Source organism: Micromys minutus (genome assembly GCF_963924665.1).
Source record: "Micromys minutus genome assembly, chromosome: 3".
Classification (NCBI taxonomy): Eukaryota; Metazoa; Chordata; class Mammalia; order Rodentia; family Muridae; genus Micromys; species Micromys minutus.
This window is the reverse complement of record NC_137972.1, coordinates 7,971,643-8,043,136: the sequence shown is the minus strand read 5'-3', so window position 1 is coordinate 8,043,136 and position 71,494 is coordinate 7,971,643. Positions and strand designations below refer to the sequence as shown.

The 71,494-nt window shown below is 44.0% G+C and overlaps 2 protein-coding genes across 10 annotated transcripts in view; both read left to right on the top strand.

The window, feature by feature from the left end:
• The window catches only part of PLEKHA5 (pleckstrin homology domain containing A5), a 169,094-nt gene extending 163,518 nt beyond the window's left edge, over window positions 1–5,576 (top strand). For 7 of the 8 annotated variants that reach the window (XM_080913972.1, XM_080913970.1, XM_080913971.1 and 4 more), the window contains 3 exons: window positions 907–1,043; window positions 2,628–2,730; window positions 4,765–5,576. In XM_080913972.1, the coding sequence (XP_080770098.1) occupies window positions 907–1,043; window positions 2,628–2,722 (232 nt within the window). In that variant the 3' untranslated portion in view covers window positions 2,723–2,730; window positions 4,765–5,576. The remainder of the gene's footprint in view (window positions 1–906; window positions 1,044–2,627; window positions 2,731–4,764) is intronic. The other variant, XM_080913973.1, reaches the window with a different exon arrangement.
• A 22,460-nt stretch (window positions 5,577–28,036) lies between these two features.
• Window positions 28,037–61,858, top strand: AEBP2 (AE binding protein 2). 2 transcript variants are annotated; one of them, XM_080913981.1, is made up of 9 exons: window positions 28,037–28,709; window positions 39,510–39,717; window positions 43,987–44,094; window positions 48,304–48,490; window positions 51,189–51,313; window positions 55,513–55,580; window positions 56,252–56,365; window positions 58,491–58,517; window positions 61,437–61,858. In XM_080913981.1, exons 1-9 carry the CDS (start codon window positions 28,063–28,065, stop codon window positions 61,438–61,440), a joined length of 1,488 nt encoding a protein of 495 aa, XP_080770107.1. In that variant the 5' UTR covers window positions 28,037–28,062; the 3' UTR covers window positions 61,441–61,858. The 2 variants fall into 2 exon arrangements, with proteins under 2 accessions (XP_080770107.1, XP_080770106.1); XM_080913980.1 differs by having other exon boundaries at window positions 59,028–61,858.
• The last annotated feature ends 9,636 nt before the right edge of the window (window positions 61,859–71,494 follow it).

The following is a 71,494-nucleotide window of genomic DNA, read 5'->3' as shown; positions in this document are numbered from 1 at the left end:
GGTCGAGCTCAGGAGACAGAGGCAGGCAAATCTTTTGAGTTTGCAGTCAGATGGACTATAGAGCAAGTTCCAGGATAGCCAGGGCTACATGGACCTTGTCTCAGAAAACCAAACAAACAAAGCAAGTGTTTGAATCAGAAGTGGACTTTAAGGGCCTAGAGAAATGAATTCAGTACTTGTTAAACCAACTTGAGGTAATGAGTTCAGATCCCTGTTGTGCACATACAAGCTAAGACAGCAGAGCGCAGTTGTACCTGACGCCGTGGGAAGCTGTACAGAGACAGGAGCATCCCCGGAGCTCTTACACCAGCCAGTCTAGCCAAATCTAAGAAGAGGCCCTGACTAGGAGCTGGAGCCATAGCTCAGCAGTTAAGATCACCAGGCTGCTCTTATGAGGACTTGGCTTGGGTTCCCAAGATGCACATGGCAGCTCACTGCTGTCTCTAACTCCACTTCCAGAGAATCTGATGCCTTCTTCTGGCAGAGGGTACTGTGCATGCATATGCTATGCAGGTATACACAGAACACCCATATACATAAATAAGAACATCACTTATTCTTCACATTATCAGCTATTAAATAGAGATGGTAGCATCTTTGTATGAGAGGAGGGGTGTGTGTGGAGGGTCACTGCCTATGAAGTCAAGGATGACCTTGAGTTTGTGATCATTCTGCCTCTGGCTTCTGTACTGAGATTCAAGAGTGAACCACACACCCGACTTCTGTGTCGTATGAGTTTCCATTAGAAAGTTAGAAGGAGGCCAAGTGTGGAGGTGTACAGCCATGGCCTTATATGGAAATCTGAGTCAAAATCAGCTGAGGCCATGTAGCTTGACCCCATGTCAGAAGTACAAAGAAGCTAGATGGTGTCCTGCAAGTTTTAACATGCCAGTCTGTTCCCATCAGCCCTCAGGAAGAGGCTGCCATGGCAAACCATCAGGCAGAATCACCCCCTGAAGAAGCAGAGAGTCTTCATGAAGATGAGGAAACTCTTGCTTCCTATGAGCCAGCTCCTGAAATTCCTAGGGAGAATCAAACCACAGGTACGTGCATGCTTAAAGCTTAATACTTCCCTTAGTGGGTGCTAAGGGGAGCTCTTGCTTTTACTTCTCCAAGGGAAGTCTACCAAGGGACCCACTTCCATGCGTGATCTCTCTGTCTCTGAACTATGGAGGAGGCAGCGATCCCTGCTCTGACACCATGGCCTGGCGCTCAGAGAATTCGTCTTCATTTTATTTTTCAACCCTGACACAGTGGACTGTCTCTCTAAAGAGCCAAGCGTGACGACTCTTGCAGTTCCTGTACTGAAGGATGCTGAGGCAGTTCAAGCCCAACCAGTGCTAACATAGCACGACTTTGTCTCAGAAATCATTAGGGCTAGAGAGATGGCTCAGTGCTTAAGTTACATACTGCTTTTACAGTGTTTCCTTGAGTGGTGCCTTGAGCATCGGAGATGACTTGCGCCCACCTCCACACAGACAGACATTTGTTGTTGTTAGTGAGAGGCTTTGTCTGTGTAACAGCTCTGGTGTCCTGGAAAACACAGGCACACACCCGTATGCACATGTGCATTTGCTGTTGCTTTTGAGACACGCTTTCTCTATGTGAGAGCCCTGGCTGTTCTGGAACTTGCTTGGTAGACCAGGCTGGCCTCAAACTCACCAGGTCCCTCCTGCCTCTGCCTTGAGAGTGCTGGGATTAAAGGTGTGTGCCACTGTGCCCTGCTACACAATTTAAAACAAAATCCTTTTTAAATGATTTCTTCCTACATGGAAATCTTACAGGCTGGGATCCTTAGAAACCACCCCTGATACTTTGGGAGCTGTGAAATTGTGCACACTTGAGATGTCGGTGTGGGAGAATCCCACTGAAGTACACAGCACATTAGAGAGCAGGAGGTTGTGCTGGTCTCTTTTGGGTGGTGTATGTGAATTTTGGGTGGACCCTTGGCCACTGTTCTTCACTCCTGCCCCTGCCTCCCGAGCACCAGGACTGTCGCTACAACCAGCCTTTCGCTTGTCTCCTGTACTCTATAAGCAGAGCACATTTCAGTCCTCTCATGTCACTGTCACGCCGGCCTAACACCAAAGAGTAGCAACAGTGAACTGCTTTCTGAGGGCCACCCTTAGGAAAGTGTCTGTGTCGGCCATGTTCCCTGTGAGGCGTTCTCACTGTGAGCACAGGGATTCCCACTCTGGAGCAGAGTGCTCTGGTGTTCGTCCTGCAGCACTGACACAGACGCAGAACAGTCTGACGGTGCATATGGATACTCAGAAGGCCCATCCATTTAGCGGTTCTTTCTTTTTCCTTTTATATAGATATATAGATATATAGATTTATTTATTTTTGGTTTTTCGAGACAAGGTTTCTCTGTATGGCCCTGGTGGTCCTAGAATTCACTTTGTAAACCAGGTTGGCCTCAAGGGGCCTGCCTGTGCCACCATGCCCGGCATTAGTAGGATTTGAAAGATGTCTTCTGACCTCTACAAACATTCACACACTCCTGCACACACAAACACAGAATAAATATCAACGATTTTTGTTCTAAACAACATTCATATATGTGTAGATTATATGTTTGTGTGTGTGTGTGTGTACTTATCTTCTGTTTTCTTGGTGTGTTTTAGTGAAAAGTCTGTCCCCGTCTCCTGGCTCCTCCACGGCAGCAGATCCGCCCACTCCACCACAGCTCACAGAAGGATCGCATTTCATGTGTGTGTAGTCTCAGAAGTATGTCTTCTCTTCCCTTTGGTGCTTTGTGTTAGGAGTATGTTACTTGGATTGTATCCATTTGTTGGAACAGCGATACAGAATTAACCCTGGACTGTGAGCCACCAGAACACTAGGCCATAGTTCAGGTTCTCACATCGCCCTTGCAGGGCGTGGGTCTGTGGCTGTTTTCTCTCAGTCTCTCTTACCATCACCCATAAGTGCAGCAGAACCTACACTGGCCTGTGCCAGCCCTCCCTCAGCACAGCAGCCGTGCCTTGAAGACATCCTGCATACTCAGGGCTGAGGAAGCGGGTGCCGTCCTTAGCTGAAGTGATGCTTATGATACAGTCTGGGGTGGAGCCTTGACATCCCGAAACTGTGGCTGGAGCCAGGACAGAGAGCTAGGGTGACTTCCTCAGTCACTGCTTCCTCTGGGCTTTCCTTATTACTATTACACAGTAGTAATGTGTGTGTTATGTATCTAATGCATGTGTAATGGAATGCTACATGAGTGTGCTACAAGTGTGCGAAGGCCAAAGGACAACTTTGTGGGACCAGTTCTGTCCTGCCACCATGTACATTCTGGGCTTTGAACCTGAGTTATCAGTGAGGTCATAGGCACTGCTAAATCACCTCAGCAACCACACAGGCACACACACGCACACATACGCCTCTGCTTTTAAACAGTCTAGACTGTGTGCACAGTACCTACTTAGCTCATAACTTTGTGCTTATAAGTAAATAGTTTTCCTGAAAAACTAAAGTGAAAATTTGTACACCTTTTCGGCATGTTTTCTCAGCATCTACCACCTCTTATATTACTGGGAACTTTTGAGTCACCGTAAGTTCCAGAGTGGTAGGAAGTAACACAGGCTGTCAGACATCTTCAGATGAACCTGGTCATTGTGCAGTGGGGCCTCTTGTCTGGGTCTGTCCTCATCCTCGCTTTTGTAGTAGCTCTCCACTTTTACTCGCAGCGCCTGTGGGTTGTGGTTTAGTTTCCATACTGGGTTGAGGTACTTCACTAGAGTTAGGGATGACTTACTGTGTATCTGTGGCTTGTCTTTTTCACTCACAGAACTTGTGAGTGGTATTAAAGTGACTCTGGTGACAGATAACACTAGACAAGAGACCCACACGCTTGTGGCCTAACAGTGTCTTCTGCTTCCATTAGTGAACAGATAGATGGGCAGAGAGAACATTCACAGAGCCACGTAACGTGGCCTTTAACCCAGCTCCTGAGAGGCAGATACCAGTGGGTTTCTGTGAGTTTGAGGACAGCCTGGTGCTTACATCGTGAGACTCTGTCTCAAACAAACAAATATCTGCCGGAGTTGGGCATGTAGCTCCTCAGTTGGTATAGAAGATACTTAACGTGCATGAAGTTCAGGATTCAAGTCCCAGGGCCACAAGGACTCCAGCATGATGGTGCACAGCAGTAATCCCAGCACTTGGGAGGAAGAGGCAGGAGAAGCCAGCCTGAGCTTCGTGAGGTTCCATGTCAAAACAAAAAGGGGTTCTCAGGAATTTTAGGTGTCTGGCCATGATTTATGGTACAGTAACTGTTCCTCTAACCAAGGACACTAGGACCTTAGACGCATCGGTGTCTTAACCTTTTGTTCCAGCTCCAGTGGCAGTGGGCATTGCAGTCAGGGATAGGCATGAGTGATAGTTTTCATCTCCCTTTGTTGACACCCACACAGCTAAGCCTGAGGCACAGACACTGTTGCTACTTACAACTTGCCGGTGTACGTGTCGTGGTTCTCTGAACCTGTGGTTTTGGCAAGATGTAGGGATCCTTACAAGTGCTGCTGTGGATGCAACTCAGTAAGTTGCTGTGCTACAGAGAAGCCGAGCTGAGCTGGCCTACTTCACTGCAGCAGATAGAATTTGCATTAAGGCAATGAAGAAAGCGCCTGTCCGTGTGTTCTGGGTTAGGGCTTTCAGGCCATGTTTGTCACCTCTGTTGTTCTGCCTTAGTTACTTTGGGACATAGCATCATTAACTTTGCAGATGTCAGAAGTAATGCCCCCTCTCTCTCATGTTTTCCAGCTGCACTGACGTCTGTTGAGAGCACACAGAGCTGAAGCTGTGGACCCTCAGTGTAAGAAGATGTACAGTATACCTTAAATCTATGAAATTCATAGTTCGGATGCTTCTGACCACAGAGCATCGTTTTATCACCTTTGGAAAATGTTTATTCCAAACTAGCTTTAATGGCCCATATGTGCACTCCTTAGTGTCCAGGTCACCGTTCCCCACAGGCTGCTATGAGTTCAGAGGTCAGTCAGGTGCTTTCCCGCGCTCCATCCAGAGCTTGCTTGGTTGCAGTTTCCAGATTTGGATGCTTAAGTCTCAGTGAACTTGGGTTTCTTTGCTTTGCAGTGAGGCCACACTTCCTGTGGAGCTCGTTTGCTTCCCGTCTTTGTTCTCCCCATTTTGGCTTCTGCAGTGCTTTGTTTGACACTTGATTTGTAAAAATTTTATATAAATATATTTAAAATGTGCCATTTATCACTGCTAAGTGAAGTCTGTCCCGTGTGCGGCTCTAACCCTCCTCAGACTGCACCGTCAGCAGTTCCTGCCACGCTCCATCTGCTTCCACACAAATGCTGTTGCTTAGCTTTTCTTTAAAAAGCCAAACAATTACAAGCGTAGGTATTTTGAAGTACTGGACATTCATGTCATTGGAATAGACGTGTACAGCAATAAGCAGGCTTTTAGATCCAGTACTTGGTTTGTGTACAGATGTAATTCCCGCTCGTTGTGTGGAAGTTACACAGTGAGCACATGTAAGAAGGCTGCGTACTACAGTTTAATGCAGATAAATGTTCATAGCTCATTTCTTTTTTATCATGTTAAATAAATGTTGATGTTCTTAAATCACTTGTGTTAGAATATTTTTCCTTTCCTCCCTCACTCTCCCTCCTCCCCACCCCCTTTCTCTCTGTATATGTTTCGCTCTCCAGGGTTTCAGGATTTCACCATGTTGCTCTGGCTGGTCTGGATCTTGAGAGACTGCTTGGCTCTGCTCCCCAAGTATTGGAGTTAGAGGCACGCACCACCCATGTTTGGCTAGAGTCTTTTCATGGAAAAAATGGAGAGTCTGAGACCAGGAGTGTAGCCTACAGGTAGAGCACTTCCTCAGCTTGTGTGAGGCCCTAAGTTCAACTTCAACATCAGGAAAAGGAAAGGGCAAAAAATTCAGAGACCCACATGACCTCTAAAAGAAAAAATGGCACATTAATCTGCCTCCCTGGGCAACATCATTAAAAGGCCTTATGTATGCATCTCGCCCTCCTGTGGCAGAGTAGAGGAACCTGAGGGCACATAGGAACATGGTGCCCACCACGGTTTATACCCACTTCATGGCACAGTGTAGACCGCCATACCATTCTTCTGACTTCCCATAGATTGCAGCTTTACACCAATCACCAATCTCCTACCTTGTTTCCACGTGTCCAAGCTGCAGCCCCACTGTGGTTAGAGAGAAGGTGGGGGAGGGACAGACAGGGCCATGTCTCTGCCATGGGAAACTAGACAGTTTCTCATGAGATGGTTTCTTTAGGATACATTCTTTACAGATGTTCACGCTCTTCAGAATCAATTATGTTTCCTTGCCCTGTAACCTTTTGTTCCTGCTATACATTGTTCCCAGAGCACAAGGAAATGCGATGCTTTTTGGATTCCTGTGTAGAATAGCCCCAACCAAGTTGGCACTGGCCAAGTGTGTCCCCCACCGCATGATACACTAAAAAGAATTTAGACTTAATTTGAAATGCAGGTGTATAAAAATGCATGCACTGCAAAAGGAAACAAAGGGAAACGTGCTCGGCTGGAGTCTACATAGGTCAGTGAAAACAGGTCAGAACAGCTTTGCAAGCTCCTCTGTAAGTGCGGTACCTTAACCCAGCTGTGCCAAAGAAAAGCCTCAGAGGATGCCCTCTCGGCCATAACTGATACAAGGTGACTTTATCATGATGACAGCTTTTGTCTTTCTCTGAGGTTTGGGGTGAGAGTCTCTATTTGGTAAAGATTTGTTTCTTACCTTTTAAGTGCCCATGAGTTGAGAGGATCTCACTGAGACTAAAGATAGCAGATCTTCCTGGAGCTGGAGTTACAGGCAGTTGTGAACTGCTCTTAACCCACCAGGCTAGAATAAGACCGCTATCACAATATCGAGCCAAATTCAAAGCAACCTTTAATTAAATACTGGCCAGGTTGATGGACTCTGGCCAGGCCTATTCTGGAGTTCAGAAAATGGCAACGAGCTATGTTGAGCAGCTGCTTATGAAGGCTAACTCACAAGGTGATGTACTTCCTGCCTCGGTCTAATGCTGGATGGGCTGTGGGGCAAGCAGACACTCTGACCCACTTTCTGCTTAGGTACCTCTGGCCTACATGTGATCAAGCACATCTGGTGCAGTTGAGTCAACCAAACTCATTTAGGGAAGTGAGACCTGTGGCTTGTTATCTTTTGAGAGCATCAGCCTCCAGCATCTCAGGAAATCACCTGACCCTGGGCAAGGGCTTATAGCTTAGAGGCAATTTTTTTGTTTCATACGTCTCTTAGGCATAGTGATTAAAACTTAAAACATAACTTTGGCTCTTAAATTACTTGATATGGGTGCTGGTAACCAATCTTGGGTCCACCCATAACTCATGACATCTCTCCAGACCCTATTTGTTTTATCTTGCGAGTATATGTTGCATAATTTCTTCTTTTGTCAGTTTTGAAGTTGTAATTATGAAGTAATTTACACCGACAAGTCAGCCTGGAATTTGAAAAGTCTGAGTAACACAGCTGGCAAAACTAATCTTGTGCTGTGGGATTCAGCATGTAGCAACTTTTTTTTTTAAGATAGATTTACTTACTTATTATTTATTTAATGTATATGGCTTTTAACCGCTGAGCCATCTCTCCAGCCCCTGTGGCAACTGTCTTAAACATAAGAGAGGGCTGGACCAGTGTCCCGGCACCAGGCACCGCTCAGGCACTCCCCAGTCTCCGTGGGTACAACCCTGTCTCAGCTCAGGCAACACTTTCTAAAGGTATTAGATTGTTATGACCTTAGGTGGGATCAAGGGGACAGAGAGGAAAGGTTGACTCTAGCAGGGGCAGAAATAACTTGTGTAGTCTGCAAGGGACACTGGGAGATGTTTTTCTGCTGGAAACTATCACTCCTCTTTTGTATTTTAAGATTTATTTATTTATATATATCAGTACACTGTCGCTGTCTTCAGACACACCAGAAGAGGGCATCAGATCCCATTACAGATGGTTGTGAGTCAACATGTGGTTGCTGGAATTTGAACTCAGGACCTCTGGAAGACCAGTCAGAGTTCTTAACCGCTGAGCCATCTCTCCAGCCAGAAACTATCATTCCTAACTCAGATAATATTTTTTTTTTTTTTTAAATGCAGCTCAGGGTGTTGTGGCTGTTTTGCACAGAGGCCGGTCCTTGTTGGAGGGGGAGTTCTAGGATCATTGAAGGGGGGGGTCCACTGTGATGGATCATGTGATTGCCATTTGTTGGTACTCACGAAGAGATGTAGGAGATAATACTGAGGGGCAGTAGGCCGATGATTTGGTTCCAGAGTAGAAAGGTTGGGATAGGAAGGGACAGAGGTGACAGAGGAGCAGAGTGGACCGGGTCATAGAGCTGGTTCAAGGGGCAGTGGCTTGTTCTGAGCAACCCACTCAGGACTGCTGCGTGAAAGGAGCCCACAGAAGTGTCAGGGAACACACGAGAAAACAGGACTGATGGCAACAGTTGTATCTGGCCTAGGATGAGAGGGATAAACGGCCCCTTCTTGCCAGAGTTTCTCTCCAGCACCTAAAAGATCTTTCTGCAGAGTATCTTAGGCTGTGGCAACGATCCAGAACATAAGTCAGGATGTAGCAACTGTACAGCATTGTAGGGAACATTAAGAGACAGTTACATGAGGAAAACTTGTGTATCGAGACGACTGAGTTAAATGCAATTGTGCAAATGGCTGCACCATGTTCCAGAGTTCTCTAGAGGGGTAAGGCTGTTAGCTCTGCCTCACAATTACCTGGCAATAGCCAGTGTACCTGACTCAGGATAAAAGGAGCTGTTGCCCCTCCTCTCTTGCTCTTGCCTTCTTGCTCCTGCTCTCTCCTTCCCCTCTTCCTTCTCTCTCTGCCTTTCTCTGTCTCTACTACCCCCTCCCCATGCCCTGAATAAACTATTCTATACTATACTGTATGTGTGCCTGGTCCCTCAGCATGCCCCCCCCAGGCACCTCCTTCCCCCTACACCTTACCACACACCCACAAAACATAATCCTTCTCTCCCTTTATCTTTTTATAAAGCACAGCAAAGGCCATGGTAGGTAGCCATTTGTTTACATCAGACTCCTGCGTAAAACCAACTGGAAGCCATGTAAAAGAAGTCAGCTAAAGGCAGCATCCAAGACTGAATCTGAACAGAAAGCATCTGGTGTTTCCTGTTTTCATATTCAATAAACTTTGTATATTTGTTTAAATATTAACAATATCAGCCACTATTAACAAAAACAATATCCCAAGGTGGGGGGAGGGGATTTTGGTTAGAAACAATATGATAGGTTCAATTGTAAAAAGTTGGACTGTTACCTTAAATAACCATAACTCCTATTGGAAAACATAGCAGTATAACTTTTTTTTACTGGACAGTTCACTGTATTTGTCATCAAGCATATTGATGACAGCCAGGGGAGCCACATTTAACTGGAGTACATATTAACAAGGGACAGTCCAGTCACTAAGGATATGCCCACGTTTGGCGTTGGGAACCTTACAACTCCTAGGATAATTTTCAGTGTCACTGGGACTGTACGATCCACGGCATTTAGGACTGGGACAAGACCAAGGATGGACGTGAGAATTTGGATCTAATTCTTCCAGGCCTCCTTTCTGAGTCTTACACTCTACCTTTTTTTTTTTTATTTTTACTAGATACTCTGTATTTACATCTGAGATGTTATTCCTTTACCCCACCCACTCCCATCCCCCCCCACAATACAATTCTTATTAGCACGGTTTCGAGATCATCAGCCAAGATGGCAGCAAGCCACATGGTTGTCACTTACTCCTACTCTCTTGTGAGCCTACCAGGCACAGGCCCTTATCTTCATTTTTAAAACCTTCTCATAAACAGAACTTAAATCCAAGTTACATACAAGCATCTTGTAACGTAATATTGCCTATGTATCGATTTTTTTAATGTCAACCCTTCCTGTTATGTTTTTTTAAGATTTATTTTATGTATGTGAGTACACTGTCACACTCTTCAGACACACCAGAAGAGGGCATCAGATCCCATTACAGATGGTTGTGAGCCACCATGGTTGCTGGGAATTGAACTCAGGACCTCTGGAAGAGCAGTCAGTGCTCTAACCACTGAGGTATCTGCAACTTTCTATTATATGTTTTAAGGTAAGTTTTTGTTACAGATTTTACAGATCTTTTTAAACCACACCCAATGAATTTACAAATTCTAAGATTCAGAAAGTCTTACAAATACTTAGAGAAAGTTTATACTTCAGCAAAAGTTTTAGATATAATTGGGGGCAATATTTAGAGAGTTAAAACCAAGAAAAAGGAGGATTAGATAAGCAACCCGAATTCCTATTGGGAATCATTTCCATTTTAGTTGATTATAAGCACATCATGTCTTCTCCTGGGCTGTTCTGTTTTTCTTCCCCTTTTTCCTAGCACAGAGTCAGGTGACACCCACTGTGGGAGGCAAGGAAGTCCTTGTGCTCACAGATTAGTGCAAGGGGATCCTGGAATGTTAAACAGAGATGCATAACCTATTACCTACCCTGAAGGCTGGGGGCTGACTTGGTTTGTTGCCTGGTGACCTTTGTGCTGTTTGTATGGCCACAGAGACACCAGATCCTCCCCCAAGACCCTTATGAGTTTGCCAGTGTGTAGAGCCTGTCTTTATAAAAGGTGCCGCATGCAGTCAGCCTGTAGTCTGCATCTCTGTGGAGGTGACCTTTACAGAGTCTCTACACCTTCCGCGGAGTCTCTGTGCTTAGTTTACTTTGTGATGTATTGTGCACAGGGCACAATTAATTATAACCAGGAACGTTTTCTCCAAATTGTGCTATGCTTAAATCTGTCTAAAATAAATTTCTCAAGAACTTGGTGTCAGACTCAAAGTTTGAACCAACACTTGCTACTTAGTAGTACTGAACGGGACGGCCTCTGCTCCCCTCAGAGAGGAGCGTTACTCAGCTGGTGATGCTTGCAGGACCTCTCACAGCCTGCCTCACCCAGGACACAGACTCTGGAGGAAAATTTTAAACAAACATGAGTATATCGGGAGCAGACAAGCCAAATCCTAACTCCAGAGACAGCTCTTTCAGCAGAGTGGAACAGCCTGAGACAAGCTTTCAGTATTTTTCACCTTGCCTCCCTGCCCCCCAAAAGACATTTTAAGACTGAACCCAGTGATCTACATATCCACTGTATGTGTGTGAAAATTCGAAAGACGATCTGAAATGATTTTCCCTCTTAACTGTTAAAGATACAAGGAGGATTTTCCAGGTTTGTAGAGGTAGAAACACAGCAAGCCAAAAACATGAGGCAGAAGAATTCCACAGTGGGCTGAAAGCATAAGGCTCTATGCTCTCAGGAATAGGTACAGGCTTAGAGGGCCCGACAGAAATGGTGGTGGATATTCCAGCTCTGAGGAGGGAAGTAAGGCAGAGCCATGAAGAAATTTTAAATGAACTGTGTCATGTGGGGGAAGGGCTCAGGCCCATGCTAGCATTTCGTCTCTTGTTATTACCTAAATCTTTTTAGATAGCCATAATTGAACCAGACGATGGTGGTTTATGTCTTTAATCCCATCACTGGGGAGTCAGAGGCCAGCGGATCTCTATGAGTTCAAGGCCAGCCTCATCTACAGAGATAGTTTCAGAACAGGGCCACACACACACACACACACACAAAACCCTCAAAAAAAAGCAAGAAAGGAAAGTGTGTGTGTGTGTGTGTGTGTGTGTGTGTGTGTGTGTGTAGAAAGGAGGAGAAAGGAGAAGGAAGTAAAAAGAGAAGGAGGAGGAGGAAGAGCAAGGTAAAAATGGGTTAATATCCAGCCACTTTGAACGTCCTCTAAGTCTCAAAATAACCAAATGTGCCTGGAAGGTAAGGGGCACCCTAATCTCTACTGGAAAGTAAGGACATACCCAAACCTCTACAGTTAGGAAACCACAGGACCAGCCGAAGTTTCTCAGCATTTCCTGCTGATTAAGTGGTAGGCCAGTGGGGAATCCTGGGAAAATCCTGTTCATATCTTAATAAACAGCTGAGGGAAAAGCATGTCAGATTGTCTTTCCCATTCTCACACACACACACACACACACACACACACAGGTTATGAATATGTAGATCACTGGGATGGATCAGCCTTACAGAGATCCGATGCCTTTTAGTGGAGCAATTCTGAAAAACACTGTTTCACAATTTTCTCCCCTTTCAGTCCCAAGCGTTGTAGGAGTTGAACTCATGTCATCGAGCTTGATGACAGGTGTCTTTACAGACCGAGCTGTCTTGATGGCAGTTGGGGGGTGGGGAGAGTGGTGCACAAACGGAGAGGTCAAAGGGCAATCTGTAGGTTCCCAGGCTCTGTGACAAGTGCCTTCACCCACTGGGCCATTCAGCGGGCCCACGTGTTTCTTTTTTAATGTTAATTTTTCATTCCCATTTTAGCATCTGTGCTGCCTAAGCAGGCACCCAAGAGCTGCTTAATAAAAGGGAGATTAGATCCCGAGGGAAGGAGGCTGGCCTTTACCAAACCTTGGCTCTAAGTTGTTTGTTAACATGTCTCAGGTAGATGAGAGGAGAATGGGGTGCTTTTCTAAGGAAAGCCTGGCCAAAGCCACTTTCTCTAACAAACTCTACCCCTCGGGGGCTCCACCCTGCTGGACAAACCCCACTCCTGCTGGCTCTCTCTGCTGCCTGCTGGATCTTGCCTGCAAAGATGACAAATTATCCATTTGTGAAGCCCAGCCCTGCTGACAGGCTGAATGGGGACTTTCAGCAGGAGAAACTGCTCTGGGGTGGTGCCTGTTAACAATGCCCACAATCCCCAGGGTTCAGGAGAAAGAGAAGGCAGAGAGTTGGCGTAGACCAGAGGACTCTAATATGGACACGGACACACACACACACACACACACACACTTGGGGGAGTGGGGGAGGGAAAGCACTTTCTGCAATCCACTGACTTTTGAGTTATACCTTGGCTCTAAAACTCCAAAAACCCCAGCAGCCATCTAACAGGGACTCAGAGCCAAGGAGAAAATAGATTCCTCTCTTGCCCCCACACTCTTAGTATTTCATTTAGAACATGTACGTGTGAATGTGCCACATGTGTGCAGGCACATGACCCAGAGGAGGACATCAGACCCCCTAGAGACTGATGTTACCGGGGTCATGATGTGCTGGGATCCAAAATCCAGCCCTCTGAAAGACCATCAAGGTTTTTAAAACCCCTGGGCCACCTCTTCAGCTCCTCACTTAAGCACTTAGATATAAAAGATGACTCACTCCTGTAATCCTAGAGCCCAGGAAGCTAAAGCAGAAGGTGCATCCCAAGCTCCAAGCCAGTGTGTCTCAAACAAACAAACAAATATAATTTAAAAGCTAAGCAGGCAATAGAAAGTTCCTTTATTCCCAGCACTCAGGAGGACCAAATCAGAGTCCTTTACTAGCTGCTGACCCACAGCAGGCTCTTCCCTTGGCACTGAAGAAGAGGAATAGAGCATTTAAAGGGTGAAAGCCACAATGCTATTATTGTTAGGTCGGTGTGAGTGGACCCCGGAGACATTTGTTTTGGCTATATGTTCAGTAGACATTTCAGTCATGCATTTAGGCCGTGGTCAGGGTCATGGTAGATCCAGGGAGTACTGCCCAGACAGACCTGACTGTTCAGGGACTGGGCGGCAGAGAAACCTCCCAAACTGACATAAAATGCAGTTGGGATAAAAGCAGGACAAGATGTCGGCGCTTCACTCACTTCAGGGGAACCTCTAGAGTTCCTAATTAGCCCGGTCTACATAGAGAGCCCCAGGCTATGTAGGGATACATAGTAAGACCCTGTCTCAAACTCAAAATTAATAATAATTAATAATAATAATAGTAAACTAAAACGAAAACCTCATAGGTGAAATAATTGCATTTGCTTGTCTGTCTTTTTGTGATTCGGTAGCCTGGACTCCATGTGATCCTCTGGGCCCCTAGTCCTGGGATTACTCATGTGTGCCACCATTCCTGGCTAACTGTCTTATTATGTCTAACGATGTAAATCCAGGTTGGTGATACAGGAATGCGAATCTAGCCGTTTCGAAGTAGAGGCAAAAAGAATCAGGAGTCCAAGGTCATAGTCTGCCCCGAGAGTGAATCTGACGTCATTGTGAACTCCACAGACCTGACCTCAAAGCAACCAAACAGCCAAATCTGTGTTTGCTGCACTTGTGTGCAAACCTATCTGAGTTTGTTACACTGCCCCGTGAATGACTCCATGGCTGGTCTCTAGCATCTGCTCGTAAGATCCAGAGACAAATCTTCCATCATTCCCAGCCTGGTTCTTTCTGCCTTGTTATTCCAAATAATGCTGGAAATCCTGGGGGCCTTAAGAAGGCTGTGTGGACAGAGCCTTCGCAGCACTCCCTGACTATGGTATCTTTCCACTGACTCATACCATCTTCCTCTTCATTGCCCTGTCCTAGCCTTACAGATGAGTCTCTTCATGAACGGAGACGGTTGACTTTCCCCTCAGAAGCCCAGTCCGAACAAAGGAGCCTCGAGTTTGTCAGGGCTTCTGATCCCCTGCTGCCTACTTGGCCACAGGTCTCTTCCCTAGTCAGCCAACCTTATCCATAATGCAGTGGCTTCCTTTTTGATGGTGGCCGGGTTGACTCCGCCTCTCTGAGGACACAGCAATTATGCTTGATGACTCAGAGGAAAGCAAACCGCTCTGTGTGCAGCCCATCCCTACCTCAAGAAGACCACGTGGCCTTTGCATAATTTTGAGGAACTCTGTGACAAAAGTTTCAAAGGCCTTTTGTGTCCTAATTGAATCATCCTATCAAACAGCTCACGGCTTCTGAAGCCAACTCGGTCTTAAGTAATTGAAGAGCACACAGACAAGGCTGTGAAGGAACTTAACCATGGGCTCATCTTACAAACAGGAACTGCAGGGCCAGCAAGATGGCTCAGCAGAAAAGGAGCTTGTTGCCAAGCCTGATGACTTGAGTTTGATCCTTGGAATCAACATAAAAGAAAGGGAGTGACTCCCACAAATTGTCCTCTGCCCTCTATATGAATGATGTACACACAAACACACACACCATAAATAATGTAACTTTAAAAATCAAACACAGGCCAGAGAGATGGCATAGCACTTGGGAGCACTCGCTGCTTTTGCAGAGGACTGTGGTTAAGTCCCCAGCACCCACACGGTGGCTCACAACAAATGGCAGCTCCAGCTCCAGGAGAACTGACAATTGTCTTCTGGTCCTGCTCAGACACTTCATGCACGTGGCACACATACAAAGAGGCACATGCACATCGTTTTAAAATAGGCCAGGGTGATGTCATAGGCCTTTGGTCCTAGCATTCAGGAGGCAGAGGCAGGTGGATCTCTGAGTTTGAGGCTAGTCTGGTCTAAGAGTGTCAGGACAAACTCTGTCTGTAATATGTCAATCAAATATGCAAAAACTTGATAGCTTCCTTTGATTTCTTTTTTTTTTTAAGACTTATTTATTTATTTATCATGAGTACACTGTAGCTGTCTTCAGACACACCAGAAGAGGGCATCAGATCCCATTACAGATGGTTGTGAGCTACCATGTGGTTGCTGGGAATTGAACTCAGGACCTCTGGAAGAGCAGTCAGTGCTCTTAACCACTGAGCCATCTCTCCGGCGCCTATTCTTTTCTTTTTTAGTACTGAGGACTAAACCTAGAGCCTTTCACATGTCACACAAGCCTCCAAATGCTGAACTACATACAACCCCAGCCCTTTCCACTGTGTTTCTGAGACAGGGTCTAGCTGAGTTGCCCTAGGTGAACTCTGTCTGGGGGTCATTATGTCTCAGTCTCCATCCATCCTAGGATGACTCACCTGAGGCTTCATAGCCATTATTCATGTAATACGTGACCTCACGCATACAAGCCTCCAATTCTCTATGCAGTCTTGATGGTCTTCGTCTCCTAGGAGATGGATTACGGCGATGTGAGCCAAGAGCAGTTATCAAGTGCCAAGGACTGAGCTCAGATCCCCAAGCACCCTAAAGGAGCACTCTGCCAACCGTGTGTCCCCAGTTCGTGGCACTGATTAATGAAATTTCTGACAACTTACCTTAGGTTTTATTGTTGTGGTTTGGTTTTGTTTTGAGACAGTCGTTTTATATATAGTCCTGGTTGTCCTGGAACTCTCTATGTATGCCAGGTTGACCTCAGTCTCACAAGAGATCCTCCTGCCTCTGCCCCTCAATTGCTGAGATTAAAGGCATCATGCACCAACACACCTGGCTGCTGCCCTTGTTTTTCTTGACTAACTTCCTAATTTAGAATTGCATAAGGCAGAACTCCAGAAGGTGTAAACCCCCACAGCAAGCCTGAGTGTGTGAACTCACGTAGCTCCCCTGTGGTCCCAGGGACACGCCCATATACATGTTGGACCTGTGCAGTATGACATTATATCAGCTTAGCCTTTATTAGGCCCATATTACATAGGAGGGGCATTAAGGGATGTGGCCAAAGTCACAGTGCAGTCCTAAATTTCTGGTATGTCAAAGCTCACCCACTTGCTTTCTAGTGGTGACTGGTTGTCCATAGAAAGCTAGCTTTGAACTCTTGATGTAACTCAGGATGACCTTGAACTCCTGATCCTTCTGTCTCTACCTTCCCAGTACCGGAGAGCACAACTTTGTATCACCACACGCAGCTTTACCCTGTTCTAGAGACCGAACCAGGGCTTTCTGCTTGCTAGGCAAGCACAGAACCCACCGAGCTACCTGCCTGGCCTCTAACAGTCTTAAGCCAAGCAACCAAACTTTTGTATACATAGAAAAAATTTAACTTAATAAACAAGTATATGTATCTACTTAAATTCCATAGACTGTCTCAGGCAGAATTACACTTTCCTATCAAAACTGAAACAAACTTCATGTTAGTTTTCTTAGAAAGAGAAGCTAGGAACTTAGGAGCAGCGAACAGAGGCTGTGTGGTTTATCTCAATTTAGACTGATGGGGGTACCTTGCTAAGTGGGAAAAGATAGGGAACTAAACAGTTTTTGGAATGCAATTTAAAACAACAGAAGTAGGGGGTTCATGAGAAGCTCTCATTCACAATATATATTTAAATTGCTGTAGACAGCTTTGTAGGTGTGTGTCTTGGTTTAAAGGATATATGTGAGTACACTGTAGCTGTCTTCAGACACACCAGAAGAGGGCATCAGATTCCATTACAGATGGTTGTGAGCCACCATGTGGTTGCTGGGTGTTGAACTCAGGACCTCTGGAAGAGCAGTCAGTGCTCTAACCACTGAGCCATCTCTCCAGCCCATGTATGTCTTTTCTAACTGGGGCAGAAGTGATAAATATTGCCTCAAGAAAAATTAAGCCTTGTTATAGGGAGCTCATCAGAGATGACCACGAAGACACACACAGTTTACGGCTGATTGAAAATCTTTATTCCCGCCAGCTGGGACTACACCCAAGTATTCAGATGTATCCCCGTGCCCAGAGAACAAGGTTTCCGAAGGCAGGCCAGGAGAAGCAGAAGGAGGTTCCTCCCAGGTTAACCGAGGCTAATCTAGCTAGCTATCTAGGACAGCCTGACCTTGAGTTCTTTGAATGGGGTTGGGTACTTTTCCATGGGATTCTCAATCAAGGAGATCAAATTCTAGTTAAACCCGAAATGGCCTCAGTAAGAATACAAGATGGAGAAACCTCTGCACTGTCTAGCCCCGTCACAACACCCTGACCCTAACCCTAACCTAAACAGTCCTCAACTAGTGATTTCTAATTATTTTTTTTTAATTTCGAAACTGCCAGGCAAAAACAAAATTGCCCTGTGTTATTTAATCAATCCACCTGCATTGGTATTTCCCTGGGAGGTATCTGAAAAATCATATTAGTTCAATTACTGAGCTTCAGATTATATAGGGCATAACCATTTCCCTTGAGTCCCAATTAAATAAGGCTGAATCAGCTTTCTGCCAACAGCATTTGTGCTAAAAGAAAAAAAAAAAAACCCCAAAAGAACCAAAAACACCATTGCATTATTTTATACTCTGTCCGAAAATAGAGATTTTTTTAGATTTTTTTTCAATTTCATTTTTACTGTATGTGTATGACTGTTTTGCCTGCCTGTGTATTTATGAACCACACTTACGTATGGTTCCTGTAAAGGTCATCAGAGGGCATTGGAACCCTGAAACTAGACTTATGGAAGGTTGTGAGTCACAGTGTAGATGCTGGGAACTCAACCAACCGGAGTCTTCTACAAGAGCAACAAATGCACTTCATCACTGAGGTGCCTCTCAGGCCCCACAAAGATTTTACTTTTATTAATTATGTGTGTGTGTGGGTGAACGTGTACAGTGTAGGTACGGGTGCCTGTGGGGGCCAGAAAGGTGGCTTTGAATTCCCTGGGGCTGGAGTTATAGACCATTATGAGACTCTGACAGAGAAGCCGGAGATAAACTAGTTCTGACCATAAGCGGAACACATTGCTGAGCCATTATCTCTTCAGCCCCGATAGCTTCTTTCTTAAAGGGTTAAAACCTCAAAAGTATTTTTATTTTGACTCCTTCCTTGGAAAATGGCTCCTGAATTCCAAAGGGTAAGGAAGGAAACTATGAAATCATTTTGAATGAATTCGTTCAGCAGGGGAAGAGCTGGTTCATTTTCCAGGTGAGCTGCCAAGTTCACCAGCCGTGGGTGTGCCGGGGGAACGCAGTCTTGTTTTTTAATTTCACTCGCTATTCTTAAACCGCAGTCTTGGGGAAATGAAAAGTCCCATTAGGAGATCAGATTCTTCAGGTGGATTTAATGGATATACCATTTGACCAAGTCAGACCAGGCTTAGGGAATGGGCCTTTTTCATTCCCATCCTGTGGGGTGCTGCGTAAGGAGAGATGTTCTGAGCAGTAACTGCGTTGTATCTCCGAAAGAACAGACTCTCCAAACCTTTGTTCAAAGTAAACTTCTAAAATCTAGGGTTTGCTCGGATCCCTTGCTGAAAACGCCCAGGGTGGTGCCTGGAGACTTTCATGCCCTGTCTTCACAACTGTACAAGACCAGAGATGAGCGGTGCGGGAGCAGAAAGCAGATCCCTCCAGAAACGCCTCTCTTTTTCTAATAGAACCAGCGCCTCTGCTTTCCTTGCAGACTCTCTTCCCTCGCCCCACGCTAATTCCTGCTTAGCGCAGGTGAACGGTCTCGCTGCCGTACAGAGCAGAAACCTGGCTCGCTGGTATCCAGTGCTTGCTTGACCTTATTCCCTACTTTGAGGGGAAGTTAGAGCAAGCACACCTGAAGCCACTTCATTATGTTCGTCCCTCTAGTAAGCATTGGGACTTCCTGTCAGCTAAGTGGCACGGATGGAAGAGAACGCTTACGAGACAGACCTCACACTGTGTGTCTCCCTTTATGGGCGTTTGTTCCGGCGGATGGAACCGATTTATGTGGCCCCTCTCCCAAAGCTTCCCTGCGCCTCTGGAATATCGCTTACCCATTAGCTCAATCGACATCCCCCAACCGAAAGGGCTTTCTGGGCTCTTCACCACATCTCGGCCTATGGCGTTTAGTTGTATTGATTTATTGATAAATAAATCAAAGACAATAAAATCTTTTTTAAAAAATTACCTGGGCAAGGTGGTACACACCTTTGATCCCAGCACTTGAGGTAGAGACAGGAGGATCTCGGTGAGTTCCAAGTCAGCCCAAACAAGGCCTAAATGATGGCTCAATGGGTAAAGATGCTTGCCACCAAGATTAAGAACCAGAGTTTGGTCCCACATGGTGGAAGGAGAGGAAGAGCTTGCCAGACTTGTCCTTAGGGCTCCACACCGGTGCCATAGCTCATGCCCCCACACACAAAGTAAATAAATGTTATATATATATATATATATATATATATATATATATATATATATATATATATATATATATATATATATATATATATATACACATACATACATACATACATATATGTGTATATATATATTTCAACCTCTCGGATGAAAAATGCCATGGCTCAAAGTTTTTCATTCAGTAAATGTCTAGCTTTTTGTTTATTTGCTGGCTTTTATCTCAGTCCTAGGGATTGGCTTTAGGCCTTCCTTCAAACTTGCTAAGTTCTACTGAGCTCTATCCTGAGCCCTGAAACACCCTCTTATCACTTTGTGGATCAAAACCTAGTGGTTAGGAGCACGTAACGCTCTTGCCCAGGACTTCCGGTTTGTCCACAACATTCCCAGGCAGCTCGAAAACCCCGGCGCCTCCAGCTCCTGCACTCACGTGCCCACCCATATCCACAGAAACATAGTATCAAAATAAAATAGGCAAGTGGTGGTGACTTTGATCCCAGCACTCAGGAGGCAGATGAATCTCAGAGTTCTAGGTCACCCTGGTCTACAGAACAAGTTTCAGGATACCCAAGGCCACACAAGGAAACTCTGTCTTTAAAAAAAAAAAAAAAAAGAATAAACAGGGCTGGAGAGATGGCTCAGTGGTTAAGAGCACTGACTACCCTTCCAGAGGTCCTGAGTTCAATTCCCAGCAACCACATGGTGGCTCACAACCATCTGTAATGGGATCTGATGCCCTCTTCTGGTGTGTCGGAAGACAGTGACAGTGTACTCACATACATGAGAGAGAGAAGTAAATCTTTAAAAATAAATAAATAAAATAAAACTTAATAATAATAAAATAACATAGACTTGTAAGAAAAAATAGCTATACTAATTTTGAGACCGGGTCACACTATGTAGCTCAGGCTGGCCTAAAGCTGAGTGTCCCCTGCCTTAGTATATAAAGGCTGAGTTCACAGATGTGTGTCACCACATGTGGAAAGCACTGAGTTTTCCTTGAGGGGTTGGGGATATGAATAACAGAGAGTTACAAATTCCAGATTGGGCTGAATAATATAGTAAATTCTAAGACAGGCTGGACTACAACACAGCAAGGATCCCATCACATACACACACACGCACACACACTAATTAAAATATGCTGTTAGAGGATAAAAACCTCAACCACCACATCTAAGGACCAGAGTTGGATCTCTTGGAACCGACTGAGGGGAAGGAAAGAACTGACTTGTAAAGGTTGTCTTCTAACCACCACCACCACCACTGCTGCCACCACCTCTACAAACACCTGCTGTGGCACACATGTAACCCTCTCACGCATATACACAGAATTAAAATTTTTTTTCAAAAAACATATTATTTTAGTAAATTGCTGTTGTTCATATGTGGCTTGAATTTTTATTTGCTTTTTAAGATTCATTTTATTTAATTGTGTGTGTGTGTGTGTATGTGTGTGTGTGAATATAGGTGCCCATGGAAGTCAAAGAGCTTGGAGCTGAGGTTGCAATGGTTGTGAGCCTCTGACATGGCTGTTAGTAGAGACTGCTGGTTCTCTGGAAGAACAATGCACACTCTTGATTTAAACAGGTCCAGAAAAGCCTAGAACTTCCAGAAATTCTGCTTTTTCAATTTCCCTCCTGAGTTTACAGGTTTATGTGCCAAGTCCAGCATACTTTTGTTTTAACCAGGAATTAAATGTTTTTAATTTTTTTTATTTATGGGCTGGAGAGGTGGCTCAGTGGTTAGAGCACTGACTGCCCTTCCAGAGGTCCTGAGTTCAATTCCCAGCAACCACATGGTGGCTCACAACCATCTGCAATGGATCTGATGCCCTCTTCTGGCGTGTCTGAAGCCAGCGACAGTGAACTTAGGTATAATAAATAAATACATCTTTAAAAATTTATTTATTATTCATTTGTGTGTATGTATATATGTATGTATATGTGTGTATTCATTTCATGTATATGGGTTATAGAAATGAATGGTAGAGTTAGAATGAGACATACATACATCTTTGCAATCAAGCCAGCCTTTTGCCAGAATACATGAGGCATCACCTGAACTGCTTTACGTGACCCACTGTCCCCACCTGTACAGCGTAGGTAATCGGTTATAGAACTGCTATGGAGGAAGTGAGCTAGCACGCAGGGGGCCCCTTCTTCTTGCAGTATCGTTGGCGTTCACTGTGTTCTTTCTTTAGCATGGCTTAATGACTGACTCGGTTTCCTTCTGGAGGTGGGTCCAGCAGTGCTGGGGTGTCCAAGCTGCTGAGGTGAGACAGGAACAGAAATAGCAGCACTGACAAACACTTGCCAAAATCTTCATCTGTGTTAAAACTCCTTGAAGGGCTTAGGCTGGATTAGCTGGTATAATCTCTGATTTCCACGAGGTAAGGACTAATAGAGTGCCCATTTGAAGTGCAGAAAGACCCTGACTAGAGAGTTCTAGAAGTCTTCAGGCTCAAAACAGAGTGAAAACTAAATCTCAGGACAGCGGGGTGCACACTTTTAATTCCAGCACTCGGGAGGCAGCGGCTGGAAGATCTCTGTGACTTCCAGGCCAGCCTGGTCTAGAGAGCTAGTTCCAGGACAGCCAGCACTATGCAAAAAACCACTGTCTCACCCACGCCCCTCCCCAATGTATTAAATCTGAAGGGGAAATTATTTCTATCAATGAGGCTATTGGGCCAGACTGGACCTCCTTACAGAAAAGCAACCTGAGTACCTGCTACCTGTCCAGGGGTTGTGTTTTCATGTAAAAGTGGTTTTTGTTTTGAGACAAGGTCCTACACATGTATGTATGAATGTATGTATGTATGTATGTATGTATGTATGTATGTGTGTGTATGTATGTATGTGTGCATGTATGTATGTATGTATGCATGCATGTATGTATGTATGCATGCATTCATGTATGTCAGACTCGAACTTGAATTGTTGTATAGTCATCTTCTAATTTAAACATTCCCTGCAGGAGGAAGAAATCCATGCAATTTGCAAGATTCCCCCCATGTGGGACCAAACTCTGGTTCTTAATCTTGGTGGCGAGCATCTTATCCATTGAGCCATCATTTAGGCCTTGTTTGGGGTATTTTGTTTTCTTCCCCTGGAATCTTGTCGTGAGTTCGAGGCCAGTGTGGGTTACATGGTGAGTTCCAGGCCAGACTGGATTCTAGAACAAGACCTTTTGGATCAAAGAGACCACAAACTCAACAATGAACTCAACATGAAGAAGCAGCGCCTGGAACTGAGGAAAGTTTCGTTCCTAGAGGGCTTGGCTCTTGCACAGAAGGCCTGGGTTCAGTCCACCCCATAAACGGATGTAGTATTGTACAGCCATGAGCAGATCAGGTAGAGGCAGGATCTCAGGAATTCAGTCATCCCCAGCAACATAATGAGTTCAAAGCTGTGCTGGGGTGCTGGAGAACCTGTCAAAATAAATTTAAAAATAAAAGAAAATATAGGTGGTTTGTGACTTTATAGCTGCCCCTCCGTCTGGCTCCTCTGCTCTGGATTTACATTAAAATACTTCCTTACAAACAGAGTAATGTATTTATGTGTAAATTAACTTTAATCTACCCTCTAGGGGAGGTGAGTTCCCATTGGAGTTCTATTAAGGATTCACACTCCAGGGGAGGTTAGCTATGGTCTGAAGTGCCCTAATCAGAAATCCAAACTCCCCAGGTGGCTACTTAAGCATTTCAAGAATCTTTATTGAAATTTATACCACAAGGTTTACTAATTAGCAGAAATGGTGTCAGAGACATATTTTCATTGATGAAATGAACGGTGTCCCAGATCTTTGGTGCCCTTAGGGAGGCTTCACAACTTGTCTTTTTTATGTGTCGTTTGTGACCCATGGCCAGAGTGGAAGTTTCTTGAGAGTGGGGCTGTTTATTGGCTTTATCCGCTTACCTGGAGCAGAGAAAAGAGTTTGCAGGGCTAGGCTGCATTTCTGCCATAGATGCTTACCTACCATGATTGAGGGCCTGGTTTCAGGACCAGACTAGGGGAAAATAGGAATGGGATAGTGCACACAGACCAGTGAGTAAAGGCACTCACCAGCAAGCCTTGCAGACATGGGTTCAATCCCCATGACCCTGTGCTTTCCCCTGTGGCATGCGCATGAACACACCACACCACACAGACACAGACACACACACACACACGGAAATACAAATAAATACATGTTTTAAAACACAGTTGTATCTGGTATATAGTAGACACCAAATCTGTATGTGTGTGGGGGACATGTTCTGTGGTCCTTGTAGGGGAGACTCTGCCTGCGCCCCTCTTATCTACCTCTGCCACCAGGCAACTGCAGGCCTGCAAAAGGAGGTTGGCTGCTCTTGTTGCTGTTTCCTTCCAGAGCTACAGAGACTGTGTTTCAAAAACAGAAGAAAAAAATTAAAGGAGACACAGAGATAGGCAGACAGAACAGAGACAGACAGACAGAGGGGAAACAGAGAGAAGTTCAAAACTACTCTCAGCATATCCATTCTACTCATACATATGATATCTTTTTTTCTTTTCTTTTCAAAAAAGATTTATTTATGTCAGTGTGCTGTAAGTATCTTTAGATACACCAGAAGAGGGTTTCTGATTCTATTACAGATGGTTGTGAGCCAGCATGTGGTTGCTGGGAATTGAACTCAGGACCCTGGGAGAACTGTCAACGCTCTTAACTGCTGAGCCATCTCTTCAGTCCCCTACATATAATCTCTTAATATGGATGAAGTCTAGCAGTATACAGCTTATGCTGATGAATTTCAACTCCAAGCTATAGTCATAGGAAAGGTAGCATGGAATCCTTGTCGTTCTTCCTAGCTTTAACGTCTGTAAGATGCTGCGGTCTCTCTCCACGTGTATTTCCTTCCAATGCCAAGTCACTCAGGGGATGAGGTCATCTTGGTACTATATGGATCTTGCTCACAAGGGCAGTATCCATGCACAGAAACGGAATAAAGGGACATAAAACCAAGGTGCAAAATGTAACTGGCTGCCAATTTTAGAGAAATTTTAGAAGCATCTAATTTGCAGTGTGGCAGGAATCTCAGCTTAGAGCTGACATGGGTTTGTCGCCCCGTGGTCAAGCACGCCTGGGCATGTCTGGTGACCTGCTGAGGCAAGACTGAGGCACACTGGCTGACAGGGGTGGTGGCTGCTTCCAAGAAAAGGGCTCGTTTTGGTGAAGAGAGAAGGAGAGAAGCTGTGTAAGACAGACTTAGTCACAAGATGGAGAGTCGTAAATGCAGCGTGGGGTAGCTGTGACTCAGACCTGTCTCAAGTTTAGCCCCATGAAAACCCGTCTGGGTTTCTAAAGGAAGCAGAACTCATAAAGAGCTGTTTCGCAGGAAGCCTGGGGCACTGAACACAGCAGCCCACTCCAGGTTTCTGCTACCAGCGCTGCTCAGCACAGTGATCTCCTTTTCTCCAGAGGACATCCTGGCTTTGCCCATTTGGTTTGTCTTTCAGATTCTGGCAGGCAGAGTTGGTGCCGGGAACAGCCGAGTGTGAGAAGGCCATGGGGTGGAGTGAGGGGTAGAACCAGTGACCCCATTAGTAACTGTGTTTGAGTAGAGTGCCTACACCAATACATCTGAAAAAATGATGCACCATTGGACAACTGATCATTACAAATTCCAGAAGTTTAGGGTCACAAAGATAGAGACCATCAGTACAACCGAAGGGCCCTGACAAGGCAAGCTCTCTTGATCAAGAGGGTGTACTCAAGAGACTGAACACACAGTGATAGGAAGTGCTTTTGGATTTGACTGTAACTCGGGTGGTGGCTGGGTGTTCCCCTGATGGCTGGGCTCCCACTTTACGATCTTATTCAGTCCAGTAGTCTGAAAGAATTATCAACCAGGAAATTGACAAAGGGCGTTACTGCTCCAAGGACAAAAAGGTCACCGCTCCGGGTCATGGGGTCACCAAGTTCCTAGAACAGAGCTGTGGGCCTTTATTTAAACAAAGATTTTTTGGGTGGGGAGGATTACAATATTTGCATAAAATTCTTCGGAGTTGGGGGAGATAAAAAAGATTTGAATTTTCTGTACTAACTCAGTCCCAATCTCTAATGACAGAGCAACTGCCATGTTCACTGATTCTGTACTTTAGTCCAGCCCTGGTATGTTTAGTGTACAATCCAAGACCAGCTGAGTAGACGCCTTTATAAACCATACTACCCCCTACTGTGTATTATTTCAATTTTGCTTTCCCTGGAGGCAACTTTTTTTTTCAGGATGCTTCCTTCCCCTGGGGGGGGGGGCACCGTTATGTGTTACATGTGATAGTATGTATCCAAAGGTTAGGGCTACAGCTGTACTAGTGGGTATCTGCAGTGATGCAGACCTTTAGCTTGTGGCCCACACTAGTTGACCCTAAAGTTGCAACACAAATTGCTTTTGTGTTCCTGAAGTATTTAGTAAGAAGCATTTTGCACTCTAGGGAGTATGTTTGTGTTGATTTTTTAAAGAAGTCTAAATGAAGTTATTAATATCTGAAACTTTAAGTTAACTGCATTGATGATACGATATTTTTGAAAGCATACAATTTTAATTGTGACATCTAAAACCTCTTTTAGTCCATTGAGGATGTAAATAAATATTTCTTCTTATGGAAAAAAAAGTTGCAACAATGCTTCTACCCTTATACTTAGGTGCTGCGATTATTTTGGTAGGCTATGCATTGTTTCTTATTGTTTTTAGTTTTTTATCAGGGTAGTGAATTCTAGAAACATGAAAGTACTCTACCTGGGGGAATCTCTCTCTCCCTCCCTTCTCTTCTCTTCTCTTCTCTTCTCTTCTCTTCTCTTCTCTCTCTCTCTCTCTCTCTCTCTCTCTCTCTCTCTCTCTCTCTCTCTCGTTGTGTGTGTGTGGGGGAGCTACTAAGAACGCCCCCGAGGGAATGCTCTCTTTGAGACTGTCTTCCCATTCCAGAGCAGTAATAGTCAGGGTGTGACCTGGGCTCCCCGCTAGCCTTCCTCTTAAACTCAAGGTCTTTTTACAAAAGCTTATTTACAAAGCATTCCCTTACTGAAAAGTTTAGGAAGATGAAATGCTTCCTTACTGCAAACTTCACAAAGGAAAGGGACTTTTGCCTGAGGCTAAGGAGGAGCCTTTCACTAATTTGAGTAGTAATCTCTCCTTCCTGTCTGGCTTTGTTTTACTGCACATCCTCCCTTTCTCTTTCCCAGACAGGGTTTCACAGCGTTATCACTGACCCACCCAGAACTCCCTATATAGACCAGGCTAGCCTTTTGATCTCTGAGACTCTCCTGCCTCGGCCACCCGAGGGCTGGGACTAAAAGTAGCCAATTCTAGGTCTGGTACTTGTGTGCACCACCCACGTGACTGGGAGGGAACCCAGGAGAGGGAGTCAGAGCTTCTGGACTTAGACAGTTGTGAGCCGCCATGTGGGTGCTGGAAACCGAGCACCGGGTCCTCTGGAAAAGCGGTTAGAGCGCTCAACGGCCGAGCCAGCGCTACACCCCGACTCAGCCTGCCTACAGCTTCACCTCAGATTTTATTCTAAGCTGCAGGACTAAAAACTGCGAGGATCTTGAGCCAAAGTGCTGCCCGCTTCGTCTGAGCTGCCCTCCTTGGGTCGTCGGGACATCGGGACAGGTAAGCAGGCCCGGTTGAGAGTGGGGACTATGCCTCCGCGGTGTGGACGCCGGCTCTGTGCCTCAAAAAAAAAAAAAAAAAAAAAAAAAAAAACTATTTAACTTTCTGCACTTCTGCACATTTTTGTGGCCTGTCTTTTGAGTATGGCAAGCGCTCAGGAAGCCAGACTCTTGCTCCACTTAGGGCTCCCTTCTACAGGACACCTTCCCACACCTACTCTGAGCGGATGGTACAGGGCTGTGAAAAATCCCCAGTGACTTCGGGTTTCGAGGGCTTGTCCCGCCTCCACTGGGCGCGGGAAGGCGTGGGAAGGCCCCGAGAAACTCTTTAGAGGGGGGCCTGGCTGGCCGGGGGAGTGGCGGCGGCGGGCCGCCGCGCAGGCGCGCTGCGTCCTCCGCGTGAGTGCGCGCGTTCCGGCGCGTGTCCCCGCGCGGGCTCCGTAGCGCGTGTGCAGCCTGACGCATCCCCGCGGGCCCTCCTCCCGCTCTGCGGCGGCCGCGAGGAGTTTGGGGCGTGCGGGCGCGCGGGGGGCGGGGGCGAGGCGGCGCGCCGCGAGAGGAGGCGGCGGCGAGAGGAGGCGGAGGAGCAGCAGGCGCCGCCATGGCCGCCGCGCTCACCGACATGGCCGACCTGGAGGAGCTCTCCCGCCTCAGCCCGCTGTCCCCCGGCAGCCCCGGGCCCGCGGCGCGCGGCCGGGCCGAGCCGCCGGAGGAAGAGGAGGAGGAGGACGACGACGAGGCGGAGGCAGAGGCGGTGGCCGCGCTGCTGTTGAACGGCGGCGCGGGCGGCGGCGCGGGGGGCGGCGAGGCGGAGACCATGTCGGAACCGAGCCCCGAGAGCGCCAGCCAGGCGGGCGGGGACGAGGACGAGGACGAGGAGGACGACGAGGATGAGGGCAGTAGCAGCGGCGGCGCCGAGGAGGAGAGCAGCGCCGAGAGCCTGGTGGGCAGCAGCAGCGGCGGCTGCAGCGGCGACGAGACGCGCTCGCTGAGCCCGGGCGCGGCGAGCAGCAGCAGCGGCGATGGGGACGGGAAGGAGGGCCTGGAGGAGCCCAAGGGACCGCGGGGCGGCCCGGGCGGCCCTGGCAGCGGCGGCGGTAGTAGCAGCAGTAGCGTGGTGTCGAGCGGCGGCGACGAGGGCTACGGCACTGGGGGAGGCGGGAGCAGCGCGACCTCCGGGGGCCGGCGGGGCAGCCTGGAGATGTCGTCGGACGGGGAACCGCTGAGCCGCATGGACTCGGAGGACAGGTCAGTGCGCCGCCGAGGGGACCCCTCCGGGACCTGACCGAGGGGACTCTTCCCGGACCCGGTCGAGGGGACTCAGGGGACTCCTTCCTGATTCCAGGGGACTCTGCGTGGATCCCGTCTAGGGGACTCCTCCCGGGCCCCACCGAGGGGACCCAGGGGACTCCCCTTGGATCTTGTCTAGGGGGCTTCTCTTGGTCCCCATTGAGTTGACTTCCTTGCCCGATCCCCTCCCACCGCCTGGACCCGTGGCCCAGCCGGGGGGGACCTTCTGGCAGCGATCCCCTTGCTCTGTAGACTGCCGGGACTGCCGAGGGGACCAAGGAGACTTTCTCGCCACGGTCCTTTCCGTTTCTTGCCTCTCCCCAGCCCCGCCCGCCCTCTCGCCTTGGGAACGTCTTCGCCAGGATCTCCCTTGCCCCCGACTCTGGGACCCTAGACCCGAGGGACTTTCCGCGATCCCCCGCCCCCCCCCCCATTCTCGGCCCCTCCTCCCCAGATTTCAACTTGGAAATCCCGGGCGGCCGCCGCGCCCCTCTCTCGCCACTGAGCGGCTTCCAACTCCTCACCATCCCCCCTCAACTCTCCTTTCCCCACCCTCCTTCCCTCCGCGCGCGGTTCTCCTTTCGGACCGAAGGACGACTCTATCCCGGAGACAGCCCCCAAAGCGGCCTAGACGCTGCAGCTGAGCTCCAGAGGCCCTTGGTGTACACCTCGGTACTCAAGGTTAGCTTCGTGCATCGGTGTTCGGGAAGACTTGTCAGAACTGTAATTGACAAGTGTTTTCCAATATGGCTGGTCTCTTGGATCTCACAGAACTAACTTGTGCAGGGAGGAGACCCCCAACTCTGGCTTTGCTTTACTTTAAAAAAAAAAAAAAGACTGTTGGTGAGTTATGTTTAATCACTGCTTCTCAGGTCCCTCACATGTCAGTAATATTATCTCAGGGGATTTGAGTTTTGGTCATCAAATCTGGTCGACCATTATGGAAAGGAACAGTGAATTTGAATTGATGTCCCATACAGTAACTTTGCCGAATCAGAAAGAATTGGAGTCACAAGATACAGCCATGAAGGTTAAAGAATTATGATTTGGCTTACTTTAAAAAAAACAAAAACAAAAAGATAAAACCCAAAACGGCATTATACAGTGATACTTTGATGTGGGAGTCACAGCCCTCTTGGTGATTTTTTTTTTTTTAAGTCATGTATGGGGGAGGTGTCTGGAGGAATTGTCGCTTTTCTAGAGCTTGTTCTAGGTAGAACATATACGGAAATGTAGTATTTTTTGGTTGCTGCTCTAATTTTTGATTGCTTTGTCTTGTAAAATTTCATAATCGAAGTTGATTTTTAATGTACTCACAAAAGAATTTCAGGCTTAATATGTTTCTAAAGTACATTAGCATTTACTTTTGACCATCTGCTAGTGTTTTGATGATTAGAATTTATAAGCCAGTAGTGATTTCTTCCCTTGAATTGTATTTTGGGGGGAGATGTTTGCCTAATATAACCCAGTTGCCTTTAATTGAGAATTGAACCTTACCTACCTTTGCCTCTGGATAGAGTTCACAGCATCATCCCTGGATTTGATTTGATTTTAAGTTAAAGCATTCTGAGGTCTTTAGGAAATCTTTCCAAGAACAATGAACATGTTACTAGTTAGTGATAAGGGTACAGACTGAAAAAGAAAGAAAAAAACCTCAGGAATTCTTTTTGACACTTTAAAACCGAGATAAGTGAATACTTGTTCTCTCTCCAACATTCATTACAACAGAGTTTCACTTTGTAGTCCAGGCAAGTTTGGGACTCACAGAAATCCTCAGCCTCCCAAATGCAGGACCTGCCATATATGCCACAAGTGTTCTGAATGGGTATGAAACAGGCTGCTCCTTAGGAAACCTGTAGGTGTGGTTGGGGAAGAAGTCCCTACTTTGGGGGTTGCTCTCTGCTGCTGGAAGCTGTTACTCTGAGTTAAAACCATGTCTGCTCTTGAGAAACACTAATTCTAAATATCAGTGAAGCTTGTGCTATTACTCACTGCAGTATATGTTTCATTGATGACAACCTACCAACTGCTAGTGTGAACGTGTGCACATCCGTGTTTGACATGTCTGCACGTCCTCCTCATGTTATGATGCACGGGAGGGGTTATTTTAACTTCCATTAAGCATATGGAAACAAGATTGAGTGTCTCACTGAAAACAGCATTTGTTGATATGCAGCTGGGTGTGAAACAAGGTTCACAACTCCATTACTCCTTCGGAAGACTTGGAATAGTTAACTTTATTTCATTTTTAAGGAAGGACTTGTTACGGTTTATAGTTGTAGGGCAGGGGTAGGGTAGGGTGGGATGGAAAGAATAAAACCCATCCTGGCTCGGAAAATACATGCAGCGTGCAGGAAGGCATTGGGAGCAGGGGCAGGAAGTTGGCTGGTCATGCTGTCCATGCTGTGAGATTGAGCCTGCAGGGTTTTGTTTTTCCTTTGCGGGAGCACTCTGTCTCTGTGACGACCTGGCTGTGTTGTTGTAGCCCCCTTTGTAGACCAGGTTGTCCTCAAACACAGATGAGATCTGTCTGCTTCTTTCTGCTGGACAACAGAGAAAGCTTGGACTGGGAACACCTGCAGTCAGACCTTTGAGGTGTTCCTTGGGGAGCTGTCCATCCACACCATGGTTGGGGGAGGGGAATCAAGTCCATTGCGGCAGAGGAAGGTGTGGCTGCAGTGGCTTGCAGCTCTGTCCTAGAATAATTAACCCGAAATAATAAGTGATATGTGTCCTAGAGTTGGCTCCACCCGCACCCTCTCCATTACTCTCAGGGGACAGTGAATTTCTGGTTAAGCAATAATTCAGTAATTTGGTTTCTCTTGGTATTGGATATTCAATTTTGACATAACTTAATGAAGAATAATATTGGTATCAAGTCCTTGATAAGGTTAAGACAAGTATGCTTGCTTCCTTTTTTTCTTTAAGATTTATTTATTGGTGTATGTGTGTATACCATGTGCACTTACAAAGTTCAAGGGGGCCTCGATAGGAGGTTCCCTCCATCTCGTATGATCTATGGGAATCAAACTCGGGGCAGCTGGCTTTGCAGGAAATGCATTTACCTGCTGAGTCACTTCACTGCCCATTCTTGCTTTCTTAATGCTTTTAAACATGCTGCTGTGGCGATTATTTCACCTGCGTGAGGAATCCTTACTAGTGAAATTGGATTGTAGCTTTGATGGTTTTGAAATACCTCTTGTTGGTTTTGACTGTTGTGATACAGAGCTGGATTAAGTTTGGAAAAGATCCATACCGTGTGATGACACCGTCTGACTGGTTTAGACTGGCCTGATATTCACTATAACTTAGGCCTGCCTCGGACTCGGGCAGCCTTCAGTCACCTGAATGGGACTGCAGGTGTGAGCTGCAGTGCTGATCTCCTGGAAGGGGGCTGTAAGTTTTGTGATTCATTGATGGGAAGATACAGTAGCTAGCTTAAAGTCCTTTTCAAAGGTTGAGGCATTCCTGTGACAGCAGTATCCTTACCTTATCCTCTGAACTGTTTCTGTTGGAATGGTTACTTTTTCAGGCTTTGAAAACTTTTAGAAAAGCTGTGGTGGAATATGCCTTCTATGCCGGGACTCTGGGGCAGTAGCCTGGTCTACAGAGTAAATTCCAGGACAGTCAGGGTTAAGACAGAGGGACCCTCTCTTAAAAGAAAAAAAATATGCTAAACGTTTGAGTTAATCTGTTATGCTTAAAATTTATTCACATTTCTTAAGTATGAGTGTTCTTGTTGTAGAAAAAGCAATTAACTAGAAAGGCCTTGCTATTAGATTATTTGATTCAGTGGTGTCCTTTCCAGACATGCCTTAGATATTTTTGTTTTTGAAATAGATTTCTTTTTAATTAAATGTAGTTATGCGTGTATCTGTACTTGAGGGTGCAGGTGATTTCAGAGATCAAAGGTATTGGGACCCCTTGGAGCTGGAGTTTGCCCATGGATTAACATGAGTTATTTCTCCAGCCTTATTTATATTAGAAGTATTGTAGTGATAAGTGACTAACTTCTAAATTGATTAAATGATGTGTTGCATAAAATGGTTAAGAAATAGGTTAAAGCATATTTAAAAGTATTTTAAACTAAGCATGTTTTTAAAGATTTATTTTATTTATATGAGTACACTATAGCTGTAGAGATCTCAGCCTCAGATCCCATCACAGATGGCTGTGGTTGCTGGGAATTGAACTCAGGGCCTCTGGAAGAGCAGTAAGTGCTCTTAACCGCTGAGCCATCTCTCCAGCCCTAAACTAAATATTTTTAAAGATTGGTTTTGTATGTGTTTATGAGAGAGTGCAGCTTGTTATGTAAGGTTTTTGTTTTTTTTTTTGAAGATAGGGTGACAACATATTTCCTACTTGATCTGTCATGTATGTTGACTTTTAGTCTAATTTCAAAGTAGGTTTTCCCATAGCTCCTAGCAAATAATATTTTATATTAAGACTGGGTCTATGTTGTCTGGCTAGCATAGAACTCCTGATCCTTGTACCACAACATGATTTCCAGTGTTAGGATTACAGGCAAGTCCTATCACACCTAGCTCAGCAAACTTGACTAATCAAAAGTGAAGAATGCTAGGTGCTAGGTTGTGTATATTACCTGTCATTTGTTAATGGTGGAAGATGCGGTGGAGAATCTGGTAGTGCAGTGAACCATGATGCCATTTCAGCATGGAGCACAGTTTCAGTTCACCTTCAACACTGAGTAATTTATATGGCATCACTGTAGACTGGCTGGTTTCTCCTAGATTTGATCTGAGCAGAAGGGAAGCCACAGAGCTCTTTGAGCTAGCTCTACCTCTAAAGTGTTTTCTTTATCTAGTGTATGTGTGTGGGTGTTTGTGTGCATTTATATTTGCACCACATGTGTGCTTGGTGCCATGGGAACCCTGGGACTGGAGTGATGATGGTTTTGGGAATTAAGCCCAGAGCCTATGGAAGAGTAGCCAGTGCTCTTAACTGAGTGATGTGTAGTACTCTGTAAACCGTTTCTGTTTCTAGTTTAGTCTCCTATATCATTTAATTGCTTTTTCACTTATGAACAAAACAAATTTTTAAACTCTACACTTTATCTGGGGCTGTGGTGCATCCTGTAATCTAATTACTTGTTAGACAGAGGCAGGAGGATCATCCAGGAAATATCAGGTTGGGTTAGCCTACTTGAGTTCCAGGCCAGCAGAGGCTAATATATCCAGATCTTGACACCAAAAACGGCCACCCCTACCCTACCCCCCAAAATGAAACCAAGTGCAAACAATGCAACCCAGTTTCTGCTTTTCTGGCCACTGTGTGTGTGAGCATGTGTTTTGGGGTGGTCTTGTTAATCCACTTGCCTTGGCCTTCTTTGTGCTAGGGTCATAAGAATCCTTAATTTTTTTCTTCATGTATTTTGGGGTGTGTATTCAGTTGTTGGAGTCTTTCCATTGTGTTGATGTTTGGGATAGAACTTACTGGCTGAATCCCCTGAAACAAAAGTTACAGACACTTGTAAGACACCATGTGGGTACTGGGAATCCAACTGCTGGGCCAGCTTTAGTTCCCTCCCACCTTTTTTGGGGGGGTGGAGGGTGGTGACAGGACAGGTCTCAGTTAGACCAGGCTAACCTGGAACTCACTTTATACACCAGGCTGGCCTCAGACAGCTTGCATCAGCCTCCTGGGTTCTGAGATTACAGGCATGATCAATACCTAGTGGTAGTTTTTAAAGAGACTTTAAACCTTTTTTTTTTTTTTTAAATCATTTGTGTGTAGATCAGAGGACAATTTGTGGGAGTCAGTTCTCCAACTAACTTTTTTGTAGGTTTTGGGGTTGAACTCAGGAGCCCAGGCTTTTACAGTAAGTGTCTTTACCCAGTGAGCCATCATTGGCCTGGCAGCTTTTCTTTAAATGTAAGAACTGTCCTCTTTTTTAGGCATGGTGTTTGCAGCCTTCTGAAACTGTTGTGTAGCTGTATTAGAGTAAGGTGCATCCACTGTTGGTGGGTGCAGTAGTGCTGAAGGGCTGTCTGCTTGGGGAACAACTCTGCAGTGTGGAGACACCGTAGAGGCAAGCAGCCTGCCTGTTCTCCACACTGCATCCATTTCGTCATTGTTGCATAAAGTCCCCTTTGACCAATTTAGTGAATGCTGCTGGGTCTTCTCTAGAGAAGTCACTGGGGATAGATAGTAGTCTTTTCTTCATCTTGATTAGAAAAATTCATTTTGGCTGTTTTACTGCGATAATTAGATGTAATTAGAGCAATAACAGTAATAATTTCTTGGTTTAGGTTAGTGATTGTTAATGCACTTATAATTTTTATGACTAGTTCAGTGTAACAGCCATATGTTTTACTTTAAGTCTCCTCTCTAGCCCCTTATTCTGAGTTTTTAGTTATTTATTTTTGAAACAGGTCTCATTATGTTGCTCTGGCTAGCCTGTACTCACAGATTCATGCCCACCCATCTCTGCCACCCAAGTGCAAACAGATACTAAAGAAAACACCATCCCTTGCTAGAGCAGTAAGTGGCAGCATTATAGGTTACCAACATGATGTTTTCCTTTTTAGCAGTTAAGAGTCAGGATCTTTTGTATGGTCTTAGGTTATATACAATTTGCTAAACAGGTTGCAAGATAGAAGATTTGTAACACATGGCTCATTCCTTTTCTAAGCTCAAAGCCAGTCTGGGATACTTTACAAGACCTGGGTCCAGAAACAACCCAACCCAACTAAAAAGTTATATTGTTCACTCTGATGACCTATACTTGCCTCCAGTTTAAGCAATTTTCATTTGATGTGTAGGGTCTTGTGTTTGCTTCATTCTGTTTATCCCCTTCCCTCTTTGAGATAGGCTGTCACTGTTCAGACTAGTCTGGAACTTGATTGACACTGTCTGTGTTCAGTGGACAACAGGAGCTAACTAGGAGACTACCCTTGAACTTTCTGAAATTTCCCTGTCATCCTTTTTCACTCAGGGTTGCAGGTGTGAGCTCTGCATCTGGCAGAGATGGACAATTCAATGCAAGGTCAGAACTGCTGGTGATCCCTCCTGCTGCTGCCTGAGGGTTACAGGCATGTCACACCAGGTGGCTTGTATACTATCCTGAAAAATGAGAATATTGGAATCCTTGTTTTATAGGCTGTAGATATTTACCACACATGCAGAAGTCCTCGTACCTACTGATTAGGTGAATTGAAGGGTTCCCAAATATTGTGCAAGGGAAGAAGTCTGATCTCTTAGAGATTAGGGAAGTTCTTGCTGGAAATTTCAAGCCAGGACCTTCATTTGTTCTTGAAGGGTTTGGAGTAAGCATTTATGCTAAGTTCATAGTACCTTAATCCTTTCCTGTCCCACTCAGAACACAGTGGGTTTCAGCTCTTCAATATAAAAGTGCTGTTCTCACAGTAGTGGACATTTTGATGTCTGTTGAGAAAATACAATTTAAAAACAATTTACGGGGTACAGTGCTGCAGTTGGAATAAATTCTTGTGTTCCCTCCTGCACAGCACAGTGATTATCGTAAATGCGACCACAGGTGATACGTGTCTCAAGTTCTGGGGATGCTCATTACTCTGGTTGCTCATCCCCTTTGCACAGATAGTGAAACGTCACTTTGTCCCATAAATATGTACAGCTATGTGTATTCAGAATTAAAACAGTTTATGAGTTTCCAGTAGTGATTGAAAATTTCTCCTCAGATGGAATTTTATATGGATCCCCAACACATAATAAAAGTGAAGATGATATTTTATTAGCATTGATTTGGGGGGGCAGGTTTTTAGACTTTGTTACATTTTAATTTATTTTATGTGCATGTGCAAAGGCATGTATGCAGAGGTCAGAGCAGCTTTGCAGAAGTTGGTTCTCTTCCTCATGAACATGCTAAATGAATGTTCCACTACTGAGTTATGTCCTTCAGCTCTCCAGTTAATTTGTCTTGCCTTTCAAGTGCTAGGCTTACAGGTGTGAAGTACCATGCCGGCACAGTTGTAAACTGATTGCTTCTTTTAATTTACTATGTAGCTGAGGATGATCTTAAATCTCCTAACAATCTGCCTTCGCCTACCAAGTGCAGGGATTGTATTGGCCTACCCTACCATCATGCATGGTTTATGTGGTGCTACAGATATGAGCACAGGCTCATGCATAGGCAAGTCATCTCCTGAGCTATGCCTCTAGTCCCTTTTCTATAAAAAAATTGCATTTTATTTTGTGAGTGTGTGTGTGTGTATGTGCATGCTGGCATGTGTGTACATGTGGGACATATATGGAGGGCAGAGGGACAACTGGCTAGAGAGGACTGAACTCAGGTCATCAGGCTTTACCTGCACTGAGCCATCTTGCAGTCCCACCCCACCTCCCATTTTCTTTTTCTTTTACCTTTTTGCTTACTTTTTTAGTCCTGGAGATTAAACCAAGGTCTTTATAATTAATAGGCACACACTCTACTAATGCAGTGGTATACTCTGGTCTGAAGCTGAATTTAATTAACTTGGTGTTGGAAACTGGACATTGGACCTGCTTTGGAGGCAACCTACCACCAATTTGAGCTTTTTTATAATGAAAATGTGAGGAGCCAGATATGATGATTGATGGTTCAAGGCTGTTTGTGATTACAGAGCAAGTCCCAGGCAGCCTGGGCCAATAAGACTGTCTCAAACAAAACCCCCCAAATCAGTAGCAAGATCTCAAACTAAAACCGACTGATAGACATTTCAGTCCTTGGGAGGGATAGAGATGAATTTTAAAACTTTAATCCTAGCCAACCTAGGCAGCATGGCAAGACTGTCTCAGATGATTTTGGGGGATGGATGAGGGGTGTTAGCAGCTAGAAGTGCTCTCCGCCCTGCCTGATGCAGAAGCTGGACCTGCAGGGTAGAAGGGAAGACCCAGCCCCTGCCGGTTGTGTCTCCCCCCAAAATGAATAATTATCTACCATTCATAGATCTAAAGACTCAAAGTAAGTCCCTAAGATGCCACTGGAAATTCCCTAGACTACCTGGGAGGTAGGGGCATGAAAGTTGGCTTCGAAAACAACCAAAGTGTGCTGCAGAGTGGTAAAGAGATCTCAGTCCAGGGCTGGAGACATGGCTCACTGGCTGAGAGCACTGACTGTCACATCTCAACAACCACAACGGGGCTCACAGCATCTGTAATGGATCTGATGCCCTCTTCTGGTGTGTCTGAGGACAGAGACAGTGTACTTAAATATGATAAACAAACAAATCTTTTTTAAAAAATCTGAATTCAGCATCCATATGGTGATTCTCAAATCACTTCTAGAGAACCCAGTGCCTTCCAAGTATCCTTGGGGACCAGGTGGTACAGAGACATAATATAGTGAAAAGTGTACATAGAAAAGTGTGGGGTGGGGGTGGGGGTGGTGGGATGAGCATACTTTTAATCTCAGCACTTGGGAGGCAGAGACAGTATCTCTGAGCCAAAGTGGTCTACATGGATAGCCAGGACTATATAAAGAAACTCTGTCTCAGAAAACTAAAACCCTGCCAAAAAAATGAATAATGAAGGACAAGTGTGCATGGTAGACAATGCCAGTTACCTCAGTAGTGGTAAGGGCAGCCCAGAGGATCAGGAAGCATTTAAGGTCATGCTGTATGTACTGTATAGTGAGCTAGGGTTAGCCTGATCTGCAGGCGACCTCCCAGGAAAAAAGGTCTCAAATCAAAACTGAAATACCCATCCTCATGTGCTCTTAGTCAGTGCACATAGTCAGGGATGACTGAGCTGAGGGCCTTAGGATGCAGCCCTGCAGGTGGAGAGGATCCCCTCCAATAGGTTCAAAATCTTTAGGGCTTGGCTGATTGTCTGCCAGCCCGTATCTGTCTTGTTACTAAATCAGAGAATGAGTCTCTGGCAGGCCTTCATTCAGAGTTGTGGGGAGCTAGCTCTTAGTAAGGGCTTCAGGCAGTTGGCTGCCCTGCTGTGCCCAGTGCTCAGGGTTAGAGGATTCCCTGGATTTTATGGAAATGACCCTGAGTTGGCAGACCTTAGAATGTCAACAGCGGGTGCTGAGGTGTTGGTAGAAATGCAGACTGAGCCTGGTGGGCGGGGCCACACAAGTGCTCAGCTCTCTCCAGCTTGTCAGTGGAGGAACCAGGTTCCCCTCTGGGTCAGGTTTGGTGACTACAACATGATGGGAGGTATCCACCTAGGAGTTAGGAGTTAGTTTACTGCCTCCCCAGATCTTAAAGGCCTTGGTTAGGACATGGGAGATCCAGGGAATGCTGACTGCAGCTTATTAGTTTAGGGGTTTCAATAAGTGCGACTTTAAAATTCCAGTTTCTTGGGCTAGAGAAGACTTATTTAGGTTATGGTAACTTCAGTTACTCCCTTTGGACACCCCCCCCCCCCGTGTGCATGTGTGTGTGTGTGTGTGTGTGTGTGTGTGTGTGTGTGTGTGTGTGTGTGTGTGTGTTGGGGCAGTGGTGATGGTTTGACTTGTAGAGTAGTTAGTCTAGATTCTGCTAAGAAAATGTTCTGCCATTACCCATATCCCAGCCTCTGTTCACTCCCTTAAAACATTCACAGTGGATCTCACTTTCAATCTGTCTCCACATTCCTGCCTCAGCCCACCCCACCCAGCTTTGTGCTTGGTTTTAAAGCACTGTTGTATGTTTACCTTGTGGTTTATTGTCAGCTAATCTCAAAGCATTGCAGTGGGATGGGGAGTTTGCTCAGTGTGTGTGTTGTATGTAATCCATATTGTTAGATCCTACATGTCTAACAGTAACAGCCTTTCTCTTTCTTCTCTTGCAGCATCAGCAGTACTCTAATGGACATAGACAGCACAATTTCCAGTGGACGTTCAACTCCAGCCATGATGAACGGACAAGGGAGCACTACTGCTTCAAGCAAGCACATTGCCTATAACTGTTGTTGGGACCAGTGCCAGGCGTGCTTCAACTCCAGCCCAGACCTGGCAGACCACATTCGCTCCATACATGTAGATGGTCAGCGTGGAGGGGTTGGTTTTGCCATTCTTTTTCATTTTTTTATTGTATTTAGTTATAATTACAAATAAGTTTTTTTTCATCATGAAAGGAATTGGTGACTTTTCCTCTGCTTGCTAGGATTACATGAATTTTTTGGATTTCAGTTTATTTCTAGATGTGTTTTGAAGAAATGAACCCTTTAAAGCTGTAGTGGAAATATATAAATGGACACTGACTCACAAGGCTCTAGCACTGGAGAGGAGAGTATCTGGGAACTGGCATCATTCCTGTGGCTCTCGTGGGAAGCTTCAGTTGCCCTGATGGAACTCAACCAGCTTGAGAGATGGTGCCAGGGTTGGTACATGTAGCCAGCCCGTGTAATTCGAAGGGATTAGAGCCAGCCCCTTTAAAATTTTATCTATCTGTGTGTGTATGGGTGTTTGCCTGTATGCCTGTCTGTACTCTGTGTACCTGGTGGTTTTATTCTGGACATAGACTTGTGAGCTGCCATTTTAGTACTGGAAATTGAACCCAGGTCCACTCTGAGCTTCTCTCAATCTGTTCAGCTTCCCTTCTAACTGTCATGTACAAGCATAGGTGGGCATACTGGAAATTACATCACTTAAGCAACAGATCATGAGTATGCTTTAAAGATTAGGAGGCAACCTGGGTGTTATGATCCTAGCACTCAGAAATTGAGCAAAGAGTGTCTAGGCTACATATGATTAATACCAAAGAATTTAAAAAGCATTTAAAAAACATGTTTTGTATAATTATAAAGGGAAGAAATCAAGCTTTTGAGTCTGTACTTTGAATTCTACTTAGTGGCATGGGTATTTTTTGAAGAGTGGCCTAAAACTTTGTTGGCTATGCTGGCCTTCGCTTTTCTCCTTTTCCTCAGTGCTGAGGATATAGGTGTGTACCACTATGCCTGGCCAATTTGTTTTACTATATTTGTTTTGTCTAGTATTCCCTAATAATGTATAGGCTTCTCCATATCACATGAGAGTGGACTACGGATTTATTAAAATAGTCAAACCTTAATTGATTTATAGGACCCATTGCTGACTTTGAATCAATTTAGTCCCAGCACTGGGGAAGCAGTGGCGGTTGGATTTTGTGTTTGAGGTCAGCCTGGTCTGCCTATCAAGTTCTAGCCAAAGCTACATATTGAGGCAATGCCTCAGAAAAAACAAAATAAGAACATTTTATACTTGAAGTGTTTCTAAAAAATCAAGTATAAAATATTTTTTAAGGCCAGATACTTGCCTGTGATCCCTGCTTGGGAGGCAGAGGCAGAATGATGTCTAATTAGAGGGGTTCTAAGGCTTCCTAAGAGGCCCAGGTTGAAAACCAGATGGGTGGGGCTGGAGAGGTGGCACATGATTCTAAGAGCATAGGCTGCTCAGAGTGCTCGGGTTCTGGTCTAGAACTCCACAGTTCCAAGATAATCCAGGGCTCCTTCTTCTCCCTCCTAACGTAATGTATGCATGTGGTGCACAGACATTCAGGCAGACATGTAAGCACTTTAAAAAGAAGGATCAAGAGGAAAAAATAACAAAGCAAACCACAGCCACTGGTGAAGTAGCTACAAGTGTGCATCTGAAGTCTTAGGTTCTGCTTTTCTCTTTTTTTTGTGTTTCCTTTCTCTTTCCTGTCAAGGTTCCTTTGAAAGTCCTACATTAGTCACTTTGCCAGGGGACAGTGACACACACCTTTAATCCCAGCAATTGGGAGGTAGAGGCAGGTGGATCACTGAGTTTGAGGCTAGCCTAGTATAGTTTTGGACAGCCAAGAAGGCTATATAGATTAGCCCTGTCTCAAAAACAGTAGTCATTGAAGATTTTAGATTAATACAGCAGCAGGTCTGTAAAAATCTAGTAGCCGGTCTCTATAAAAATCTTGGACTTGAGGTTGAGTCAACCTCCTGATAGAGGTCAGCCTGGGCCACGTTGAGGGGACCTATCTCAAAAAACCAAGCTATCCAAACAAAATTGAAATGCTTTGGTGTTAGAAAACAAGAGTTAAATCTTGTTTTTAAATACTGTGTTGATATTTCTTTTCTTTCCTTTTTATTTCTTTTAGTTTTTAAAGACTGTTGTCCTGGCTGTTCTGCAGCTCAGGTCTGTGTGCCACTAGAGTGTTGGAATTAAAGGCGTGCCCAGCTATGTTGCTGTTTCTGTTGTTACTTGGGTTGAAGATGTAAGACAGACAGTCCAGTCCCTCATTAGTCAGTCAGGAGATTGACTCTCAGGAGTATAGATCTGTGCTTATCAAACAGTACTGAATTATTTCCTGTAATGTATAGCATTTCACAGTTTTTTCTTTCCTAGGTTTATTTTGAGACAGGATTTCACTGATCTTGAATTTTCAGATCTACCTGCTTCTGTCTCATGAGTGCTGGCTGGGATTAAAGGCACAGTGCCCCTCTCTGTACTGAGTAGATTTGTTTTCTTTAAGGAACCTTTTATGGATCTATTTAAATAAGCTTGTATTACATTTATCTACGTGTTTATTTTGTATGTGTTTGGAGGGGGTGGAAGTGTAGAGATCAGAGGGCAGTTTGCCAGTGTTGGTTCTCACGCCCATGTGGGTCTGGGGATTGAACTGAATTTATCAGGCTTGGTGGCAAGTGCCTTTGCCCACTGGGTCACTTCACTGCTCCAGAAGGAATCCTGGTTATTTTTTCTGGTGGCAGTATTGACCAAAAGGCCTTTGTGATCTACCCCTTAAACTTTCTTTGGAGCCCAGGTAGGCTTTGTGCTCATCTTCCCGTCTCATCCTGCTGAGCAGCTTCAGTTACAGGTCTGCTGTGCTAGTGGTTTAAAATAACTCAAACCTTGGAGACTGAATAGAGGAGGAGGGCCAGGAGTCATTGAGGAAGAAGTGTTCGGACATGTAGTGTGTCTGTCTAAATGAAATGCATGTGCAGTATCCTGGGAGCAGCCATTTAGAAGGCAACAGTGATGCTGCCTTGTTAGAGTAAGTTCAGTTTTTTAGATGGGGTCTCCTGTAATCTGGGTGGCCTCAGGACTCTGAACTTTTGAGCCTTTTGCTTCTACTCCCAGTTGGTGAGATAATCTCAGCATGGTCATTGTACCTAGTTTCTCCTGGTTTGTGTACTTCAGGCAAGTGCTCCACCAACCACTGGAGGATACAGCAGTCCACCTTGCAATCCTACCTACTGTGCCTGCTAAGGAGCTATCTAGGTCAGATCCATCTGAGAAGGTCATAAAGCCAAAGTAGACCACAGTCTGACTTCAGTCATTGATTCCTAGACTGAGATGCTTGCTGCCCACTGGATTTTAAGCTGCCAATTCCCAAGGAGGCTAGAAAGGAAAATATCAGAATCTCTAGAACTGAAGTTAGATTGTTTGAGCTGCCATTGGGTGCTGGGAATTTGACACAGGTCCCTGGAAAGAGCAGCCAGTGAGTGCTCTTAGACACTGAGTTGTCTCTACAGAACAGCATTGTTTTAAAAAAAAAACAAAATGTGTTGCTATTTTGCTTTGTGTTTCCTGGGATTGAAATCGCAGGACTTTGTGCATGGTGGGCAAGCACTCGACCACAGAGCTGCATTATTTAATGCATTTTCCTTCAGTTCTCATATACTTTGGGTATATTTATGTGTACAGTATAGTTTCAAGTCAGTTTTTTTTTTTTTTTTTTAAAGATGTCACTGTCAGGTCTTGTAGGGGAAGATTTAAGTATGTGGGAAAGTCTTGAGTGTTTGGAAGACTCAGGAAGTCTCCCGAAGGGAAGGTTGTTAGTTTTGGAACTTTCCAGACATAGTCAAGTTTTCTGAAGCTGTGAGTGAAACACTTCACAGTGATAGATCAGTTTTTGTCTTAACTTTTTATACTTGCTTCATAAGGAAGCAGAAAATACTTCTTAATGGGGAAAACAGGAAAAATCAGAATGCTAATAGGTATGTGAGAATGGGAATCCATGAGAAGTGTAACTTAAAGTGTAACTTTTGACTCATTCTTTGAAGTTGAAAGCTTATCTACTTACTAGTTGATGTTTATGACCAATTTTGTTTTCATAGTTACTTAGTATTCAGAAGAAGCAAATGTAAGTAAGCCTGTCTTATACCTGGAGAGTGTCATCTTCTGTGTGTCCTCATCCTGAGGGAAAAGGACCCAGCGCAGAGTGGCAAAGCTGCACTCTTTGGGGGAACTTGGAATTAAATGTATTTTGATTGAGTGCACAGTCTTTATCAGTTGAAGATTTTCATTATATTTGAAAGTATAAGGAGCCAGTCTTTGAGAGAGTTGGTGACATTGCTCTTCTTTAAACAGGTATTTGTTTGCTTGTGGAAAGGTTGTAAGGTGTATAACACCCCATCAACCAGTCAGAGTTGGTTACAGCGGCACATGCTGACACACAGTGGAGACAAACCGTTCAAGGTACGTATATGAGGTTTCATAAAGTCACGCCGAACCCTTATCTCCTTAAAGGTGAGGTCTCACCTTATAATCTGTAATGTAGTTCAGGTGGTCATGGGATTCCTTATGTAGGCAAAACTGGCTTCAAGGTTTTGGCAACCCTGCTGCCTTGGTCTCCCAGTGTAGGATTTCAGGTTGAACCACTATGCCTGGCTGACCCATATAATGAGCAGGCTTTGGGCCTTCTAAATTTCCTTTCACTACTGAGGAGCAAATGGAAAAAGATTCTTTTTGTTACAATTTTGTTGATGCTTAGCTGGGGATGAATAAAGAAAATAAACTTCAGGATGAAGAACAGAGCAAAGTCACAGTTAGGTGAGGGTCTTTTAAATCAGCAAATGGCCAGATAATGTGGAGCCAATTACAAACACCCTATGACTTGACTGCTGTCCCACTGTTGGAGGTTCAGCCTCATTAGCATGTGATACTGTTGTGGAGTAAAGGAAGTACAAACCCTTGTTAGCAAGATGCATTTCTGAAGAATTCATTCAGCTTTTAAAATAATTTGTTTTCTAATTATGACCAGCATATGCATCAGGATCGATAGGATCACTGTAAAGAGCTTCAGTAGTTTCTAAAAGCACAATGTAGATGAGTGTCATTCAAGAATGTAGTCATTCCTGAGGATTTATTTTATGAGGGCCACGAACAAATTTAAGGCGCTAGGAACATTTAGAGGCAAAGGCATGGGCCTATAGGCCAAGGAAATGGGTAGAATGAGGTAGGGGATTGAGCCCGGGACTGTGAAGCCAGTCTGGGCAAAGCTGTTGAGACCCCTCATATTCTGACTGTTTTTTGATTGGGAAATATTTACTTATTTATTAGGTTTTTGTTTTTTTTAGGGTGTGGAAGTGGAATTGGGGTCTCAGCATTTAACTGTCTGGCTTGAAACTTGCTGTGTAGATCAGGATGGCTTTGAACTCACTCATGATCTGCTTGCCTGCCTCCAGAGGCATGCTCCATCCTGCCCAACTCCCAGTCTTCACTGGGAGGAAAGGCAAGAGGTTTTTAGAAATGTTAGGAGTATATTATAGGGTATAACTTCAGTTTTTCTGTAGTGTTTTCAATATCATAAATGTACATTCTCCATGTTAATTGGATTCAGCTGATAATCAAGCACATAGACGTAGGAAGGGCTCATCATCAAGCTGCCTTTTATCATGTAAACCAGTAAAACAGTGCTATCTAGGTAATGCCTGTGCCAGACACTGAAGAGAGGTGATTAAAGGAAAGCAGACCTTTTCTTTTTTTCTTTCCGTGTGTGTGTGGGGGGGGGGGGCCTGTTAGAGTACTTGGCTTTTTTTTTTTTTTTTTTTTTTGAAATAGGTTTCACTGTGTAGCCCTTACTGTCATGGAACTTTGTACCCAGGATGGCCTCAATCTCAAACAGATCCTATCTCTGTCTTTCAAGTGCTAGGACTGAAAGTATGTGCCACCAAACCTCACTAAGGATTTATTTTTATTATTTTTATTGTCTGTGTATGGGTAGACTTGTGCACTTGCCTATAGGTTCGTGTGGGGTCCAGAAGAAGATGGTAAATATCTTGAATTTGAATTCCAGTCACCTGTAAGAGCAGGCAGTGTGTTTTTACTCACTGAGCCATCTCATCAGACAGGAGATTCTAAATCGTATGTGTATATGAGCATATCTGTATATGTATAGAGGTTAGAGTTTATCTCATTTTCCTGATTGCCAGGGTGTTCTTTGTTTTTTTTACTTCTTTATGTTTAATCTTAGTTATTTATACAGTGTAGATATAGCCTGCCCTGCCAAAGTCTTCTAACTTCCTACAATAATTTTTGGCCTTAATTGGAGTCTTGTTCAGGAATAGTTGCCTATGTCATGTATGTGGTGAGGAGCATGTTCATTCACATCTAGGTCAGATGTTGGCAATGGGTTTTTGCCTCAGTTGCTTCTCACCCCCACTTCTTCCTTGAGACAGTGTCTCATAGCACAGTTGTGGTTGCCAGTGACCAACGCCTTTTTGCACTGTGTAAACTGCTCTGCTACTGAGCTACATCTCTGCTGTCCACCTAGGGCCTCTCATTGGTAAACCTGACCTCACCAGTTTGCCTAAGCTGCCTGCCAGTGAGCTCCAGAAATCCTTCTTTTGGCCTCTGCCATGCTAGGATAAAGGTGTATGCTACTGTGCCTGGCTAAAATATGGGGGTGCTGGGGATCCAGCCTGAGGTCTGCATGCGTGTGCAGTCGGCACTGTACCTGCTGACCATATGCCCCATGCCCATTTTGAAGTGTTTTTCTTAGCGGTGTCTCATTTTGGGTTATAAATGAAAGTCTTGAAAGTTTGGATTGGATTTTGTACAGGGAGACTTCATTCTTCTGTAGGTGAATATCCTGCTTTGCTAACATTTGTTGAATGGGCTGTCTTTGATACACACACACATACAATTTATTTTATGTTTATTGATGATTTGTCTGAATGTGAGATTCCTCAGAACTGCAGTTTTAGACTTTTGTGAGCTGCCCTGTAGGTGCTAGAAATTGAACCTGGGTTCTCTGGAAGAGCAGTCAATGCTGCTGAGCCATCTCTCCAGTTCCAGAGTATCTTTTCTAAACTATATGTGGTTTTATTAACTGGTTGCAAGTTATTTGATAATAACCTCATTGATGAGGTTGTTGAAAACTAAATTAATTAAGTGTTTTTACTTTTTTCCCCTTCCAATATTGAGAGTAAAACACAAGGCTTTTGTGCTTGGAGCTATCACTGCCCCATCCACCCTGCTCACTGCATTACAGAGAATAGATAACTGCTTCTCTTTTGAGTCACAATAACTTTGGTTTAGCTTTATTGTTGAAGTTAGTACTTTTTCTGTGTGCCTTCCTGAATTCTTAGATACCTGTTCAGGGCTAGAAGTTGGTCTTGTTTATCCCTTTCTTGTACCTTGTATGATAGTGGATACTGGCAAGTGTTTGCACTGAAATCTTGAGCTGTTTTTTCAACTTACTGAGCACTTGTAAAGAAAGTGTGTATAGATAGATACTTAATATTAGTGCTAGGTGCCATTTTTATTAGCACTATATAAAGAGCTTGTTGAATGTTTGGTCCGTCATTATGTTATGTGAGTCCTAAGCACACAGCTGTTGATGCCCACTGCCTGCATGACATGTCTGTGGCTAACAAGATGTTTTGGGCTTAAAAATGTGCATAAGGGTGTTCATGGTTCTGAGATGCATTGAGGTGTGAATTGTGTGTTTGCACAGTGATGGTGTGAAGACAGGCCCAGGTGTTGAAAGCTCATTTCCACCTCAGCCACATGTAGGTACTTTGAAGGGATTTTCCCTGAGAACAGATTGTGCTGAAGTTTTTCAAAGTTAGGACTTGAAATTAGGATTGATAGTGTCTTTGAAAGAAGAACCTGGAGGTTTGTAGAGTTGGTATTTTGGATGTTTGGTGTTGAACTGTACTAACTACATATTTTCCAAGACAGAAACTAAGACTGGATCTGTGAAAATGTCCTAACAGATTAGATCTAAAAGTATAACATACATAAGAGAGCTTTGCAAACTCTGCTTTTAAATTGCTTTTCTACTAGAAAAGTAGGGAGGCATCTGAAGAGTTTGTAGTAGTTTATATTTATAGATGGCATTACATACATGGCTTTAATCCTAGTACTCTGGAGGAAGAGGCAGGAGGCTCCATAAATTGAATCCAACCTGGTCTAATAGCAAGGCCAAGGCCAGCCAGGGCTTTATGGGGAGATCCTGTCCTTTGTATTTAATGTATGTGAGTACACTGCAGCTGTCTTCAGACCCACCAGAAGAGGGCCTCAGATCCCATGACAGATGCTGTGAGCCACCATGTGGTTGCTGGGAATTGAACTCTGAACCTCTGGAAGAGCAGTCAGTGCTCTTAACCACTGAGCCATCTGTCCAGCCCCTGGATCCTGTCTTAATATAAATGAAAAAAAAAAAATCTGAATTGCTGCAGCTATTAATGTGTCAGTGTCCTGTCCTCGTTATAAACATGGTTTGTTTTAAAAAAAAATGGGTTTGTCTTCCTGCAGTGGAGAGAGCAGTGGGCATAAGTTTGGAACAGCCACACCATTGCCAAGTGGTGGCCTTGTTAGATGACTTAGCTGATGCTTCTAGAGTCATTGTACCTGACCTCATGCAGTAACGCTGACAGAGCTTTTCTTTCTTCATTTTAGTGTGTAGTCGGTGGCTGCAATGCCAGCTTTGCTTCTCAGGGAGGGCTAGCTCGCCATGTACCCACACACTTCAGTCAGCAGAATTCCTCAAAAGTTTCTAGCCAGCCAAAGGCCAAAGAAGAATCTCCTTCTAAAGCTGGAATGAACAAGAGGAGGAAACTAAAGAACAAAAGACGGCGCTCATTACGTAAGTGCTCACTTAAAAAGTCTCTGCAGTAAAAGAGCTTTAAGCAAGTCCAGTTTTACTGGTCTTAAGTTTGACTATATTTATGGAAAGTAACACACAATACCTGCCTTTCAGAATGAGAACCTAGTAAGAAATGTTTGTAGATCTAAGAGTATTGAGTGTATGTGATCTTAGGATGTAAAGTGTTTCTATTTAGAGAATTAGATAACTAGGTGGTATCTTATTTGATTTGTTGTAAATTAGAAAAATTGAAAATGTGGCAGTACTTTAGAAAATTTTGGGGCATGTCAGAAGTAAAAATAAAATAAGTTAAATAACCCATCAAAGGGTAGGATGTGTGTGAACTGTGTAACATGAACATATGAAGATTATGCTTTTAACTAATAGGTTATATAGGACATTCCTTTGATATTTAGGGTTAGAATAAGTAGTTGGACAATAGGATTACAAGTGTTGGGTAGGAATTAGCCTTAACTACAGAGCCTGGTGAGCCCCTGGCCAGCACCTCTGGGGTGAGGGAAGAAGTGGGGTGCAGAGGATGAAGGAACAAAAGGAGCTCCTCAGGGTGACACAGTGACCGGATAGTGGGGTGGGGCCGGGGGCATAGAAGTGAAGGTGGCGCAAGTCTGAGCCATAAAAGCTGGTAGCTTTCCAAAACTACAAATGAATTGGCCATAAAGGGGAAAAAAGAATTTTTTAACTAAATCATTTCTTACTGGTAAAATAACTACATACACACTGTCTTAGTTGGCTCTAAATATCATAACTATAAGGAACTTTGGAAAGAGTTTATTTCAGCTTATGGTATCACTAAGGAGAAGTTAGGACAATAACATATATGCAGAAGCAATCAGTCTGTCTTCAGTCTGGTGCAAGTTTGATCTCTGGAGCCCACATACATGGTGGAAGCAGAGACTTAAGGAGTCATCTCTGACTTCCATATGTACACCAAGGCACTGGTCTGCCCTTGCCTGCCATGAATGTAAAACAGAAAAAGAGAAAACTGCTTAATACTGCATCCAACCAGGGGAGCTTGCCCTCATATCCCACCGCATTTACATCTACATCTGTCCACTACCATTTACATCTATCCACTGTTCCCACTGCTAACAGTGTCCACACAAGATCTCACTGTAAACCAGGCAGCCTGGAACTGACACAGATTAAGGGTGTGTGTCAAAAATCAAGGTCCCTTTTTGCCTTTTTTTTTTTTTTTTTTAAGGCATTCTAGCCCAGGCTGGCCTCAGATTCTTGGTCTTCTGGAACCACTTCCTGCCTGCTCACTCTATAGAAAGTGTAGGTGGGTGCACTGGAGCGCCCAGTTGGTGTTTAGAACTGGCACCAGTGTGACTTACGGAGGTGCTGCTCTCTCACCTGCAGCTTCAGCTGCTGAACTGAGCCAAGTGCCAGTGCAGCTGTGCATGGAAACACGTGTGACCTATTTCAGGATTTTAGTTTTTGTTTTGTTTTGGAGTGTGTTGCTCTCTAAACTTTAAAACTTGCAAAGCTTTTTACTTTGGAGAGCCATCGTTGAACAGACAGTACTGTGGTTTGATCTGTTTTTCCCTCTGACACTGTCCGTGGGACACTGAAGCAGTGCTTTTACTTAGGGAATCCGCTGTGGCCATTTTTATTTCATTCGTTATTAAAAAAATAAACAGATTTTAAGTAGAATGATGACATCGGTTCTCTTGAGTATCAAGTTGCATTAGAAATCAGGGTTGTCTTATTTTATCTCAGCCCCCACAAATACTTAGATACTGCTTGGAGACACCCTTTCTGTGTTTTTGGAGACTTGATCTTGGTACATTGCCTAGGGTGGTCCTGAACTCCTGACTCTCACCCTGTGCTCATTCTTTCTACGAGTGTTGTGCTGGTGAACCTGGCTTAAAATTGTTTTATTTTGATACATTAAAAAGAGATTGTTAGGACTTCGAGGCCAGCTTGAGCTATGTAAAGAGTTTCAGGCAAACCTGGTCTATACAAGACGATTCAGAAGTAGAAAATAAGAGAAGCAGTCTAATGAAGGTTAAGCCATGCATACGGTTGCAGTTGAGAACTGGTTGAGCTCTTGAACTTACTAGTTGCTATTTAGAGTGGTATTGATGGGCAGAGTGCTTCTCTCACCTGTGGGATTTGGCTGAGGGCACTGGTGTGTGCCTGAGGTGAGGGATCATTCGAGTTGGCCAGCATTCAAGACCTGAACAGCGGGCAACATAGGTGCCGTCTCAGACTGGGGCATCTTTTCTTACCCTATTTGAAGGGCATTTATATGTCATCAGAAAATACTGGTTGAAAGCTTGGGAATGCTCTTATTGCTCTTTGTCACAGATGTGGCAAGGTTTTGATGGCGTATAAGAATAGAATGTTGATGAAATCACATGGTAAGTTTGAAACCTTGTCACACAAAAGGAGATGGTCATTGTTGAAACTTTAAGTTGGTTTTGAGAATTTTCAGGAAAAAATAAAGTGTGTGGATTGTGAGGCTAATAATGGAGCTGCTGGATTCATGGATAATTGGAATTCTGCTTGTTCTCACCTTATCTGATCACAAAGACGTGCAGCTAGGCACTGGGCAGGGACTAGCTAGTTCCCTGTCTGTTAAAGCTGTAATCCCCTATGTTTGAAAAACACTTGAGTGTTTAGAATATTGTGAATTTTTCTAAACTGTCTTTAACTTCTTTGTGTTAACTTTTAGCGCGACCACATGATTTCTTCGATGCACAAACACTGGATGCCATAAGACATCGAGCCATATGCTTTAACCTGTCGGCTCATATAGAAAGTTTAGGGAAGGGACACAGCGTTGTGTTTCATAGTACTGTAAGTATTCTGTTCTTCTTTCGAATTATATAGATTGGCAAAAAAGTATACGTTGGCTTTCACATTTTTAAATTCCTCAAAATGCAGGAGGTTTTGTTAGGGTCACAGTTTGTGGAATGTGATAGTCCGTGCCTATGAGCCCAGCACGCTGCAGAACGAAGCAGGAGGATCTCTAGGCAAACAGAGTGTCAGGCCAGCCTGGGCAACTTAGTGTTGAAAATGAAGAGTGGGGTGTGGCTCAGTGCATAACAGAGCCCCTAGGGTCAGTCTCCGACCCTGGCACCAAAAAAGCCCAAAAAGTGTTAGGGTGGGGGGTGTAATTAATATGTCATCAACATTATGAAAGAGGAGATTTTTTAAGTGTTTTGTTTCATAGGTAATAACCTCAGTTTTCTAGAATTGTTGTGGTTGGCCAACACACTGTGGAGAGCCACTACTTCTTGGCTAGGTTTTCAACCCAGAACAAGCAAAATGTCATTTTAGAAACACAAAACAATTAAATCAGTTTGGTTACCTAGGAACTAATTTTATTGTCCATTCTTTTTAAAAAGTGTGCATGTGTGTACCTGTGTGTACATCTCTATCCCTGTGTGTCTGGTGTCCAAGGAGCTCAGATTCCCTGAGACTGGAGATCGCATAACTTGAACTACCACATGGTTGCTGGTATCCAAGCTCTTGAAGGATTCTCTTCAAGGGCAGCAAGGACTCTTGACTACTGAGTCTGTCTCTAGCCTCTTTCTAGGCATTTTAATTGATTTAATAGGTCTCTACAAAAGGCTTCTGGCCATTTGAATTCTTGGAACAATTAGTGTAATTTTTGTGCTAGAGAGATGGCTCAGTGGTTCAGTGCTTGCTGCTCTTGTAGAAGAACTAGCATTATGTCATACTCTACTGTGGTCTGTGGGCATTTTTACACACACACACACACACACACACACACACACAGAGAGAGAGAGAGAGAGAGAGAGAACACAACTGTGCATAAACATATTTGTGTGAGTGCATGTAATGTAATTGCTATGGGTTCTAGAAGGTGCACCCAGAGCTCTAGGTTTATTGGGTTTATATGGCAAGTGCTTTTACCAGTTACCATCTCTAGCCCAGAAATTTACTGGAACTGGGCTACTTTTGGTTTCCTTTTTAGCAAAAATGGAGGTTTGAAGTATTATTGGCATTGAATAGATTGGCATCTCGCTTTCTTCTCTCCCATAATGGAGGTTTCTTACATTAGCCTTTTGAGTGCTAAACCTCCTCGCTAGAGAGGGATGGCGTTAAGGAAAACACTCAGGTGTGTACAGTATTTTAGGTTCCACTCTGCTTGAAAAAACAAGGTGTCAAGTGTAAATGGAGGGAATGAGGTAGGAGATCCACGACAGACAAGCAGGGACGTCCCCCTAGACGCAGACAAGGCCTGACTGATGGTACTGTGCTCATCACTGAGACCATCCATCTCCGGGGCTGCTGTCACTCCCAAGCTCTCTCTCCTTTGTAGTTTACCCATGCTTCTGTGCTTGTGCTACAGAACCTACTGGTTTGTTTTTTTTGCTGTTTTGCTTGTTTGTTTAATTTTTTTCTTTCTTGTGTAGATATATGACTTGGTCTCTGTACTGACGAGATTGTAGGGCAGAAAAGGATTGTGAGGCAGTGAGACGGCTCACTGACAGTGCTTCCCACCACGCTCGCCAACTTTTGACTTTGCTCCCTGTGACGCATGTGGTGGCAGGAGAGAACCGACTCCACATCCTCCCACCTCCATGTGTGTGCTGTGGCATGTGAGCACCCACACCTCCCTTTTACAGCACAGACAAATACAAATAGGAATACATGGTTTGGCTTGTAGTGGAGGTAATGGTGAGATGGTAGGCTGTTTTGATAACACTGAAAAGAAGTTTGACCCACAGCTGCATCTGTGACTGCAGTGCTGGGGAATGAGAGACAGGAAGGTCCCTGGAGCTCACCAGCCACCCAGTCTAACTAGTAAGTTGCAGGCTAAGTGAGAAGTCTGTGTCTTGAAATATGGTACAAACAGCAGATCGGAACAAAGACAGAAATAAAGTGGAGGGCTAGCTGGCAGAATGGCTTAGTGGAGGAGTGCATATTTAAGGCATGCTTTCAGAGAGTATTTCACAGTGTAGACCTGGCTGTTCTAGAACTTGCCTCTGCTTCCCTAGTGCTGAGATTAGTAAATGTGTGCTTCACCAAGAGAAATACTTAAAAATAAGATGGTAAGCAATTGAAGAGACCTAATTGAGAGAGAGAGAGAGAATGTATACACACACACACACACACACACGTACACATGCATGTCCCTATTTTTTTGTTTGTTTCATTGTCTGTTATGTATTTTGTGTGTAAATATTCCCAAGTAAAAATTCTTATCATTTTGATGATGAAACACTTAGACTTACTGTAGAAGAAATAGAGATCCCCTTCTTCAAAAGAGGAGATTAAAATAAGGTTCAAGATCTTGGAAGATTAGGACATCCTTGTGTATATTGTATGCCAAGGACTTGAATGGGTGATTGAACCCATGGCACATGAGCGTGAGTGCCTAGACTAACTGGAGTTAAGCTGAGGGACCTTGCCAGCCTGAGGCGTCCAAGTACAAGCATGACATCCTTGTGAGTTAGGGATCAGCCAGCTGAGCACCTTCTCAAAGTTTGACCTTGATGGACATCACTGTGTAGTAAGGTAGAGTCAATCTTTATAATAAAGTTTAAGACGGTCTACAAACCTTCAAACTCCTGCCAAAGCTTCTTGAGGCCTGGGATTGTAGATACATAGCACCATACCCTGCTAAAATGGCAGAAATGCTTAGTGCAAACTGTAAATGTAAGTGTCCCTCTTAGTAAGTTAGTAATGACTGTCATAGGAAATGGTCATGAAATACTTGAAACTGTTTACATGTGCTCATGCATGCCTTAATTGGAATTTTCTCTAGAAGAGGTCAGCAGAACCACACTTTTCATTCCTAGTTGTGTTGCTGTTTGTTGTCCTGAGTTGTTTTGGCATTTGTTGGATCTACTTTTGGATTTTCCCATGAATTGCCAAGTCTTATACTAACCCACTTTTCAACCACAAGCTTCTATGTAATGGAGGAAGTAATTGGTTTGTTTATTTAAAGTTTTGTTACTAGTTGTGGTTTTAGTATTGTTAGTATTGCAACATTAGACATTACAAACTTGGACTTGGATTCAATGGTGTTGAGATTGTGATGACACAAATTAAAGCCCTAGTGTCAGTGTGGGCTCCAGAGCGCTGGTCACCTTGGCTTTCCGACTGCTGACACACTGGCTAGATGGGCGGGCTACTCTGTGAATTGGCCCACCAAGTACAGCAGTAGAACCCCAGGTAGACAAATATCTCAGCTGTATTTTCAGCAGTTTTTGGGTCTCCTGTAGCCCAGCTGACTTTGGAACTGGCCTTGTAACCAAAATTAGCCTTGAACTCCTAGACTCTTGCCTAGGATTATAGGTATGTGCCACTAAACCTGTTTCTGGTTTATTGTTCATTTGTTCTCTGCTCTCCTACATATATATATATATATATATCTATCTATCTATCTATATATATATATATATATATATATAGATAGATAGATAGATAGATATATATCTCCATCCATTTAGAGACCAGAAGTTATTCAGGAGGAGATTTTCCTTCTCCATATAGATTATGGGTCAGAATCAGTCCTTGAAGAAACTGCTGAGCCATCCTGACAGCCATTAATTGATTTAATGTTTTAAGTTCTGTTTTTTGTTTTTTGTTTTTTTTTTTTTTTTTTTGTTTTTGTTTTTGTTTTTAAGATTTAAAGTACACTGTGGCTTGTCTTCAGACACACCAGAAGAGGGCATCAGATCTCATTACAGATGGTTATGAGCCATCATGTGGTTGCTGGGATTTGAACTCAGGACCTCTGTCTGGAAGAACAGTCAGGGCTCTTAACCTCTGAGCCACCTCTCCATCCCTAGTGTTTTAAGTTTTTAAAAAGATTTTGTTTTTTAAATTTATGAGTGTGTGGGGGGGTAACTTGGTGACTTCAGTGTTGTGGGAAGAGGCTAACATGTATGTGTGTGAAGGGGAGAAGGGTAAGATGTTGTGGTGGAGTGCCTTTCTGGTAGGCATGGCCACATCAATATTTTAAGAGTATAGAGTAAAATGGTGTGTTTTTTTTTTTTTTTTTTTTTTAATGTTACTAGGTAATAGCTAAGAGAAAGGAAGAATCTGGAAAGATAAAGCTTTTGCTTCATTGGATGCCTGAAGACATGTAAGTATTTGAAACTGTGTTTTAAAAATCATGTTTTATTTTTATTAAAATTGTGAGTGTAAAAATTACTTAATTTATAGAGATCTTATAAGTTGACACCTGAGTGTTCTTAGAGGTTTTTATTCTTTTCACTTAACTGCCTTCAAGGCACCAAGTGGGTACATGCGTTGCACACAGGCATACATGCAGGCAAACACTCATACATACAAAATGTCAAATTTCAATGTCATTATAATCTTGCTGTTGCCGAAATTGAACAATACAGATATCAAAGGACTTTGACTTTTGTAGGATTAAATACTTATAAATTCAGATTTGGCCACATATGCAATTTCTCCTTTCCTTCCTTTTCTGTTACCCTTTTCCCTTTTTAGTCTCTTTTGAGAGGCCTCTCCCTGGCATTGATGGAGTTTTCCTTTGTTACTGAAGAAACAAACTGTTAGGTTTTCTCTAATTTATTTGAAAGCCAGACTGTAGAGATTCTTGTCTATCCTATATACCCCAAATGCTGCTCGCTGAGTGTGTGTTGCTCCCTGTGTCTGGCTCTTGAATAGATGGTCTGGCCCACTGCAGAAGTACATAGGTGTCTCTGTCGTCAGAAAAGTAAAGACACGGGAACAGCATGTCTAGGATACGTATAAATTGTTGGCTTTTCTTTTCTTAACTCGTAGTCTGCCAGATGTATGGGTGAATGAAAGTGAACGACATCAGTTAAAAACTAAAGTAGTTCATTTATCAAAGCTGCCCAAAGATACTGCCTTGCTGTTGGACCCAAACATTTACAGGTAAGTTACTTCCTGACAATGTACTTTCTTTTTGAATTGTCATCTTTACCTTCTTACATTTTAGGTAAGTTGGAATTTATTTTTCAGTAGAAATGGAATATGATGGTTATCTAAAATGCTGGATTTTTGTTGTTTTTGACTAGACATGATTATATGAACATCTCATCAGAGTGTTCAGAATCATGTTGTTGCTCAACAGGCTTTAGAGTGTAGATTTCTGGACTTGGGAAAAGCAACTTGTGCTAGATTTTTCTGTCCAATAGGCCTGTCAGTTTTCTTGGGTGGCAGGAGTTTGGGGGCTGCACACAACGCTGTGTTGCTAGTGCTGCCTCACCTGTGCTACAGTCACTTTGTCCCCAGACTTTTCCAAGGAGCAGTTTAAGTGGCACTGTGCTTGTTAAGTACTTCCTAGTCTCATTTCTAAGCTTGTCTGATCTAACAGTTTCAGATGGTGTTATGGGATTCTTCGTAGGTGATACACAACATGGCAGCCTCTATGGGCCACTGTCTCTAAATAGATTATTTATAAATAATAAATAGTGCAGTACTGAATTCATTCCATCTGCCCAGGGTCACAAAGCATGAGCTTAAGCTCCGTGCTCCTTATCCAAATAACAGTGATTAAAAAGGCGCTCAGCCTGTTATTTTTACGTTGAGGTTATAATTTAATGTATTGTGAGAATGGGTCGCCAGGCAGCAAGATAATGCTGATAAATCCTCAGATAGATTAGCCATCATAAAGTTAGCTAATCTGGAGTTGGGTGGGGTAGAGTAGTGGTGGTCAAACTTGGGGTGCTCCTGCTATTCGGTCAGGAGTCCTACCCACTAGTCTGTATCCCTGTCTGAGACTTCCATTTGTTGAAATCAAACTCTTTGAAGGTCCTGTTGTTCCTTTGTGCCTTGGGTGTTTGAAATGCTATTCAGTGTATCAGGATTCTTGTTTGAGACATTGTTCTGAGAGCAAAGTTCTAACATTCATGGGCCTTGCTATGAGGGAATGTTGAGACTCTTGGGCATTCCCTACTCTCCCCACTTTTAAACTACCCTTTGTGGAAAGTGCTACATTTAATGAAACTTATTTTTTGATGGGTGAAATAAGATTGAGAAAATGATACCGAGAACATGGGAAAGTCATACTTTGAAAGATGAGAGGCATTCATTTGGTGATACCTAACTTAGATTTGGTCCTCCTTAACTCATGGGAGGTACTAGGAACTAGGAGAGCAGTGTCGTGTTAGAGCACAGCACCTTCAGATGTTGGGTGAGCATCCACGGCCTCTCCTCTCCATTCTTCCTCTCACTTATTCTTACACATCAACATACTTCTGTGTTGTTGTGCTTTGTAGAAAACTCTTTATAGATGTTAGTGAAAGTGATTAAAATAATCTTCACACTTAGATTTGATTGTTCAGAAACACTGATAGAAACCAGCCTGACTGTCCTCTTGGGAAATGAGGATGCTCCTTTGTGTGACATTCGATGCTGTTGTGTAGCCCAGGCTGTCCTGAAACTACACATCCTTAATCTTTGGAGAGCTTGGCTCACAGACATCGTCCTTAAACCTGGCTTGAATGCTAACTATCTTAACAACCAGCCAAAAGGAAATAACTTCCGGACCTTAACAGTGAACTTTGTCTTCAAAGCTTTTCTTCTGCAAGTTGGAGCTGAGGGAGTTGGAATACTGTGGGATATTAATAAAGGCCTGATGGCTTCTTTGTGTGACATTAGGGTTTAACTTGATGGACTTTGACTGGCAAAACAGTTATTTCTTCCTATTGTGTTTTCGAGGAATAATTTCTTGATAATATACATGTCAAATGAAAATAATAGTGCTCTACTGTTAGAGTAATTACTTTTGCTCTCAATATATATTTGATTCCTGAGACAGGCTTTTCTGTGTTGCCCCAGCTGTCCTTGAACTCCCAGGCTCAAGTGATCGATCCCCTGCCTCAGTCAGTCTTCAGGGGACTGAAGGCAAACATCCACACTTGGAGCTGACCTTTATGTGATAGTCTGTCACTGTCACCATGTTCAATTCTACAAGCATTTCTAATATTCTAAATTTTTAATATTTTGAATTACTCTGTGTTTGATTTAACTAAATTTTTTCTTTTTCTTTTTCTAGAACAATGCCGCAGAAGAGGTTGAAGAGGTAAAACATACATAAATACATAAAGCAAACAAGCGGGGACACCTGCAGTCTTAGTCACTGACAGTGGGTAGGGAAAGTTGCACATTAGAGTCAACCCCTTTCTCTTTATTTTAAGTCCAGTATTTAGAGTAATATTTATGCCTAACGTGGACATTCTGTGAATGAAGTAGGTCTTCTGTGGAATATATTAATATAACTGTAGTCCGCACGCCATGGAATGGCGCTGTGGGAGACTGTGCAGACACTCTCTGGCAACTCAGTTGAACAGCTTCTGAAAGGCTTTGCATGCTCGTGTTTAAGCTGCTTTTTTTTCTCCCCCTAGTGATTACAGTAGTTTTATTGGAAAGACAACAATTGGCCTTAAAAACACTGTAAGATAACCATCTTGACAGTGCAATTGATTTGAAGTCCTAATAGAAAATATTTAGACAGTGGAAATTATCAAGAGATAATTAACCTTTCAGTTATGATAAATAGATGTGATTGGTTGCCATTTGTGTTCTTTTGCAGAACTCTGATAAGAAAAATGTTCAATTTGTATTTAAGCAAACAGTGAACGACAGTTGCAATCAACTAAAAATTCGTCTGTCGAATTAGGTCTGAGAATTACTATTAAAGAGTGTTGCCGTATGTCTGGCTCCCTTTTCAGGACTAGGGTCTCATGGGTACAGTGTGTTAATATTTACCTAAATAACTTTTTTGTCAATGGTTTTTGAAAAAAACCTCAGTTTCAAGATATTTGAATAATCTATATTTTCATTTAACTTCTGACTCTTTAATTTTTTTTTTTCCTGAGGAAAGTGTTTTGAGTTTTTTTTTAATGTTAAAAAATTGTATTTTTTTTAATATCTTCAAACTGAATCTTTTATGCACCAAAGTTGGTTTTGAAAAAGAAAATAAAATCTCTTTCTTGCTTGGCAGGCAAGAAGCCATATGGAATTTTTTTAACTTTTACAGAAATGTGTAACTTGTCAGTACTGTATCAAACAAATGTTGCATAGAGATAATAGGGCGTTGCTTGTAAATATTTCAGCAGATTTGTAATATATTTTTCTATTATGAAATGTACTGTAGATGTTTTCTAGAGGCATGAAAGTCAATGTATATATTATGGTAGAAATAATATTGAAGGAAATTGTAACTCACTAGTGCTGCCAGAGGGATTGCTAACAAAGCACCTTTAATGAGACGTCCGTGCAGACTGAAGGGACTGTGTACTACTGTTAATGTCTAAGAGCATGGGCGTCCTTCAGAAAGTCTGAAGCCGGTCCTTACCGTGGGGAGCACGTACTGTGAAGCATGTGCCGTGCAGTCAGACTGCAGCAAGCACTCCTCACTTGGAGTTCTCGCTCCCTACAGTGACAGGAATACCAGCAGTTTTTACTCTAAACTTTTTAAAGACTAGACAATATAAGATTAATCCTTTGATTCCAAAATGGGGAAGGTTCCATGATGCATAGATCATTCCTCATTGGTTAAAAAAGAAAGACCACATGCATACAAGGTCCTAAAAGAATAGGAGGCTTTAACGGGGGTGAAGAGGTAGACATGGAGCAGTCACGGAGCCTGAGGGACAAGAGGGAATGCACTGCGGACGAGCACGCTCTGGAACGGCCGCCCAAGATGCTCTGTAGCAAACGGGAGTCTATTTTCAGAAGAAGCAAAGCAGTGCATTTTCACTATTTTTCTCCTTTTGCTTAAGCACTTCATCATTTGTTTTATTCTGTATCTGAAGTTCTCTGCAGTCTCCTATGTTCCTTTAAAATTTTGGTTTGTTAAAATATTGCCAAATAGAGTGTTTGAGACATATAGTTTGTACCTGTATTTTCATTTTACTGTCTCATGTTCCTGTAAGTCATTCTTAATTGACCGATGATTGTAGACCTTGCTTGAGTATTTTTTCTAATAAAACAAAGCAAATTACACTTAGCTTCAAATTGTAACAATTCAATTTAATTTTAAGATGACATCTAGAAATATACATTCAACATTTTCTTTAGATGCATAGAGAACAAATAAGTTACTATGAATGTATAGAAAAATTTTGATGTCAAAACCATAATGCTGATTATTGATTAGCTATCCTCTGAGTACCCAGGTATTCATTGTCCCTTTGCTTCTGATTGACTTGGGCTTGACACTTGTTAGCACACCACAAAAAGTAGTTAGTAAGCTAGTTTTATAACGTGTATGCATTCATATCTACACGTACATTCAAATGTGATTCAAAAGTTAAGTGTATTCAGTTACCATTCATTAATGTTTCTTCTCACCCACCTCTGATCTTCCTTCCTTTGCCCGTCTGTATATGATGTTTATGGTGGACCTGGGTTATTTTTTCCCCAAAAAAACCATGTCTGGTCCAGCACTGGATAGTGCAGCCATAGACACAGATCTCATCTCTTATCTGTTACTTGTTTTTTCCCTGCAGTGGCCTCTTGGAAGTAGTGAGGCTTTAGGGGCCTGTAAGCCCGAGGTATCTGTTGTCTGCTCTATACAGAGATGCTTATTCATCTTGTATAGCTGGTAATATTTTTGAGGAATAAACATAGACCACACCGTTTGCACTTAGTGTGGCGGTGCTGATGTTGGTAGTGAGCATGAGGCTAGATCTCGAAGAAGACTGTTTCATACACTTTGCAGGAAGCACTGCCACTGGCCCTGAAGCACATGGCGTGGGGGCGAAACTTTTCATGTTGTGTCTCTTAATATTGTTGGGGATCTACGAGTTTACCATGTGTGTTTGTCTTACAGGGACTGAGTGAGAATCTGTAAGTCAGATTCTGCATTTCAACCACAAGTAACATTTGTTTTAAGATAATCTTGAAGTAGTAAATATTGTAAAAATTTTAAATTCTTTATTTTTCTAGTAAGCCTTTTCATACATTAATGTGGTTGCACATTAATTCTGAATTTCAGATGAAAAGAAAATAAAGTGGACAATACTTAACCCTCAAGTATTTTCACATGTGTCTAACTCTTTGAACGTAAAACGCTGGTTGCCCTGACCAAAGCCCTGCATTTGGGAGGACGAAGCCAGAGGATTGCCAAGAGTTCAAGCCCCGAGTAGGATCCTGAGACAAACAAACCAAAAAGGAAGAAGAAATATTGATAATTAGAATTTTTCCAGTGTCACACAGTGATAAAGTAGGGCCTTTGAGGGTGCTCAACAGAAGGTACTTGGCAGCAGGCATGTGGGCCTGAGTTCTGTGTCTGAGAACTGACTGTAGAATTGTCTTCCCCAACAAGCAAATGTGCAAGTCATCTTCAAAAGGTAGCATTTGCCGTAGTGAAACACATGTGTGTTCTGTTTGTGCTGAAGTGTTCTTGATGCATGGTTAACAGGCTGTGGTAATATTGACTGAATATCAGAATAGGCAAATGTGGCTGGTGCCAAGTAAACAGTGTGGCCAGTCACAGCTTTAGTGTTTTAGTTTTTATAATACTCCTGTATAAATCCTAAGGTAAACCAAACTTTAACCTGTATGGATTTCTAGTACAAAGCCTGACACGTTGATGTGTCTAACAAGGCCTCAGGTTGCAGAGATACATAAACAAATGTAGTTTATTTATAAAGAAAAATTCAAACCATATATTATTTGAAAGTTTTTTTTTTTTTAAAGCAGAGTGGCACTTTGTGAGGTTTTAAGTTAAGATATTTTTCTATTTCATAAAGGTTAAAAATTTTGTGTATTTTTTTTAATTGCTCAAGAATCTTATGACTTGTAGGGCATTTTGCAATTCTAACACTATAGCTTTAATATAAATAACATTTGTAGAGGTTTTCTTTGTAATAAAGGTGAGAATATTTTGTAATTTCTATTATTTCCTTTAAAGCCTGAATAGCCTTAAAATATAGGCATGGAATGCTGTTCTGACTTTATTCTGTTAACATTTAAAAACAAAACTTACCCAGCTCGATTCCCTTCCCAAGTTAAGTTTGTACAGTGCCGCACATAGCTCTGTTAATCTACAAAAAGGGTATAAGCAGGTTAGAGCAGCTTTTCTCTAGGTCAGTATTATTTCAGCTATACCAAATTGTGTCTCCAAGTGAGCAAGATGATGTGTGTTTAATCTCACTGTCTGCCGTCCTCACTGTCTCCCACAGCCTGCCAGGACTGTACTCCACACAGAAAGGTGATGAAGTGTGTCACTTACCGAGCTGTAACGAGGAGTGCCTGTTAGTAAGGTGCTGTGGGCAACCACAGGGCAGAGGACACTGTAGGCTTGAGATAAGGAAGCAATGAAGTCTGCCTTTATGGAATTAAGGGACCTGTACTTGGACGTCTAAATAAAAAGATCCTTAGTGCAAAGGATTGTTGATGTTACATTTCATAATCTCAGTTGTAATGTAATTATTTTGATTTAATCTCATTAACAAACAACATGTTTTTGGTAGAGCCCTTAAGAACAGTAAGACCAGTAAAATTGCTGTGAATGGAGTTTTTATTCGTCCTGTCCTGAGGACCTGCCTGGCCTGTGGCTTCTCCAGAAGGCTGCAGAGCCTTTCTGTCCTGTTATGTTCCTCATGGTTTACATTCTTTGGCTGAAGAAAACGTGTTTTTAAATTTTGCGATTTTATAATGATTTCTATGTTTCTTGTAAAGAAAATTTTCACAAATTTATATTCTGATGCCTGTGGTTCTTGTGTGTGCTTAAGATGATTGTATTGGGGGGGTGGATTTGTATGTTAGGGAATGTGAACACAGTAGGAGACATAAAGCCTGCACTCTTGGTGCTTGTGCACTTGGAGAGGAGCCCAGCATCAAAGTCTTCAGTGACTTACCCCAGCCCGGAGTCTCCTGGGTTACCAGGTCCAGTGCTACTAGTTTAGCTTCGAACCCCATTGGACGTTTTTCATAAATGTCCTACTTCCTCTTCACCAGAGAGCCTCATTGATAACCATTGGTACACGCATGATGGATACCAGCTTCAGTGTGTCTCAGCATATGCCTTCTCCATCTTGTTAGTGGTTTGACTTAGGAACAGAAGGATGTAGTTGGAACACATGATTGAGAAGTGCACAGTAACAGGTGCTTCCACAAGAATGGACACAGTATAAATTAGAAATGCTGGAAACACAAAACATGAAAACATTATTAGATGAGTGGGTTGTGGGCGTGGCTGAGCTTACCGATTTTGTGAACCTGACTTCATTTCCCAGTGCCTCTTACGAGTTACTTATAACCACCTCTTACTCTAGGCGCACAAGATCTAACACCCCATGGGCTCTTGCACTTACCCTATACAAACATAATTTCAGTGAGAACTAAACTGCAACCAGGGTATTAGCCATGGTTAGCCTTGGGAGAATGCTGTCAGAAACCTTGTCTTTAAAAAGCAGTCAAGACACAGAAACAGGTCTCACTGACATTTCCCTGTACATCACACGTACCATTAGCCTCCCTTGGTCCCTTCCCACCCCACCACGTAGGTCTCATTTCATTGTCAGGTGTAATTTTAGGTAGTCGGCAGTTCTAGGCATCTGTAATACTTCTGGTTGTATCCAGTTGTAGATGGCAAATTGAAGTTAGTAATAGAGGGAACTAGACTTTCTGCCTTTGCTTTTTAGCTGTTTGTGTTTGAAGTCAGTATTGGGAATATTAGAAACCAGCTGAACTCTGACTTAAGGATGCCCTTACAGATTTGTTAAGTATAACAGGTATGAGTTGGGTGATCTGTTTAGTCCGTTTCAGCTTTATGCTGCTGGGCTCCCTGTGCATTTGAGGCTTGCTACTAACAGCTTACCCCAAAGTTCTGCCACATTCTAAGGCCAGGTGTCTGTCATCCCTTTAAGCTCTGAGAGGATACAGTACTTCCTTAACATTTGGAAAAAAATGGAGCTCTCATGACACTCCATAGGAAGAGATTTCCTATTTCTGCCTTCTCCCCTCCCCTGCTTTCTTTCTCCTCTCGTCCCTGTGTTAGTCTAGGTTCATCTGGCAACCAACCCAGTCTGGTCTTGTGTCTGTCCTGCCTCAGCCAGAGTTTACAAGACATGTGATACCATATCTGTTCAGCTTTTCATATTGGATTTAAAAAAACATAGGGCAAAGTAGACAACAATAAAATGTTCCTTTTACCTTTGTGCAAAGATATAAAAAGCATCCTTAAAATGGGTCCTGTGTGGCATATTCAAAATTGGCAGAGAAGGTCTCCCTAAGTATATGTGTGGGCAGGAGAAAGCCTGCCTCACTAAATAAGACTAAGCCAAAACTCCTTCCTGGCTCCCTCCTTTGTAAGGGTAATTTTGTCCAAGTTCCTTGAGGGCAAAGTTTATCATGACATTGCTTGAAACAGGGAATGTCATCTGGCATGGATTGGTTGATATTAGTCATAAGGAATTTTCAAACATTTAATGAACAGTTAAGTGGCTCAAAGACTTAATCGTTATCAACATCAGGATAAATTGAAACAGACACAAAGCTTAAGTAGCTGCTGTGTCTGGAATTACTACGGACCGGCCCTTCTCTGTTGAGTGGTAGGTTCTGAAGTCTCAGCTCAGTATACTTAACACACCACTGTTTTGGATCGTTTCACCCAACCCTTGACAATAAAATTAAAATTCCTCCCTCACGCTCAAGGGAGGGAGGTAAGTGTGGTCCACAGTCTGCTTTTCTTTGCCAGACCAGAAGGAAAAACAGTAGGGACTGAGATGAAGGCTGAGGTTCATGCTTTCCAACCCTGGCTGCAGGAAGGGAAAGGCAGAGCCCAGTACAGCCGACCCTGGTTTGAGTGGGAAGAGCACAGGTGGGCTGGAGGAGAGGCCTTCCCAGATCCTACAGTCCGTGTTCATACTGCTCTATCCTCCTCCCAGTCCATAAAGATTTCACGGAATGAGCAAAGTTTGTTTTTTCAAGTCAGGCTTTCTCTGTGTAGCCCCTGATGTCCTGGAACTTTGTAGACGGAACTATCCTGGAACTCCGGGAGATCTGCCTCCCAAGTGCCGGGAATAAAGGTGTGTGTCATCACCGCCAGGCTAAAATCAATAAATGGGGGAGGAGCAATGTACTGTGTGACTGATCTGGACAAAATGTGGTGTTCAGTTTTACCCATTGTTCTGTCTGTCTGGAGATGCGGTTTTGGCAGTTGGTGACGGTATAGGAGGTGATTCTGTAGGATTCGTGGTGTCCCGGATCATCGAGCATTTTACAAACAGATGGACAGTGGCTTGGTGAGCAGCCATCAAGTCTCCGGTTCAGTTAATGTTTGTTGTAAGCGCTAAGGGTTGAACTCGGATAACCTGCCTGAATGCTTGCCCAGCAAGTGGCTGAATCACAAGAAAGCTAGGCCTGCCTGATCTAAACCAGACATGCTAACCTCTTTTAGCCAGGCATGGTGTCCTGTGCCTGTAACCCCAATGTTTGGTAGACAAGCCCCGTGTTCTAAGTCTGCCTTCGTTGCAGAGTGACTACCCCCAAACAAAAGAATTTTTTAATGAGTAATCATACATTTAAATGTATTTGCTCATGACTGCCTGTTTAACTCCAGTCTACGGATGCACTAACCTTTGTGGACACCTGCAAACACACACATACATAATTAGATTTCACACATACATAATTAAATTTGCACCAACTGATAGCACATAAGATCTACAAATCCCATTTCTCCGTTGAGAACACCCACAGGTTCCTGCCCGCTTTTGCTGCACACATGGTGGGATTAAAGGCATACGGAACCCTCCCACGCCAGGCTCAGCATGTCTGTGTTTCATAGCTTCCTTTGTAGCAAGTCTGATTTTCTTCATAGAGGAAGACGAAGATGTCTGCAGGCCTTCGTGTGTGTTTGACTGCCTCTGCTCATGAGCATTTCGGGTTGCAAAGAAAGAACTGCTTTCGATGTGTCTAGAGTATCAGGAGTGTGTGCATCCTGGAGAGCACATACAGCTCTTCCCAGCCAGGTCCAGTTTCCAAGGATGCAATAAAGAGCTTTTGTGATCTTAGCACCAAAAATTCACAAGGCTGTTTCCTTGATAGCAGAAAAGAAGCCGTTGCACACTGACGTCCAGTCGAGGTAAAGCAGGAAAGATGTCTGATGTAAAGGAACCCAAGCTTCTAAAGCAATAGACAGACATCCTAACAGCTGTGGGATTGTTGTTGGTTTGGGGAGCTTGTTTGCTTGAGTGCAAGAGGAAAATTTGCCTTCAGAGGGAGTGTGTGCACACTCACATAAAACATGAAAGGAACACTTGTCTTGTTTTTGCCAGGGAGTCACTGGTGTGAAGAGGAAGCTTTTTAAACAACTGGTTCTCAACCCCTGGCCCGCGACCCCCTCATGGGGTTGCCTAAGACTGCTGGGAAACATATCTGCATCACAGTTTATAATTGGCAACGTTATAGTTATGAACTAGCAAAAAAAAAATAGTTTTATGGTTGGGTTGACCACAACATAAAGAACTGTACTAAAGGGTTGCAGCATTGGGAAGGTTGAGAATCACCTCTAACAGCTTTGTGCTCTCCCACATCACCCACCCCCAGCCCCCGAACCCCCTGCCACCATATCCAATCCCACCTCCTCAAAGCCTTCCCTTCATCCAAACGTGTACAGCAAAAATTAGGGAAAAAACAAGTTTTCAACACAGGAATTCGGGAGGATGAATTCAAACCAGAGTTTCCCTAGCCTCAGTGGAGAACTGGAACGGCTCTCAGCAGTTACCCTCTGCCTTTCCTACATCCCCAGCTCCTTTGCAAAGGCAAGTGACACGCGGATGTTTGGTGATGGCGATGATGGCTTCCGGGCTACAAGGATGAGTTTTAGATTCACGAGCAGTTGCAGGTCTGAGACATTTGAAAATATGAGCTGCTGGCCTGCGCCGGCCACGCTGTTGATGAAATCAGGAGAGGAGGGCAGAAGCACCGTACGGGGAACGAGGCCCTTTGGTGCTGTTAAAAAATGCTTGAAGAAAATTAACTAGAAGGCAGGCAGGCAGAGAGGGCTTATATTTTGGTTCACATTTGAAGATACAATCCACCATTATGAAGAAGGTAGCGTCACGAGGCAGCTGATCACGTGTCCACATTCAGGAAGCAGAGCCCCAGGAACGTGGTTATCAGCTCACTCCCCCCCACCCCTTTGTCTTGTTTTTGTCTCTTCTTTTTAATCTGTTTATTACATATATATATATATATATATATATACATACATACATATACACATATATACATGTATGTATATATATATAGGCTTGAGAGATAGCTTGGTGGCCAAGAGCCCTGACTGGTCTTCCAGAGGGCAGGGATTCAATTCCCAGCACCAACATGGTAGCTAATGACTGGAACTCCAGTTCCGGAGGATCCAGCGCCCTCTTCTGGCCTCTGCATGCATTGCCAGCACATGGTGCACAGACATACCCCAGGCAAAACAGACACGTAAAATTTAAAAATCTAAAATATTGCCTGGTGATGGTGGTAGCGTGCCTTTAGTCCCAGCACTCTGGACGCCGATCTCTGAGTCTGAGATCAGCCTGGTCCACAGACAGTTTCAAGACAGCCTTGCCAATACGGAGAAACCCTGACATGAAAAACAAGAAACAAAACCAAGCAAAAAACAATAAAAAAGGTCTAAAATTATTGAAAAAATATTCTCTGTGTGTGTGTGTGTGTGTGTGTGCTTGGGTGCAGGAACAATCCTGTAGACCCAGAGTTACAGGTGGCTGTAAGCCACTGCCTGGGTGTTGGGACTCAGCGGGTCCTCTGCACGAGCAGCTAGTGCTCTTAGTTGCCGAGTTTTCCCTCCAGCCCCCAGCTGTCTCCTTTCATGCACTCAACCAATGGCACGATGGATGTCACTCATACTCAACGTGGGATTTCCTCTTCCCAGCTCTCTGGAAACACCCTCACATTATTATAAAGTCATGTTTCTTAGTTTGCCAGTAAGGCCTTACTTAACATTTCTTGGTGCTGCCGGCATCTCCGAAGCTTCCAGGCTTCAACTTCCTGGCCTCCGCGAAGATCTCCCCTCCAAGGATCTACCCTCCGTACATCTGCAGGTTTCCCTCAGGTTGCTCTATCTCACCCATGAGCTCTTGACTTCCCAGTTGTTGACAGTGGCTATGAGCCACCAAAAAATACATATTTTAATCTAGGTTTTGGGGCTAGAGAGATGGCTTAGTAACTACAAGTGCACCTGTAGTTCTTAAAGAAGACCCAGGTTCAATTCCCACCACCCACTTGGTGGCTCACTGCCATCTGTAACTCCAGATTTAGGGGATCTGGTATCCACTTATGGTCTCTGTGGGCACTGCACTAATGCAGTGCACATGAATACGTGCAGGCGACACACCCATATACATAAAATTGAAATCTAGATTTTGCATAGGAGAAAACATTGGGGTTGGGGTTGCGGGGATCTAGTTACACTTTGAGAAAAGAACAGTGTCCATTGTTCTCCCATGTGCTGCCCAGAGGAAAGTGGGTTTCTGTAAGGAGAGGCTCAGTCCCGCTCTCGGGGAGCAAGGGACAGCCTTGAGGTCAACTTCAGGAACCTGGCGTGTCTCCCTGGACAAGGAGTCTGTGGATGCTGATGCTTCTAGATCATTCTTCACCCTCAGGGCCCCAGTGATGCACTGTGCAATATGGACCAGTCACACTCACTAGATGCCAAGCTCCGGCCCAGTCTCCGGCTTGGTTTGTGTGTTTCAAGACCCACCAACTTCTCTGTGGGAGGCTCTTGGGATTCAGATACCTTCTACAGGAGCATCACTTTCAACACTTGCAAAGATCCATTCTTTCTTGCTAATTGTTTGTCATATCACATTTCCAAACGCTGGCAATCCATCTGTGGCCGCTCCTCACGTAGGACAAGAGCCCTCACATGTCCCCCACCTTTCCATGAACGATGAAAGTCCTGGAGGTTGAAGGCAGAGACAGCTCAGGACCACACCCACACCCGCTCACAGTCAGAGCTGGAGCCAGCCTGTCAGTTGAGCCTGTTTTCCTTGTCTGGTGGATTGAGCACATGGGAATTTGAAAATGTAAGCGAAGGGAGTTAAAGAAGATGGGAATACAAAGTCTTACACACTCTAGTCCATTAAAGAAAGTCAACGAGAATATATTAGGGGACTTACATGGACGTCTAGGGTATTCTAAGAATGCTGTGTGTTAACAGGACTGCATGAACTCCGATGGGAAGCTGCTGACTATTTCTGTGGGAAAGTGTGTTCCTGACTTTCAACTCTGGATGTCTGGGGCATGTCCCCACTGTCACCATTCCCGAGGGATTCACAGGAATTCTGCTCTTTCATGTCAGAGCTGGGGTCTGCAGCCAGAGGCTCTGTACAGTAAGAACACGTGGCAGATGTGAGCATTGGTTTTTATCCCCGAGGAGAAGGGGAATTTTCTAGTAACAGGAGGAGCATCTCTAGTGCCAGAATCTTACCCATCCGTATCTTTTGGAAAGAGAAGAAGCTTGGAAGCTGCTGGAAGGAAGCCCAGCGCTCAGGACCAGAGGAAACAGCCAGAGTTCTGTTGCCCGTGTGTGAGCCTCGGTTTCTCCCCTTGCTGGCTAGGAATCTGTATGGCCGACAATGTCCCCGGATCCTGGCCTATCTTCAAAGCCTCTCCGGCAACAAGTGTGACACTGATGCAGTGTCTCATTTCCCTTTTCACTCTGGGGACAAGTGAAATTGGCTCTCTGCCTTGGCAGACCCTGAGAAGCTGTGGAAAGGAGGTAAAGCTCAGCGTGACCAGCACCTGGCAGGCTCTGGCTTTGCTTCCAGAGAATGTTATTTCTCAAGGGCTTAATTGGTTAGAACCAGGAAAAAAAATATCTCTTCTCTATCTTGAGTAGATTTGGTTTAAAAAAAAAAAAACCCTCCGGAAAATATACCAACAGTGGCTAAGCTTTTCTCAATATATACGATGATTCTCACGCACAGAGAGCTGTGTGGGATGAGTTTCCTAAGGGTGTCTGGTGATGTCACAGTGATGAAGCTGCCTAATGATGCTTTTCTCAGCATCACCATGGTCCAGAGACTCGTGACTGTGTGACTTCACATGCATACAGAAACGGAAGGGTTGGGTGTTGCAGGAAAAAAGTGGTCAGCCCCTCCCCCATTGTCTCTTTAAGAAATGTAATTTGCTAGGGGTGGGCTCAGAGGTAGGGCACCGTCTAGCTGGTGTGAAGCCTTATGTTCCAGCCTCAGTACTGAGGTCGGATCTGTCTTTGAATGGTTCTGTGTGCACAATGGCTTGGGACGCTCGTTCACGGCACCTTATCTCCTGACCCACACTGAGCATTTTACATTCAGAGGTGTGAGCACACACGGCAGCCGTCTGTGGAAAACATGTCTCATGACGCCTGCCGTTGATGAAAACCAGAAACTGAAGGAGGTCTTTCCAAACTTGAGCAGCACAAGCTTTTATTACCGTAGACTCTGGCACTCACCAGCAACAAAAAAGGTACAGGGGTTGGAGAGGTGGCTCAGCGGTTAGAGCACTGAATGCTCTTCCAGAGAACCCAGGTTCAATTCCCAACACCCACATGGCAGCTCACAACTGTCTGTGACACCCTCACACAGACGCATATGCTGGCAAAACACGGATGCACGTTAAACAAGTTTTTTTTTTTTTTTTTTTAAAGAAAGTTATGACACTAAATGGAGGGGTAAATTTATTCCATCTTGGGGAACATGGAACACAATTTTTAAAATATATTTTAAAATTTTATTTATATGAGTATACTGTAGCTGTCTTCAGACACACCAGAAGAGGGCATCAGATCTCATTACAGATGGTTGTGAGCCACCGTGTGGCTGCTGGGAATTGAACTCAGGACCTCTGGTAGAGCAGTCAGTGCTCTAACCACTGAGCCATCTAACCACTGAGCCATCTCTCCAGCCCCCCCCCCTTTTTTTTAAAGAACATGGTGACCTCTAGTTGGCACCTGGTTTGTTTGTTTGCTTGCTTGTTTAGTGGACTAGAATAGTAAGATCTTGCTGCTCCGGTTCTTCTGAGATAGGAGGAGAATTCGGACTT

Bases quoted from the DNA above. Each gene is read 5' to 3' on its own strand.
- AEBP2 (XM_080913980.1), top strand. From the start codon at position 28,063: ATGGCCGCCGCGCTCACCGACATGGCCGACCTGGAGGAGCTCTCCCGC. The intron at 48,491-51,188 runs GTAAGTGCTCAC...GTTAACTTTTAG, and splicing joins CAAAAGACGGCGCTCATTAC to CGCGACCACATGATTTCTTC. The intron at 56,366-58,490 runs GTAAGTTACTTC...TTCTTTTTCTAG, and splicing joins TTGGACCCAAACATTTACAG to AACAATGCCGCAGAAGAGGT.